The sequence below is a fragment of the Camarhynchus parvulus genome, chromosome 13 (genome assembly GCF_901933205.1).
Source record: "Camarhynchus parvulus chromosome 13, STF_HiC, whole genome shotgun sequence".
Lineage (NCBI taxonomy): Eukaryota > Metazoa > Chordata > Aves > Passeriformes > Thraupidae > Camarhynchus > Camarhynchus parvulus.
In genome coordinates this window covers 3,490,228-3,562,316 of record NC_044583.1, presented here as the reverse complement: position 1 = coordinate 3,562,316, position 72,089 = coordinate 3,490,228, and the positions used below count along the sequence as shown (strand labels likewise).

The following is a 72,089-nucleotide window of genomic DNA, read 5'->3' as shown; positions in this document are numbered from 1 at the left end:
TTGACATCCTTGCACACTAGCAGGATATTTTTGCACATAGTAGTATGTTTGTATTTCCTATCCATTTCCATTTCTGGGTAAACAACAAGGAGAGAACATCTTTTCCTCTCAGTTTTTTTTATTTTTGTTTGGGGTGGTTTTTTGGTGGGATTATTTTTCTTGTTTTTGGTTTTTAGCAGTTTAGGACAAGGAAGAATTCTTGTTCAAAAATAATCTTAAAAGGTAGGGCAAGGAAGACTTCTTGTTCAAAAATAATCTTAAAAGGAAAAATCTGATGATCTATTTTGTTCTAGTTGTTAGCAAAAGGCTCAGAGGAATCCTGGCTACAGTGAAAGTTGGTATGAAACTCCAGAATGTGGGCCCTTTTAGTAGAGAGTAACTAGAATAATTAAATATTGGTGAAAAATTATATCAGAAGAACTAAGAGGCTTGTTTTTATGTAATTATCTATTAAAAAGGAGATATTTCAAAGTAATATTGAGAAAAGGTACAATTTTAAAATGTAATTACCTACAAAACAAGATCAGTGATCTGGAAAGAAACCAGTTTTACTTAACTAGAAAGCAGTTGCCACGAGGTTTATTCCATGAATTAAATTTTATGGATTCTGTATTAAAAACTTCTGCAATGTAGCTGAACAATTTGTTCCTGTCTTGACGGGAGCTATGATAATAAATGCCAAGAGGTTGGATGTGTAGGTTTTCATCCTCACTAGGGGTCTTCACTAATTAAAAACTTTTGGCAGCCTTTCCTTTCTGTTTGAATTGTTTTAGTAAAATGAAAGGGTAACATTTCACTTGAGGAACAAAAGAAATTTATTTCACTCTTATTACTGAAATGATTTTAAGCAGAATGTTGGGAGAAAATTCATTTAACTTTCCTGTCAACCTTGATGATGTTTGCTTCTCTTGCTGGTCTTTTCTATTTCCTCTTTCTCTGATTTACAGCATAATGAACTAATAGAGTCAGAACTGCATCTTACTTTAGGCAGAAGAAATAATTGGGCAAGCAAAGTTACAAACTCCCTGACACTTCTGAAAATCAATTAACTCATTAAATGGTCCAGAGTTTGGTATTTTGACTTGTTACAATTGAACATTTGCATGTAATGTCTGTGGAAGCCTTTGGAATGAAAACATGTATATTATAAATTATATTATTTGTACCCAATCTAGTATTTATAAAATATGGAAAAAGATGTTTTGTAGTTTGGCTTTTTGTTGCATTCAAGTTCAGGGGTATTTAGGGATTTTCTGTGCTCTTTAAAGCAGTTACTTTCCACTTCTCACTCTGTTTCTCATTCAAGTAGAGCAGGAATCACAGGGTTTGCCTGGGCTGGAGGATGATGAATACACTGCAGGCTGCTGACAGAAATTGAATACAAATTGGGAAATTAAGTCTTATGAGGCGTTGCAAACATTAAATATTTTGTTGTTTTCTCTTTAGAGACCACTGCATGTTGTGAAACTTTCCTGCCACATGAAGGCCTTTTGAAGCTGAAGTGCCTTGTGTGCTGCTGGCTCAGAGCAGGGCTGGCCAAGGGGCCTTCTCTGAAATCCCTTCTTCATCCAGGAATAGAAACATTTGCTCATCTGATGGTGCACCTGCAACAAAGTTGCATGGTCTGTTGATATTTATTAGTGCAGGTAAGTGAGGAAGAGTTTAACGATTTTTCATTTCAACTTCGTTGAATTATGCATTAGGGTGAGGATGCTCAGAGCCTTTTGTATATGCATTTTATTGTCCAGCTTTTGTTTTCTCCTGAGATTCATTAATTCAATTTCAAGCTTTCAGATAAGCTCCAAGGAGAGAGTGGGTTTATTTCAGAGGAATGAAAAAGACAGAAGAATTTGCTTTATATCTTTGCTGCCCAAAATCACACTTAAAAGATCCAACTGTGAAAAATGCAGGTAATAGACTCTCTGCTGTGTTAGTCAGAGGTAAGAGATGAAAGATAAGCCTGCTGGCAACCAGAACCCTATTTCAGCTGCTTCTCAAGCGTGTTACAGGCAAGTCTACAAAGACATTTCATCATATCACTGATAAAGATTGTGCTGTATTGAACTGATCTGCAAACATGTGAACAGACTAAACTTGTGTGTGCATTGTGCCTGTGTGTGCATCTGGATTTATGGGCAAGTGGAAGGACAGCTTTTTGAGAGCTTTGTAGTAAAGTAAGAGAAGTTCGTTGCTCATTTACTGCTTTCCAATTGTTCTTTTATTTTGGCTCTGTTTAGCATTTTTAGTGCATGGAAATTCTAACTCAGCAGTACAGCCATGTCATGACAGAGTAGCAAAGAGCATTTCCAGCTTTAAGGGCTAAGGCTTTATAAAGGTAGGGGGATAAAAGGAGTTTACAGCAACTGTGCTTGATTTCCTTTTCACTGTCACTGCCTTCTGGAAGCTGTTTTGTTCTGGCTGCTGATTAACTTCTTCAGTGGTTATTTGAAAGTCAGCAAACAAGGATTGTTTCTGAAGCTGAAAACAATTATCAATAATATAGGACTGGAACATTTGAACAGCAGCTCCCATCTCTAAGAGCACACATTTAATCCTCCTCAATGTTTTTAACATTAGAAACATGGTGACTTCCCACAGTTTTGTTGATATTATCTTGGATATAAATCTCCTTCCTAAACTGTGGATGTGTTTTGACAATGTTTCTCTTTGGTAGGACAGACTCGAGTTTCACAGGAGAGAAAAGTAAGATCATAAGGAAACAGGATACAGCAGGGCAATAAATGAGTGGTTTGCCAAGAACATATACATAAAGTTTTAAAGGCTGAAAATAGCACATTCTCCTTTTTCCCTCCCTGAGACCCTTGTGAAGAATTCTATTCATGATGCCATTTAGTCTGTGACTGTTGGTGAAGTCTGTGCCATCATCACCAAGAATAACCAAGATGTTGGGCTAGTTTTAATTAAATGTATGTGGCAGGTAACAAAGTATGGGATAATTGGGATGCTGTTTGTCAAGCAGAATTGGATAAATCTGACAACATCCAACTAAGCTTTGTATAGGAATGTAAATCCTGTTGTCTGCATGGGATGGTGGTGTGATTTGTGGGAAGAGGAACCCTGGTACAGAAGGAACACCTGTGTTGTGCCTTTACCATGAGCTCAGGAGGGGTTGGTTTTTCCAGCCTCCTGCAAAGGTTCCATCTCTGCACCAAATTCAACTACTAGGTCTTCATTCAAAAATATTAGTGGAACAAATAATAGCTAAGTTCCACTCTTGAAGTCAGATCTGAGATGCTAAATACGTCTGTCAAAACCTTTCTGGAAGAATGGAAATTTACAGTAAATGCAGCACTGAAAGCAGAAGTATTATTCTCTATTACAGTTCTGCACAGCTCAGCAGATAAAGCAGATACTTTGTGCAAGCCTGGCAGCAGAGATAGACTGTCTCAGAGGCATTTTATTAATTTTTCAAGAGTATAAATCAAGACAATTTCATGTTGAATAAAGAATTAAATACTTTTTGCTCTCATTTCCGGACTCTCAGTAATCATTAAGGAGACAGTAAAAGGACTGCAAGGGAATTAGCTTTTTGACCCAGTATTCACCAACAGTAGATTCTGCTAACAGTGGGAATAGTCTTAATGAGAGTTTGCAAGTGAAAGATTTATATACTTTCATTATAGGCAGATTTTGTGAGATTTTAAACTTTGTGGCCTGAATGGAAGCTTTGAGGCAATTACTGAGAAAATATTAAACGGGACTATGGTGCATGAGGAGATACCCTGCCTTGGGAAAAAGGAGATGTGATTAACTTCCAGGTCCTGGTGCTGAGATTCTGCTGAATGGCACATGGTCTTGCACTTCCATGCATTTCACAGGATCCCTTCTCCTCCTGTGAGGTCAGTGGAGAGGAGATAAGCAGCAGCCTTTCAGAGTTGAGACAGGAGGCAGATGGAAATGTAGGTTATCATATATGTTCAACACATTCTAACTCCTCTTCATAGTTACTCAATTCCAGACTACTGAGTCTTCAGAGCACACATTTTCTGTACAATAGTTGGATTTGTTACCTTGCTGTGGGTTCCAGCAGGAAGTAATCTGTTTAGCTTGATCCCTGATCTGTCTTTGTGTGGGAAAAGTAGGAAAGGGAAGGTAAAAAGGGGATAATACTCTGCTGCTGTTCTGCAGTGTGCCTCTGGCAGAGGCCTAATCCCAAGGGTCAAAAGCTGAGAACATCAAGCAACTTTAAGCTAACAAAATAAATGTTTGGCAGTCCTTCTCCATCAGGAGCCAGATGCCTCAAGATTTAACACATGGGTCTGCCTCCTGTGCATAATCTTGTCGCATCCACCACTGAGTGAAAATGTCCCATTCTGGAAAAATTCTCTGTTTTGCTTCAGCAGGGGCTTCTCCCTGTCCTGGCTAGTGGGAGGAACAACAGGCTTTATTTGCTTGAGCAGGTGCCCATGGAGCCATCCCATGCCCCATATGCTGTGTTACCTCAATGTTGATCATGTTTCCTAAGGGACTATTCCTGTGAGAATTGTGGTGAGGCCAGACATGTGCCACTTAGAAATGGATAAATTGATCTTCAATAAGGGATTTATTTTTTAATATACTACAGTAATACTGGTCTGCAAAGATAAAATATATTCTCTTGAAGAATCTTCAGTCTACTTCACTGAAATTCCAAGCTGTGTCCATTTCACTAGACCTGCCTTATATCAGAGCTTTCTTTATCAGGATACTCTGTTTACATTGCCAGCATGGGTTCAATAAGGTAATAGGAAATTAATTTCATTCAGATGAAAAAAGCCATGAAATCTAAGGGTAAGCTTTATAAAGGCCATGTTGCCACTGAGACCTGGGAAGATGGCTGCGTCTGCTTGACCTGATGGGAAATGGGAAATGTAGGACTTTCTCCTGAGACTTAGCACAGTGCATTGGGCTTCCTGAATTTGAAGGATACTGCAAGAGAAAATACAGGAAATGACAGGAACCAAATCAAGGATTTGACTAAATCACTTCACCAACATTCCTCTTTCATGTTAGAGCAAAACAATGTTGCAGCCTGACTTATAATAAATTGCTGCTCAATAAGACCACAAGTAAGTCATCTCTTTTCAACTAATTCCTGTTCAGCTTCCCCAGCTATAAAACCCTTATTAAAGAAGCTTTAGCAGCTGTACTGTTCTCTGAGGCATGAAAAATCTTGATTAAAGCCACTATACTGGAGTCAATGAAGCTTAAACCTTGATATAGTGGGACACAGGAAGGGCCCAAGCGAGCTTTATGCTCCCCAGTGTCCTGCTGGCCAATCCACAGTGGACTGCTTGTTTTTGAGTCTGCTCAGCAGCTTGCCAGACCTCCTGCCTGTCAGATAAGCATCGTGTTATCTGTGCATATCTGCTAGGTTAAGAGCAGCCAGCAGAAAGCTGTGGTCACCAAAGAGAAGATATTTAAGCAACTTGGAGGCTGAGCTTCTGGCATTCCTGCTTTTGACAAAGAGGAGTTTTTGGGGGGAAAGATCATGGCTTTTACACTTCAGGTGTTGGGTTTGAGGAGTGAAATTGAGCTTGTAGTGCAGTTTGCTTAATAGCTCTAAGGAAAGCTGTGCCTCACAGAGTTATTTAAATCACCACACACGACTGTAACTTCATTAACAGTGTTAATGCAAGGTGATTAGTGATTGATACAAGTCACTTATGTTAATAAGTCAGGTTCTGGTCTGAATAATATCATGTGACTGCAAGGAATGAAACCTAGCACAGAATTGGAATGCTGGCTACTGATACAATGGTACTGCAGTCACAGAATTAACATTGAATCAATCCGTTTTGATTCCTGCATTTTTAATATTAATATTTTTCAGTTTATTCTGGCTGTGATGTAAATTACTTTGAATTAGGTCTGAAAAGTAGAGAAACAGCTTTATGTAGAAATTGATTTTTGGTTTTGTTCAGTTTTGTTTTTCAGTCCTTGCAACAAATGAAATATATTTAATTAGTTTTACATTTGTTTTCATTTTATATTTGCCCCAGAGAGTATTATAAAATATACTTCCCCAGGTAATTAACTGCTGAAATATTCTGATGATAAGTATATAAAAGACATTTTGATTTCTTAATTGGAAAATGAAACATTTTCTCATAAAGATTAAAAAGCTCCAGAAACATCGAGATCATACTGCAAGAGATTTCATCTGCAGACTAAGCTGGAACCTCCAGCTCATCAGTTGCTATTGCAAAATATCTTAGCCAGAAAAGAAGGGATAGTAGCTGGACCAAGGCCACCTGAGCAAAACTCTGATTGGGAGATTGCAGTTATAGAATCAAGAATCGTATAAAAACATTTTTTATGATTAATGAAGATTGGTTAACGAGTAACTGGCAAAGAACAGATCGCACCTCTCTGTCTGGTTATTTAGGTGTCATTTGCTTTAGTGATGTCACAGAGCTATTGTGTTCTATTTGGATAACCTTGTCTGATACACTAAAAATCACTGTTTTTACAAGTTTGTTTCTTTTTGAGTTAAAGCAGAAAGGCTGAGTCATTGCTCTTAACCCATCTGCACACAGGCAGCCTCTGAAGTCCATGTTTGGGGAAAGGCTCAGGAAAAGTAAGAATGTATGGTTCTGTGTGTGCAAATGGCAGAAATTCAGGCCTTTGGTATTATCCTGTGCATAAAAAATAACTCTATCAATGTTCTAATTACAAACTGAGAGATGTTTCAATTTGTTTTCTTGGGGTTATGGTACAGAAGGTTCAAGGCACTATTGCTTCTAAATATCATTCAGAAGTTAGGTGTTACTGCTGAGGCAACATCGGAGAGTGATATTACAGAAGGAAAGACTGAGGATAAATTCTGTTGGCTAGAATAGATTTATTTGTTCTCTCTGTGTAAAATGTATCTTCTGTGCTCACAGGCTCACAAACATGTGTCATGGTAGGTCATTAAATATATCACAGATCATCTTATTTTCCTTTTTCCATTTCATCTTCTTTCTTTGTAGTCTGCTGTTTCTTCTCTGTCAACAGTTTGTATCTATTTAGGTGAGAAAAACAGGTCATTGCTTCAAAAAATGTTATTCTTAATCCTTTGCCACTAGTATAGTTGAGCTTTTTAGCTAACAATTTAGGCAAATAATGACAGATTTTTTTGGTGATCTGATTTGAAGGAATTTCTTTAGTACAGTAAACCATGAACAGCTTGGTTTCTGTGGGAAATTAGAAAAAATAAGTGTAACAATTTTTAAGGAATTGGTTTCTAGCTATTCTAACTATTTTCTTGTGCTAGAGACCACAGGAACTAAAAAGAAAGAGGATCAGTATTCTGTCAGTATCAATCAGGGATATTTTCTTGCAGTCAGACAAATCATAAAACATTCATGTCAAAAGGAAAAATAAAATAATTCTTATTCTAAGGGCTTCAACTGTTACTATCTTTCATATTATAAATACAGTTCATAATAAACTTACACCTTTAGGGTGAACCTGCGGGACACAGGAAAACTAAAAGATAACTTGAAGAATAATGAACTTGGAGATTGCACACAAATTCAGAGAAACACCAAGCTGGATTTGTCTAATTCTTACTAGGAAACACCAGTTTCATGCTGAAAAATGCAGTGTCTGCTGGAGAGATACAGACCAAGCACATAATTAATAAGCACTGCATTTTCCATCTGTCAGGAACTCTATTGCCAAGGTGTCCAAACTGAGGAACTGAAATTTGTGCAGGTGCTGTAGGAACTGCAATGTTCCCTCTGGCCCTGTGCTGTTCTGGGACTGCCCACTGCCCTTTTGCAGCCCAGGATATTCTCTGCTACTGTCCTCGAGTGGGCAAAGACCAAGTTGGGGATAAATGTGAATAAAACTGCTCCCAAGTAGGCCAGAGTAAAACTCATTTACCTGTTATAATTATAATTTGCATTAAATTCATTCCAGAGACTAATGAAGACATGCAATCAAATGATTTCTCCTAGGACTGATTTAAAGGAGCAATTTGAAAGCGAGGCTTAGAGGGGCAAAAAAAGAAGCTATACCTAATTCAAGGCACTAAAATATTCTGTATTATAGAGGTTTTGGTGGTACTTTGTTGTTTGCAGTCTAGTATGTGCAAACCCCCCATCAAGGACCGCCTTTCCCCTCTTTTGTTATGCTCAACTGTTAACAGTAATTGTCCATAATTCTGCAGGACAATTGACTTGGTCACCAAGCAGGTACATCCTTCTGTGTAAGCTGGAGTGTAAATAATAGAAATAAGAGGATGATTACAGTCATCATCGATGTCTCCACTGCATTTAATCGACCTCAGGGATTTTTTCCATCACAGGAGATAAAGTAACTATATGTGAATAGTGGGTTATTTTATCAGTGAAGTGGTTTTTAAATAGCTTGTACTTGATTACTCCCTCAGCCTTGGATTGGTGCCTCCCCAGGTGCATGAACTGCATTTCTCTGATTTCCTCTTTGTGCTTGGAAACCTGGTCAAAGCCTTGAATGTGGGGATATGTCAAAACAAATGTTGTGATTATCATCTTTAATAATGCAGCTTTGCTGTAGAGGATAGATGGTTTATTAATGCTGGATTAAGACCCATTGCCTCACTGAAACAGTGCCATCCTCTCTTCTGGGGAGATCCCAAGTATACTGCCATGTTCTGCATGGCACAAATTAGTAGTGAAACTAAATTTCTGGAGCTTTCAGGTCCAGTACTGAGCTGTAAGCAGTTTCTCTCAGGGCAGTGTGTGCAGGGTAGCTTGTTCTCAAGGGAGAAAGTTGCCTCAAGAGAACCATTAGTAACAAAACCCATAAACTAGGGGTGAGGAGAGGAAAAGGCCTGTTTGAGGGCTAATTCTGTCTCTGGTAGGCTCTGCTCTTAGACCCCTCTGGTGTTACCCTACAACAAAATGAAAAATTACTGTGCTAGAGCCTATGAAGGGCATTTGTGGCACAAGGAATTCCCTGGTGCCTTACAGGCACTCAGCACACACTGGGAATGCTGGAGGTAGCTGTAAATGACAGGGATCAGTCATGTTAAGCTGATGTTGCTCTTTCTCTGTTCTGAGAAAATGAGCAGCTGCACCAGGATTGCATTCTTATTTATCAAAAGCATCCAAGCACCAGGCACACGGTGTTTGTGCTTTTTGCCACAAGTGGAATTCTGAATCAGGAGCCACGTGGATGTTTTCAGATCTTAATTGACTCCACAATTAAGCAGGCATCCAGGCTTAGAGCAGAAATCCACCACTGCAAAGAAACCAAATGCTTTAGGGGATCCTACATTGTCTACAGGGTTAACAGGGAAGCAGGAGGCCTTATTTATGTGGAGTACAGGAATTGCCAAAGCTGAAGAAATACTGTTTTCTTTCAATGATTAATATGCTCAGTAGAAGTGTAGCATTTGCTGCCAGCTTTCATTAGCAAATCAATGGAAAACAAACCCGTGTGGTAGGGAGTGTGTCTGGGAACAGCTTAAACAGGACTGAGCTGCTTTAGATTTCAGCTGTTTTCTTTAGCACAACAGTGTGGAGCACTTTCTTGTTTATAGGATAAACACAGGGGATTTAAGTGATCTGTGTAGCGCACGGGAGAGGTTGCCAACCCATAACATTCTGCAGAATGCAAAAATTCCATAGCTGCTCCCTTGGGAGTCATAGGCTACAATCTTCTTGCATGTTGGTTTCAGTGTAAATAGCAGTTAAATCATCAGGACAGACAACCTGCCAGGAAAACTTTGAATAAAGTATTAGTTCATTTTCCTTCTTTCATAACACAGGTTCAGCAGACTCAGAGCTCAGCCAGCTATTGGTTCAGAAGTGGCATTTCACACCAAATTAATATAAGTAATGCATAAAAGTAAGGCTGTAAATGTGTGCTTTTTTAGCTCACTCACAACAAAGACTGAAATACAATAGATACCTTTATTTTTAACCTTATTTTCACTTGAAAGTGATCACACAAAGAGATCTCAGACTGGACATGAGTTTGATCTGTGACAAGAATTTCACTCAGTCAGCCTCAGGATGTGCAGTGATTGGAGTATTGCTTTCAGCAATTCCAGTTGCTTGAGGCTTTTTTTTAATGTAGAAGTTAGATTCTTTTAAACAAATGAGCAGAGACTATTCTAAACACTAATGTGGCTGTCCTTCAGACACATTGAAGCCTAGCAATCTTCAGAGCCATCTGTTTGAATATTTTTGCAAAATTATACATTCATGGTGAAAATACCTCACAGAGTGGCAAAAATATTTCAGGAGTAAAAACAATAGATACAAACCCATCAAATAATTCAGGAGTAAAACCAATAGATACAAAACCTGAGGAAGGTAAGGCAGCCATCCCTGCAGTTACAGATTTAGGACAAGGATGGCTTTGGGAATCCAAGATATTTGTTCTAAAGCCAATTACTCTAAGCTGAATGACAGTACTGAGAAATAAGCTGTACCTTCAACTGTATCTGTGAGCTGTGCTGAAACCAGGAAAACCTTCCCTATAAATGTTAAATAGGAGACCAGTCCATGTGCCCTGCTGTTTCCATAAAATCAGCCTCTCCCAATTGTCTTCTCTGCAAAGTGCAAAATCCCTCCAGACAGAAGAGAATAAGATAGATTCCAACAGCTTAGAGTAGAATAAACCTAGATTTCACAAAGGCTAAGCTAACATGCATCAAAAATCATTTCTATATATCAAATAGATGGAATTAGATTTACAGTTTTCCTGCCAGGATTTTGGTGTTTAACACAGACTTGGTGCTCATGTGGCTGACATGGTCATGCACTGAAGAGAACTTTCTATTTCTGAGAACACAACCTGGTCTTCAGTCACAACACACTGTAACTATTTTCAGCATGCAAATGTGATTATTTGCTAATGATCACACGTCCCTCTGTATGTAATTGCATCGCACTTTTCAGATTTGTGCTCTCTCTGTAGAGATTATGTTCTCTCTGTCTCCTGTGAGCCATCAGACTCCTCGGGTATATCCAGAGTGTGCTGTGCAGATTGATGCACTCAGCAGGTGTGGCAAAGGACAGGGCAGTTCAAGTAAAAGGAAATTGAAATGTATTTTCAAAGAGAATGTACAAATAGCTTAGTGTTTGATTTCCAGGGTGGTGATTAATTGCAAACTCTGAGATAAGAACATACAGGACAAATAACAGTGATAGCAGTTTGTTGTATCATGAAGTAGATTCACCTCTGGTTTGAGCTTGCTCTTGGTGGTATGAACTAGAAAGCAGGGACTCTGGCAGTGTCAAGATAAACAAAAGCATGATTTCCCTCTCTCTGGTGAATTCTGGGGGCTGGAAAGCTGCACTCAGAGGACACTGACCCCCAGGACTGGGATTTTCTGGCACTCTGTGAGGGCTCCTATCAGATACGATGGTGAAAATTAAAATATGGCCTGCCCATACAATCACACAGCTCATGCCCATGATGCCTTAAGTTTTAGCTTTCATATTTTCCAGATTCTGTACTGCATTAGTATATAACTCTGAACTTCATATGAAGTGTTAGCAAGTTCTCCTCACAGTTCAGTCAGACAAAACAATCCTTTTCCAGCCCCAGAACCAAGGACACCATTGCAGCTTCAGGCCCAAAAAGTGTAAACAGCAGCAAATTGAGGAGAGCAATCTGGGAGGATGGGACTGCATAACCTGGAGCTGTAATTGGACAATTAACCCAGTATTTAAATGGACCAAAACTTATTAAAGTGTGAAAACTCGTGACCCGTCACCCATCTTGGGTGTAGCCACGGCTGGGCTCTTGTACTGCCCAAGGTACTGTACTGCATCCTTTGAAGGCCTTTTTAATAAATTCCTATTTTATTCCTTTAGCACTGCCTAGCCTCTGTTCTAGGAAGCCTCTCAAGGCATCACCCATGCTCAGGTTGATCCTAGTCATTTATTTGTACTTCCTTGTGCTAGAAAGCTCATCTTGGCCTCTGAGTTCAAAGAAGATGGAGTGATTGTATTTAAACCCTGAACTCAGATGCCAGCAGTGTGATCTGCAGAGTCTGAAGGTGCAGTGTGTCATCAGAACGTGTCCAGCTTATACTTGAGCTAAGTGAAGGAGCAAAAGAAATTTGGAGCTCTTATCTCTTTCCCTTGTATTTATAAAATCAATGTATGCTTTGGTACGACTTGCAGTTCCAGCTAAAAGCTGTAAAAGTTGCTGTGTTCCAGATCATAAATTGGGGTGAGATGGCAATGCTGTGTGATGAGGCTTGCACAATACCCATGCAGCTTATATCTGACTTAAGGTTTTGCTATTAATTCCTCACTTCCATGCACACAAAATTAACTTCCTGTTCTTTTTACTCCTCTGAAGAACATATCCTGTTGCACAACACAAGCAGGAATCTTTTTCTAGACAGAATAAAATTCCTTGATGTTTAATTCAGTGAAGTAAGATCATCTCTGACATGGTTGTGCATTTCCCCATTACCCCGTGCCTCACACCACTGGAAAATGAAGTTAGTCCTGGCCTGAACGTTCCTGCTGTTATCTAACTCCCACTGTACTTCATGTCAATTATTAACATCAGTGATGATAGAAATCTTAACACATGTTAAGAAACAGGACTCCTACAGAATTTTTGTTAATCTGTATTATTTTGCCCTATGATCTTTCTTTCAGAGCCTACTTTTCTCCATCTCCTTTTCCAATGTGCTCTCCCAATTGCAGCATTTTGGGCTGACATGTTCCTTTCAGTATATGGAGGACAGAGTGCAAAAACCATTGATTATCTCTTTTACACTCCAGCCTGAGGTCTTTTTCATCATATAGAAGCCTTCTATTTGAGTTAATTTTATCCAATAATAATACCAAGAAGACTTTAACAGAAGTCAGTAGGCATTACTAAACTACTTAGCTGAGCTCTCATATCAGAATATATAAAGGAAGTAATATATATATATATATAAAGGAAGTAATATCTGCCTTAAGTGAAGAAAACTTTTTTTTGCTGTTGTTGCTGGCTTACTTAATGTTTTTCAGTGAAGATCCTTTGACTTTTTCTCAAGGTAGTAAATAATGCAGTGTAAAACCTGCTCACTGCCAGGAAAGGGAAGAGTCCAGTCATGTAGAACTTGGGGTTGGGAGCAGGAGGGGGCAGATGGATGTAGAGTCCAAGCACTTGGATTAAAGCATGAAAACAAGGGGCTGGTTTGGCTTTGCTCTATCTCCAGTGCAGGTTTGGGGCAGCACATACTGAGGAGAAGGAGCTTTGTGTTCTGCAGCTGGGAAAGCTGAGAGTGTCTCCAGTCAGGAAACAGTGACCTCACTACAACGCGTGTGTTGGGGATGGAGGGAAAGAGGACTGAGCTGTACCTTTCTGCCATTTCTTTCCACAGGATACAGTTTTAAGCTTTGCTACCTGGCAAGTGGCAAAACAAAAAAATGGTTACATACTGAATTTGACTCAGGAGGAGTTTGGGGAGTGAGAGGAGTGTAGGACTAAGCTCATGGTGTGCAGCTTCTCAACAGGATAAATGATGACAGTGCCTGGTACTGAGTAATGCCACACTCATGGTTTTTCACTGCCATAACCTAACTGCACATATGGAAATGGCACAATTTTTACATCCTTTGTGTAACTGAATAATGCTGTGTACATGGGACAGTGAAACACAGAGATCAGCTAGAAAAAAAATAACCTTTTCTGGCTGAAATTTCCCCACCTGCACAGAGTCATATCAAAAGAACTGTTCTGGTGTTGCAGGTCTGAGTTAGGGATTTATTCTGAAGAGTCACAGTCTGTCACTTTTCCTCTTTTCCTTTCTCAACTAGATAAAAAAGCTGTGAGAGCTAATCCATAGATGGGAGTGTGCTCATCCTTTCCTGCAAGGAGACTGATCTCGGAATCAGAATCTGAGAGGAGTCAGCTAAATGTCAACAAGGCTCTTGACATCTGCACAGTCCATATATTACAAGAAGCAGGAGCATTAAACAGTACCAGAATGAATCAGTGATCCAGGCGTGTAGAAGGGCTACCTATAAATTCCCAGAATTTCAGAGCCCACTTGTATAGGTCAGTCATGAAAACCTCGTTCCTTTTTTAAGTCAGGTGTCTTTATCTTTTTTCATCTCTAGGGTGATTCATTCTTAAAGCTTTTTAGTATTCACTTTATTTCCCATCAAATCACTGATTAAATGTGCAGAAACCTTACAAAATAAAAGAGTATCTAATTGGATTATTATTTGAAATGCAGAAGTCTTACAACAGGTTCCCCCAATAAACTTTAGGAGAACAGGACAAATTCCTACTTAGAGAAGACGTAGTGATAGATTCTGAGATGAAATGAGCCTGCAAAAACAGTCTGGTGAACAAGGAATAGGAGAAAGGAACTTGTTATTGCATTTTCCTTTGTGTTAACTGTGTTCGGTGCGGAACTGCATCACATGCACAAGATAGAATATCTTTCAGCTTGAGTCCTTGCTCATAATCTGTGTTTTCTTGAGCTCTCTGTGTGTCAAGATAGCTGGAATTGGTATCCAGCCTCACCAAGCTCCTCGGCCAAGGACTGGATGTGTCCCTGTTTGGGATGCTGTGCAATGCCAGATGCTGTGGATGTTGTTTTGTTTCACAGGGTGTTATTTCATGTTCTCAGGGAGAGGGAAAATTGATTGCTAGATGTGAGCACAAGACCAATGACTGTGGAGTCAGCTCCTCTTCCCCTGTAGCACTGCTCATCTTCCCCAAACCACAAATCACACATTGTGTGTAGCAGGATTGAGGCTGGCAGGGCAGCAAGCCCAGCTCACCCCGGGCTGGGGATGCACACAGGAGCAGGCTCTGCTCTCTGGGAGGGGTTTAGCACTTGCCCAGCTCCTACTAAGCCAGCACTGCAGGGGTTTGATGTCATCTCAATGACCCTCATCAGGGGTGGCTTGGTCAGCCCATAGATAATTCCCTGCAAGGTCAGAACACACCGTGCTGAGCACAAATAACCTGGGAAGATTTGATGTATTTGGGATGGATATCATGTAGAATATCCTGACTATATGAAAAATGTTGCAGATTATTCCATTGTGCAATCACTAGGCACTTGACTGATGACAGGAGTAGTCCTTTGTGTTTCAGGTCAAATGCTTTCTCAGAAACTAACCCAAAAATAACAACAAAAAAAACACTGCAGAAAATCAGGAAGAAATTAATTTTTATTTTGCAATGTACTACATTTGGGTGGTAGAAGGGTGTTAAGTAGTAGTAGTTACAGAAATGCTGTTAGAAATTTTCTCCTTAGTACACAGGATTTATGATGAAATTAATCACACCAATTTAAGGAATAATTCAAGTAAGCATTCTTCTGGATTGAGAGAAATATTGTTTTGGAAAATTCAATTGGGTAAAGCAATTCTCATAATACATGACATGCTATGGGTTATATAGTGATATACCAGTATCAAAGCACTTAAGAAACAGGACTCCTACAGAATCTTTGTTAATTTCTATTATTAGAGATAACAATATGGGTTATATGATAATATGATATGGGTTATATAATAATATGATAATAACTATGGGCTATATAGTGATACACCAGTATCAAAGCACTTAGCTGACCTTGGACATTACCGAGGGAATTACAGCAGAGGCATTACTTTAGTGAGCTGAAAAGTATCCAGTTAAGATGTATTATGCTTCCATACAGTTTTATAGCTGTGGTACCAGTTAGTAGTAGCATGGTGGATATTATCACCACTCTAAAATGAGGTATGGGAGATTCAATCTTGTTTGTCTTGGCCTGCTGCACAGTGATGGCAGAATCTGAGCCTGGACCTGCAGTTCCTTCTCCAAGCCTTTCAAATACGTGCTACCATTGCCACCCCTAAGTCATCAGTGCTCAAAAAAGCACATGTGGTGACAAGATGAATTTCCAATAGAAATACTTGAAGAATACTTGAAGAAATGTTAAGGACGGTGACAGGGATTGTTCAACCGGAATGCAGCTTTTATCTTTGCTCAGGCAAGATTTACATGGGAAAAGGCACATAGAATTTTTACTAAAATGGTCAAGGAATTGGGAGTTTTTTTATAATATGAAAGAGAGAAATACAATTAAACAAAACATAAACAGTGTAAGGGCTAACTGATAATGTTGATACAAGAATCAGAGGATATAAATTGGTGAAGAATAGATCTGCACTGGAATTTTTATATAAGGAGAGAGGGGGAAAAAGTCTTCTATGATGAAACAATGCTTTTATGGAAGGACAAAATGATGTAGTGCCATGATAGTCAACCATACTCAGTTACTCATGGGAATACCTTGTAGTCAGTGTTCCTTTAATCCTTAAATTCTCTGTACTTTGGAGAGCATTAACAGAGTTATTACCAGTCACAGACACAAATGTCATTATCACAGAGCTTGGCTGTTCCTTGCCCTACACGCAATGCCACCACAGTTTTGAATTGACTGCTCACAGTTGGGATTGGTTAAGCAAGAGCTGGCCTGGAAACTGCAGTGCTGCATCAGCTGCTGTAACCCCTGTGGTGCTACATGAACAGCGGCAATGGACAGGTGAGCAAATGGCCCTGCCACAGACTTACATTCTTTCTTGCCTAATTTTTCTATAATTAATGTTTATAACAACATTAATTCCATGCTCTCATTAGAGCCTGCTCTTATGCCAAGGCATTATTCCCTTTATAAGGTGAATTTTCAAATACCATGCTGCCCTCTTGAGGGTACGTAACACACTTGGGGGGTTTTATGCAGTTACTGGGGAGAAAATAACATTTTAATGAAAATTCGTTTCTTATGGAAATAAACAGCTTAGACACAAGCATTTCAAAGCCATATTCGTGTTTTGGATGTTCTAAAAGAAATTGGCCATGCAAGTCCTTGCAAATGACTTAATTACTTAACCCTAACTCCATGAAAGATTTAGAGGATCATGTGCAGAAGAGCCAATGGCTAGGAGTAAAAATAGAGTTGCTTTCTTACAAACGTTGTTCTGTTTAGATATGAGCAGAGCTTTAATTAGCAGAATGGGAAGAATCCTGTTTCCGGTTTTGCTCTGGTATTGACCAGCTGTCTTGCATGACACAGTCATGGTCCTTCTGCTGCAGAGTGGTGAGTACACAGTGACTGATCCAACCTGTACTGCAGAGCTCTGCCTACCTCGTGATTTCTCCCATCTGCAGTGTCTCATTTGAAATGTTTGCTTTAAGAGAACTGAATGTGTCTGTGTTGGCAAGGTAGGAATGCAGGTGGTTAGAACAACTGCTGTGAAGGACATGCAAAGTATAAGCACAGAGGAGGGAGACAGTGACAGAAATTGCCTCTGATAGTTGGGGAGGGAGGCAACTTCAAAAAGGAAAGTTACTGGAGTGGCTGTGTGCAAGAGTCCCTCTTAAATGGATTGTTTAACATGAGACCAGATGGACAGTGGTGGGAATACAGCTAGGTGAAGTAGGTTGCCTAATTGCTCATTTTTTATTCATTGTTCTGGGAATCAGTTTAAAGTGCAGTGTGTTCATCAGAGACAAATAGACTGGAACAAAAGAAGAAGGAGCTGGTTAGGCCTCTGTGGTGTTGTGCCACTGTAAGGCTCAGATTGACAGGATACGAGAAGACATTTTAGCCATCTGTCCTCTCTCCTTCTGCTCCCCATGCCTGTGCAATTCCAAGGGGATCCTAGAGAAGCAGAGGTGTGCTGGGAGTGATTTCTGGTGCTGGAAAGTTTAACAGAGCTTCTACTGCCTGGACCAGAGACAAAGGTTTCCATTTTTTCATGTAGTTTTAGAATATTTGCTGCCTGTCCTCAAGGATCCGTTTCAAGCCCCAGCTGTACAGTACGGAGTGGCTCCAGAGCCAGGGGCTGGTGAAGCTTCTGTCCCACTGGTGCTGAGGTTGGCAGAGAGCTCTTGGCTGGCAGTGAGGTGGGAGTGACTGGCACCTGGCATAGCAAGGCCACAGTCAGGGCTCCCTTTGCAGGAGAACTTGAGAAGTTCCATTCCAGCTGCTCTAACAGGAGTCGTGGGCCCCTGAAGTGATCTCCAGTCTGCCTGCCTTAACTGGAAACTGGGAATTGTACTTCACTGAGCTAATGTCCATGGAGTGGCTAATGCCAATGAACCTCCAAACCATCTCCATTGCAGGGAATAGTGTTACTAAATACAGAAGAAAAATGTATTAATATATATAAAAAGGAAACTGTGGCCATAGCTCTCTTCACAGAGAGCAGCAGGCACAACTTCCCAAGGATATTTCCTGGGAAGGCAGTGAGAAGCACAGAGAGAAGAAGAGAAAGCAATTCTTATCTCTATTCACTGCTCCTATTTTTGCACATGTGGAATGTGTTATACGGATTGTTAACCGAAAGTAATTTGGTTCATTGGACACTGCTGAAAGTTGTTTTGAGTGATTAACCAATCACTTAAAGCTGTGTCCTGGCTGTCTCAGTCAGTCACGGGTTTTCTTTAGTGCAATATAGTATCTCTTTAGTATAATTTTAATATAGTATTTGTGAAATATAGTTTTAATAAAACAATTGTTCAGCATTCTGAATCATGAAGTCAGAGCACATTATTCCCTGTATCAGGGACTCCCAGCATCAATAGGAAACCAATGTACTTTTCTGGTACCTTCTAAAATTCCTAAAAAATAGGCAATGGCCCATGTATTTATTTTTTTCAAGAGCAGATATATATACTCCTTGGCCTGTCTTTTTGTATACAACATTTCCAGGCCCCCCAATATGGTACTTCTTTATACATATTTTCAAGTATTCTTGTGTTCCTTCTATAAAAATAGGCACATGGAATGAATAAACACCACTAAATATAAGCAAAAATCCAAGTAAAAAGGAACTAGAAGTGTTTATAACTGACTGTGAAAAACAACTCCCTTTTTCATTGATTGTCTGATGGAAAGCTGAACATTTACTTTACTTTTAAATTATCAAATGCTTCTTCCCTATAGATCAACCTATACCTGATAAGGCCTTCAGCAAGAGAAAAGCCCCACAAAAAAAAAAAAAAAAACCAAACCCAAAAGACCTCAAGAGCTTCACTGAGTTTGATTTCATGTATAGAATAATTTATTTTAAAATAGTTTTAAAAGCAGGTCTGCTGGAACAAAAATTATAAGCTTCTTCTTGAAAATTAATCCTGTTCACTGACAATGTTATTTTTCACAAACTTTTTTTTTTTTTTTGTGGCAAGAACTTAACTGAGTTCAACCTCTTTCCTTTCTCTAATGCAGAATAGCTTTGCCTTGCTCCTCAAGGCCATGTGACTCTTCAGCAGCTCTCCTGCCTTTCAGCTTTTGCTCACTAGGTTAGAAAGACCTTTTCACTTGGGTTGTTTCAAACTTCTTAGAGACCTGCAAACTGAAAATATTGACATATGTCCTTGTACCTTAGGATATTGGTGCATAATTGTAGTAAAATAAATACTGAATAGAGAATTGTGATCAGCTGCTGCCCATCTCTCCTGTGATGTTGCTCTCATTTATTCCCTCTTTAAAGGTCTGTTTACTAGAGGGAGGAGTAATAGATAAAAAGAATCATAGAATACTTTATGTTGGAAAAGACCTCCAAGATCACTTAGTCCAGCAATTAACCCAGCACTGCCAAGGCCACCACTAAATCATGTTACCAAATGCCACATCTGCATGTCTGTTACATCCCTCCATTAAAGGGACTCCAGCACTGCCTGGGGCAGCATGTGCCAGGGCTCAACAGCCCTTTCTGTGAAGAATAAGCAAAATTTCTGTGGGGACTCTCAGAACTAGGGACATGATGACAGCTGGTAACAAACAGGCATTTTCAGAAGTATCTGCTCTTTATTTTATGTCTCAGGGGCAGCTCAGTTCTCCAGGGATTTCTTTGAGGCAATGTATACACAGACATGTTGATGTGTGACTTTGTAAGCCAAGTGTACTCTTGCTGGAATTTTTCTATAATCTGTGGAGCAGTGTAGAGCAGTGCTTTTCAGATTTTCTGTGGATACCAAGGGAAAACTTGCTCAGACATCTCATATGCAAAAGCTGTTGTAGAGGTGCTGTTGAGATCCAGACACTTTTCATATGAGCTTTATTGGTTTTCAGAAGTTCATAGAAGGTTCCTGGTTTTCCTTTCTTGACAAATTAACATGGAATGGGAACATTCCTCATGCACACTGAATTTCAATATCTGCTGATATTCTGGTAAAACATGTCAGGCATGAGCCTAAGCACAGATTTAGGAGGAGCTGTAGAGTATCTGTTTATTTGTGTGCTACATTTCAGCTCTTCTATTCCAACCTCCCCTGTGTCTTATTTCCCCAAACCAGTGTGTTGCAGTCTTAAGACAGGAAAGCTCAATTTTTTGTGTGCAGTACGACAATGCATCAGTAAACAAAAGCAGCAGCTGTGAACTCAGCATCTGCAAACTGAGCTATTTTACTTATTATCATTCTTTTTAAACTGCAATTACACAAAACATTCAGCTTAATGACTTGGGCCATTCATTTTGTTTGAAGCCATATGACCCTGAACTCCAGCACTGTCTGATTTCAGGCTAAACAAGGTTGGTCTGGGTTGGTACCAAACTGTGAAGAAGCAGGAAATGACCTTCAGTAACAACACTTATTGCTGGTTCAGAGTGGGCACATGGACAATGTCAGGACACTCCTTTTCCTGAGCTAACACTGAACAAGATTATTATCCAAAAAAGTTCTCACTAAAGTACAATTTAATCAAAAACTTGTATATGCACACTTGGACGACGGACTGAGGATCTAAAATCTCTTTCTATGCTTGCATTTTTGTATGTAGACTAGTGAAACCTATCAGAATAGGAATCAAATAATATGCAGTACTGTTGTATTATTAACTAGTAACCAGTTGTTTGTCACAGAATATGATAAGAGTAAACAAAAAGAGATTTTATTTTAACAGAGCCAAATATGTTTTTGCAGAAATGTTATATAGTGATTTTGTAAAAGCAAATTTCTAGTTTTCAGAGCTAGCTCTGCAAAGATGAAAATGTGATGTGACTTGAGCAGATGATCTGGGCTTGTCACATATTTGGGTGATCTAATTGGTAGAAATGTCTGTAGACATTGTAGGCTTGAAAGCAGCCAGTATTGCATTACTGAAACTTCTCATGCAACTATTTCTATGGCTTTGTTTAAGATAAGATTTTTTTGCTGGTACAATAATCCTTAGATAAGCCTAATTAGTAATAGTAAGTTATACAATTTGTCATCTCAGTTTGTTTTTCTTGGCAATGGAGCATTTTGTTTACTTGTTCTCTTACTGCATATTCAGTGCTTCTGAAGTGGCACAACTCTGACCCTTTCAGATATCATACACAGAGCTAAGTTCTGTGGTTTAGACATAGACCTGGAATCCCAACTTTTGAAGTAGCTGAGGCAAAATTGAGAAAAGACAGTGTACATAGCAAATAACAGGTGCTGGATGCTCTCCCTAAAGTTCTCATGGGCACCTTCCTAGTGGAAGTTCCTGAGGACCTTAATCACAGGCAAAAGGTAGGAAAAAACCAAAGACATTTGCACAATCCAAGAAAGTCTGTCTTGGAAGGAATTTTCTGTCTATAGAGGTAATTAAAATAGTTACTGAGATCTTGAAGACAGAACTTGCTCTATGACTTCCTACTCATCCCTGCTGCACTGAGGCATGAGAGCAGTAGTGAGCTTCCATATAATAAATATTCTATACATGTGTAATGCTGAGAAACTTGAAAGTGTTGGTTTATTCTGAAATTACTAAAAATTGTATTTCCCTGTCCATCAGATGTTGCTGATGTGCACATTCAGTTATAACTTCTTACTTGAGGTGAAGGAGGATTAAAGGAACATTGCTACAAATGGCACCCCCTAACACTGCTCAGCTGAGGACTGAGGAGCTGGGTTGATTTTCCATTGCAGCAATACTAGTCAGATCCCAGATGGTGACACATGAGCAGAGACCCCCTTGTCAGTAGAGAGGGGATGGAATCTCTGCAGCCTGGAGTGTCAGGATTACACTGAATTCAGTTAAACTGAGAGCTGCAAGCCTAGAAATTAAAGTGTGTGTGAGAGAATCATAGTCACAACTTAAGCACTGTAAAGATAGTTTGAAATGGAAAGTGTGTTGAGTGTAAAAAGAGTATTAGCAAACCTTGACAAAACAGGTTATTCAGGCTGCAGAATTTTTTCTCTTTCCTTCTAATTTATACATAAAGTTTTTCCTCTATGATTGCCAGCCTTAGCTCAAGTGTCCTGAAGGACATGTATTGATCCTTATGTTAACAAATATGGATGCTCATCTAACCATAATGTTAAGTAGACATTTGCAGTCATATAGTTAACCCACCACACAACTTGACATACTCATTATTTAGACAAAATGGATTTTACTTACAGATCAGATGATGAGTTAAAAGCTTTCTGCAGTATCTAGTTGTTCAAGCTTTGTTATAAGAACTAAAATTTTTAATTCAGGGAGGTGTTTTAACAGTATGGGGGATTTCTCTTTAAAAATGTGTTTCAAATATTAACCATGATGAAACATCATCTTTATGTGACCTTCAGAAGGTTATGATGAAGAAAAGACTTTTAGGCTGTTTTGGTAACAAGAGTCTCACCAGCAATGGCAAAACAGGACTGACTGAACTTATAAACATTACATCAGCCCTGTGCTAGAGATAACATGTTTACTAAACTTCTCAAAATGAGCTGAGACCACGAGTCATCTCATTGTGATCAGCACTAGGACTGTTTCCTGCTAAGACTGGCTAACAGACTGCTTGCCAAAAATATTAAACTTACAAAGTGAAGCTGTCTTTATTTTGTGTAAATAAGTATAAGTGTTCTCTCCTGTAAGGACAAAAGGGTTGCCAGCAAATACAAGTACTGGAAAATACCAGCATGCTAATGATAAGGACATTTGAAGTTCATCTGTTTTAAAGGAAATCTTATTGTCACATTGATATATGAAAAAATTATACCTTTTAATCTTTCCAAACAGCTATGTTTATGTTTTTAATTCAGCAAGACTGGTCTTTGATATTTAAATAGGTTCTCCTATGCCACAGGATGTTTAACTTTCAGAAGTCCAAAATGCACTTGACTTAGTACTCTATGAAATGGGATAGAAATGTGCTCAGATTTTGCTGTGCTCTTCATTGTCTTCTCAGATATCAGTTCATGTTTTGGCATTTTCCAAGTCCACTGAATTGGGAGGGCGGGGATAAAAAAATAGTGGAGAAATAAATGCATAAAACTAGGTCAGAGCACTTGCCTGCATTTCCAGAAGGGAAAAAATTGAATTGTTTAATGGTATTTTCAGAAAAAATTCTAAGTATTAAAATATTCCATCGATATTTAGGCTCATTTTCAGAGGACACCTCTGTGGTAACACAAGTGACATTTTGAATGTGCCTTTCCCTTGCTAAGCCTTCTTAGCAAAACCAAATGTCATTTGTTGTCTCAAAAGCTAAAGACATATTTCACATGTCAGATGTACAAAGATGCTACTGAACAAAATTACAGGCAAGACATTTAAATTCTGCTGCTGCTAGAATTTCTGTCATCTCTCTTTCTGGTGCAGTGCACAGCAGCTCTCTGTGGTGACAGCAGAACTGGGTCCATTATGGCGCAAAGTAAATTAATACTTTGTATGAAGGCTTAGGTCAAAATAAAAATAGTTGATGGCTTGTTTTGTGCAGAAGTGATGCTGCTGTGTGATTAGAAGGTACTGCAGCATATAAGTGGAAACCTGAACACGTTTATTTTCAAATTTCAATAGTGTCATTTTTTAAACTATTTCTTTTTAGGATCAGCATTATTAGCATTTCTTGGGTTACAAAAGAACCCCATCTACCCAAAGAGCAGATGACCTTTTCTAGTGGTGTATGCTGAATATGTTAAATATTATAATTAATTTCAAATAAAGAAATGGGTCATATTATTTATCTGCAACATTAAAATTTTAATGACCTTCAAAGAAAATCATGTCTAGCTTTGCATGACTTAATCCTTGACAGTTATCAGTATTTTATCTATCTTAGGGGCTGCAAATTTATCCAAAGTTTTTTTTATCCAAATTTATCCAAAGTATTTCAAAGATAAATATCTTTGAAAGACAGATGAGCTAAAAGCAAGATAGTTACCTTTATATCCCACAGCAGAACTCTTCAGCACTTTTGGAAATGTCACTGATATTTAGGAAGTTTTCAAATTAATTTTAAAGTGTTGTAAGCAGAATCTTGCCTTCCCTAGGACCCAGTGAGTCAGTTTTGATTTCAGTATCTATTTCTACTTGAGAAAAATCATTAAAGAAAATACATTTGCCAGAATTACTTAGAAGAAAAACAAGCTAAATTCAAAGGTTTGAATTTGCACTTAAATCCAAGTATGTGGCTCTCCTTGAGTTTAAATTAGAGGAGAGCAGTATTTAGTCATGACCTATTGTTATGGATTCTGGAAGTGTTGAGCAATTATATTTTTGTCTCCAATTCTGGTATGGCTGTGGCAAATGGAGGCAGGTGCTGTTTCTGTGCAACCCCAGCAACTCAAATCTGCCTGCACTCATTTCCCTTGGTCAGCAGTGAAACAAAGGGATTCATACAGAAGAAACATTTCCCTCCTGTTCCCTTACTTCCTAGTTGCTACAAATACTTCACTTAAGAAAAGTAAATAGTTTGAATTGTATAGCCTTATAAAATGCCTTTTAAAGCATTCTGTTGCCAAAATCTTGTTCAGCAAATGTTGTCAAGTTGTCAAGAAAGTTGTTTGGCATAATGAAAACGAGACACTTGTTTCCTCAAGGGTACATTTTTTGTATCTATGGGATTTATTTACTTGCAATGAAAAGAAATCACAATGGTCTTCCATGTTTCTAAACATTAATTAATTATTTGAATTCCCTTGTGTATGTACAAAGTAGTATTTCTCACAAAAAGCAAACAAACAGACAAAAAACCATGAGCAACTAAACAAAACAAAAAAAGCCCTTTCCCCATTAAAAGAATAGGAAAATAGCAACATCATCCTTTTCCCCCTGCAACTAAGAATCATTAACAAGCAGAAATGTAGGAATATTGCCCTGGGTTTGTAGCCCAACTCCTTTGTGTGTTACTCTGATACACGTTAGCACAAAGGACTATACAGCCATAAAGCTTTAAAATTGTTCCACATCAATATTGCAATTAAGATTGTACTTATCTGGCTGCTGATATGATTTGAAATCTGTTCTTCTTCTGTTTTGAAGTTCAAAGAAATAATGCAATAGTCCCGTGGTAAATCTGTTCTGGAGAAAGACTTCACAATTTCAATCACAAAGTTAAATATTTGTGGCATCAAAACCAGCATTGCTGACTCTGAAAAAAGGACATCTCTCTTCTGCAGATGTTGACAATTTGTCCAAAATTAAGCAAAAAATATATATTGTGTGTTGCTTCCAAAGGCACCAGCGTGTGATCTCCCCACTGTTCTCACAGTGCACACATTTAATTAGTCACAGATACAATGCTGGCTTGAATGGCAGTCCTTACAATATCCATTTATTTAATTAAATTTTATATTTAATGCAATATATTTATATTGAAAATCCTATCATACCACTAAATCCATTTTTCTGCCACTAGATTTGCATTTAATTCAGGATTTGAATCATGCTCAACCTCATTGTTCCAAGTAACGGAATTTGTTAGAATGGATCCACACAATGCTGCGCGTAATGAAAACAGGAGAATCAGAGAGCTGAATTGCAAAGCCAAAAATGGAGGAAAATAAGACTGGCAGTTTTGGATTACTCTGTTTTGGAAGGCCAATGTGTTTCCAAGGCCTTCTTTTCAAAAATTGCCACTGACCTTTCCTACAGTGCTGAGCAGGTCTGTTGCAATTTCTTATTAATAAGAAAAGGTTAAAAAAACCATGCTCTGTACATTTACAGAAGTGGTATCAAACTCCTTCAGTAATTGAAAAATAAATTAAAATCTTCTATTCTCAGAACTGTTGTGGCTTCCTTTTCATATTTCCTACACTAAGACGAGGCAAACTGTCCCAGAAATTACATTCAGTTACACTCAGTGCTTTCAAAAACCCCTCTCACATAATTACAACTCTAATAATCCTTCACCTGCCACCTCAGTTTCTTCATGTGAGAGATTTTTGCCATTTGATGTTACAAACAGCTTCATAAAGTAGGAAGAGGAAGAAAAAAATCTTTAAAAATCATCTAGGAATCGATTCTTTCACTTAGTGAAAAAAGAGACTAAAAAATGAATTGAATTATCTTTTAAGGTGTTCTTAAACCAAGAGGATGTAATTTAAGAACAAATTAAATAGCAAGCAGATATTTTCCTGTGACTAAAAATTACCTTCTTATTTCCAGGTACGTGATTTAAGGTTGAAGAGCATTTTCCAACTATTTGTCTTGTGCATTACTGAAACATAAATGTAAGTAAAAACAACTTAATGATATGTATTTTTTAATACATTAGAAAATATTTACTAGCTAGAACACAATATGTGCATAACTTAAAAATAATGTTTACTAGTAATTCCTTATTGTACCCCCAAATGCCATAGTGGCCTTGTTATATCCCAGAATTACAAGTCCTGATAAAAGTATTTTCTTGCTCCGCCTTCCCAACTTTCCCACAATTATCTAATAGTTTAATGCACTACTTGGAATAAAATATATTAAGACTGCTTTGCATTATGAATATTTACCCTTGAAAATCATTCATATGAAATCATTCCATTTTAAAAGCCACTTAAAATTAACCTTCCTGACTTGTACTCCAAAGTCCTACCCAGGATTCTGGTTGAAATAAGGTCCCCACAGAGTCAGCCAGTAATCCCCACTGAAATCCCACCTGATCACCTGTGTCACTGCATGATGCTATCCCAAGAAACGAGGCTTTCTCAGTGAGCTTAGTGGGTCTTTGCTCTGGGATTTATAAAATGCAATAAAAAATTACAAAAAACACAAATGCAAATATATTTTAAAATATAATATTAGCATTGTCAACACGAAAGACTTTATTTACTGCACAGAGGAGAAAATATTCAGAATAGTGTAGTTTGTTTCGGGGAATGCATGAAAAAGTTTCAACAACTAACACACAGTGTTTCTTTGCAAAATAGCCCCGTGCATGATGCTGAAGTGAAATGGGTTTTGCTCATTCTTGTAAAAGAAGGTCGTTACCTGCTATTGTGACTGCTCCTTTTGAATTACCTGTCTCTGTCTCTGCACAAGTCAAACAATAAATAAAGGTAGTCTGTTAATATAGATTAGAGGTTAAACTGTTATTTATTGTCACCTTTTATGGAGAGATTCTATGAAGGTTGTTATTGACCTTCCCTGCCTACAGACTGAGAGTCAGGTATTTATCCCAGGCAATCCATTTGCAATGAAAAAAAAATTACAGTCTTCCTGAGGAGCACAGGTAGCAACTGAGCTGCAACAATAAATCCTGATGAGTGAGAGTTCCCCAACTGAAATACATCACAAATTCACATCAGGTTATGTCTCTGAGCATATGAGATGAAGAAATAGCTGAGAAACAACAGATAGCCCCCCTGCAATTTTTGAAGTCTTTTTTTAAACATTCTCTGGGATTTGATAGAGTTGAGCATGAGAAAAGTATGCAGCACATTTTCATTCCTTTGAGTTTATGTAGTACAGAGAGTTATAAAGCAAACTACAGCAACAACAAAATTAGCATTCTCTTTCATGTGTTCCTTGAAATTGAAATGGTTGAAGAAAAATCAATGTAACAGCCACCCACTTACTGTCCCTTAATCACATTACCAGCATCCCCTTATACTGGTTTGTGATGGTACTTCTGCAGTGCACCCTGGATCAGAACACACCTCAGAAATCAGCCTGCAAAGTTGCTGTAACCTTGGAGCCATGGGAAACTTCCTGAGTGCAGACTATGGAAGGTTCCTGCTGCAGTGAATAGAAATTCCTTATGTGAACATCCCAAATTGTGAGGGTGTCAGAAATCCAGAGTAAAGCCCCATAACACTAAGAATGGAGAAGAGAGAAAGAAAAAGAAGATCTCATAAATATTTTCTTTTCTCTTTTATGAAGCAGCCACAGTCTTCTGCTTTCTCACCCAGTCTGTCTTACAGGCTGAGCCCTATGAAATTGTGACTATTTGAAAAGATTTAAAAGCCACTTCTTCCTGCAGTCCTCCAATTTTGCCTTGTTGTCATTTCACCTGTGACCACACCACAATGTTACAGCAGAAGGAAATGAACCATACTGACATTTGAAGAAGAAATTATATCCATCCAAGACGTGGCTTTTTTTCCTATCCCAGCTTGTCAACGTACTGGCAGAGTAGGCAGCAAAGAAATCTTATGGGATCCAGCTGGCTAAGTCCTGGTGATATTTCATCACCACAGCAAAGTCAGAGTGGGGAAGGGAGAACTCTGCAGCCAGGTGTGTTAGAGCTGTGTCAAAGCTGTGTTAGAGGCTGTGGCAAAGAAACTGTCTGACACTGCTTCTGCATTGTCTTTGCAAAGGGTCACACCACTGCTTGGTCCTAAACAATCTACTCAGACTGACAGAGGCAAGAGCACAGTTGTTGAATTATTGCATCTTCCTCATTTCAAAAGCAAAACAGAAAATTCCAATATTTTAAATGCTTGAAGAAGTAAAGTCATGATTCGTTTTCCAGATGATGTCTGGGCAAGTATCTCTGAATTGTGCTGTGTGTAACTACTGAAGTTCTGCTCTGGTTAGTTTAAAATATTCATTTGTTCTTCAGAGCGAACCCCAAATTCTCAAATTCATTAAATAAGACAAAGAAGTAAGTCCTTACAGAAACCATAGGAAAACTAGCTAGGAAGCATCATAAGGAAAGGAAGAAATTGTTGTAGAAAAATAAAATAACCACATTTTCCAGAAACTTCTGAAGTTTGAGGAATAAATTTTTCCCTGTGAGGCTGGTGAGGACCTGGCACAGGATGCCCAGAGAAGCTGTGGCTGCCCCTGGATCCCTGGAAGTGCCCAAGGCCAGGTTGGACAGGACTTGGAGCAGCCTGGGATGGTGGAAGGTGTCCCTGCCCATGACAGGAGTGTGGAACAAGATGACCTTTAAGGTCCCTTCCAACCCAAACCATTCTGTGATTCACTCTAAGTTCTCAAGAGAGTGTTAATCTGGAAAAAAATACAGCCAGTAGCCTAGGTTTGATTGTACTAACCACAATCCTGGAGATAATATAAGGTGGGGAAAATGTGAGATAAAACTTCAGCTCCTCAGCAGCATTTTACTGGTGTGTTCCTGCTGACAACCCTGCTCCACCTCGAAGTTTCTTAAGTCGATGGTGCTGCTCTCCTTGCAGCACATACTCCAATTTGGAAAAAATGTCCACACATTGGTTTCAGTAGTCACCAATTTTTGAGACAATTGGTGTTTTGTTTGCATATGGGTTGTTATGAAATGTGCCTTGTTCTAACTGCCTGCTTGGGAAATCTGTCTTTTTAATGACCAAAACTTTTCTTCTTCCCTTCCTAGTCTTGGAAAAGACCAAAATTTCACTGCTTGCACAGCTATCCTCATGAAAATGTTGGAGCGAATGCAGTCCAGTGAACACTTAAACAATCTGGTCCAAAGTGCTTCCATTTACTGGTGACACCAGACAAACCAATAGAAGCACTGGAACTGCTAATTGTTAATAATCAGATGTTACTCAGATTTGATTCCTTCTGAAAGATATTGAATGGCTTGTTCCTAGGCCTATTAACCTGGTTGTCCTTCACATCACGAACTGTTTGCACTGTCCAAAAATTTTAACTATCTGACAGGTGTACAGAGCTCTATTTAAAGTGACTTTATGTCACTTCCCAGCTGCTGTATCCCATAGCCCCAGGGTTACCTGTGACAGACTCATTAATCGGGCAGCTCTACAGAAACAAGGTGGGAATGCTCCAGTGACTCACAATTGAGCTTCACCTTAGACTGAAGTGCTTTAGTAGGTGGAAATTTAAATTTTTTTCTGCATCAGCTGTAATATTTTACTTGCTCATTTTCATGTTGCCTATTTGCAGCCAAGTAAAATCAAATTTAGGGAGCTTTTAAACCAAAATTTGAACTTATGTATTCAAAGACCTCTAGAGGTGTGCTACACAGAATATTAAAGATGCTTTGTTGCTGCCAATTCTGCTTCCCAGCAGCAAGGAAAGAGGGATTTAATCAAACAAGAGTGCCTGGGCTAAGTGGTAAATCATGCAACACTTTTCAAAAGTGAGCAATGCCAGCATGGTTGGGCTCAGCAGACTCTACACCCAAAGCATTTAAAATGTATTTTATTACACCAGCAGTTGCCAATAAATCCTTGCTAATGTGATCAGTGTTAATGAACAATGACATGAAAGTTGCTTCTGGCAGTTTTTTCAAAAAGTGACCGAGGCCAGGCTGCCCAGTAATGTTCAACAGCCTTTGTGTCAGAAAAACTGGTAAGAAAAAGGTAATAAAACAACTTAACATGAATCATTGTGGTCAAGTATTTTGACCTTCTTATTTTGGAATGACTGCATACATATATTTTTCAGTGGTACAGTAATCAAAACCAAACTTGTAACAGTTAAAAGATGGCCTTCCTGAGAGCAGACCCAACTAGCAGCTTATAAAACACTAAATATCAGAGAACTGATGAATTTTTGCTTCACCAAATGTTGATTTCCAAGAGAGGCTAGGATTTGTTACATGTACACAATGCACGTTCCCCTGATGAGATATGATGATTAAACTAAGTCAGAGTCAGGATTTTACACTTCCAGATTCCTCTCTTTGTCATTCTTTAGCAACATTTCTTACACATTTCCACTGCAAGTTCTTGCTAGAGGAGAAAGCTATAAAAAACAGGCACTGAAGCAATATAAGCTAGGTGTCATAAAAAGCTTGGGCAGTAAAATGTTATAATTTCTCCAGAAAATAAATTCCATCATGACTTTCAGTGGAGCCCCATTGCTTCCTTTAATGCTAAGGTGGAGTCAGGATGAGAACAGAGCAGCAACACCAAAATGATGCTAAAGTTCAGTGATCAGTTGTTGGTATCAACTAAGATACCAAAGACACCAAGTTATGATCAGATAATAAGGTGTAAAAGCCATTTATGTAAATTACTGAGGGATATGTACCAGACCAAAGTCATTATTAAAGCAGAGCCCTTTCATTCTGTGATCTTATTCTCTCTACTTTCTGTCTTCCTTGACTATAGAGCCACACACAGATTTTTACTGTTCACTTGCTGAAATAGCACTGTGCTTTAACCCTTCAAGGCCAAACTTTTGGCTGCATTCAAATCTTCACTAAGAAAAATTTTGTACTTCTGACTGAATAACATTTTTGTGCTCTCATGGATTTAGTTCAGAGACAGCTCCTCAGGATCCCTCTAGGTCTCTTTCTGAGACACAGTAACCTCTGCAGTTCTCTTACAAAAACCTGCAGTTTCATTACAACAAGGAGCCTGACCAGCAGTGAACAGTTTCTTTTGTAGCTGCTCATTTTTCTTATCATCTCCATAGCAAGAGTGTAAATTCAAAGTAAATATCTTAGAGGAGTATTAATTCAAATGAAAATTACAGGAAGGGCTTTGTGAATAAAATATTGAGAGAAATGCACTCAGAATAGGTGAATATTTACACAGGTAAAGAAGTTTTCCATTTCATAGATTTAGATTTCAATTTCCTTATTTAGAGCTATATCTTACAATTGTCAGCAACAAAAAATCTGCACTGTAATGCATAAATTGGCAATTGATGTCAGAACATTTCCACTTTACTTAATTTCAGTATATCTCATTTAACTTTGGAAGAAAATTTATAGTGATTTACATGTCCCAGATATATTAAGCATGTCAAAAATATATTAAGCAGTATTAAGCTTTAAGAAATAATCCTGCTTTATTTCGTTCCTTCTGAGGACTGTGCAGAGGAATAGTGGGAATGGATTAGGAAATTGGTGTAATACCTGTCAAGTAATGTTATCTGTGAATGTGCATGAATTCTCCAAAGTTAAACCAACTGTTCTATATCAAATTCCTCAGGTTTCTGAGGAAGGTAGGAACAAAAATAACCTATTAAATTAGCTTGTAAAGCTCTACTTTCAATGGGCCATCTTTATTTTCTTGGTGTGTACAGAGCCTAATCTGGTGCTTTGTAAATGTGTTGCCTCTGGCTGAACCCACAGCTCTGTGCTGCAGGGATATTTCTGCACCTTCAGTGGGAGCCAAGCAGAAAAGGGGGTGACTTTGGCCAGGTAATTTCAGTCCTTGCAGCCACATCAGAGTGCCTGCATCTCATCATATTTGGGGTGCACTGCTCCACATCCACTGCTTTGGGATGTGCTCTCAGCAAAGCTGACTGCCCCTGTCAGGGAGTTCATGCCTGCTGCTGCTCAGGGTTGGAACTGAGTAAACTAATTTTGGGAAGCAAGTCTTGCCTGGCTGCAAAATACAGCAAACAGAGCACTCTTTTATTTAAATATTTTGCCACACTTCCAGATGTCAGGGGAGAAAACCTCACAGTGTAAGTTTATAGAAGTCCAGGAAATTATCTTGTCTGCTGCTGAGGGGCAAATAAAGCATCTGCTGGGCTGGAATAAGATATTTGGATTGCAAACACTTTTATAATATGCAATTCTGCACAGGGTCCAGACAGTCTGGATTTTAGGCTGTGATGAGGGTAGAAGGGACAGTGTGTAAATATTAATTTGCCCTAGATTTGAAACGGAAGAAAAAGTTTTTATTTAACCTCTTATTGATATCAGCTGTGTAGTACCTCCAGCAGAAAACACTTTTTGTGAGTTTATTGCTGTCAGCACAGAGCCGTGATAGGCACAGAAAGCAGAGGGGCAGCTGGCATGGCAAACATGCCTTACCTTGTACCTGGTGATGTCTGGAATTTGTTTCTCACCCTGCTGGAGGGATCACAGGTCCATCATGTGCAGGGACACAGGGAGATGAGGACACTGAAAAGATGCCTGGATTGGTAAGGCAAACACACTGTCAGCTGTTATTAACCCTTGGCAGTCACAGTGTACTTCATGAAATTCACACCTGGTGCTGTTTCTTGTCCAGGCAATTTGAAAATGTTAGGACTGAGTTCCTTCATTTACTGCTAAATCCAGCTCCTGTGTTATTTGTGGGAAGGGGAAGCGCCTCCCATTTCTTTGTGCTGTAGTGCTGTTCCAGTGTGTCTGCAGCATCAGTCTGATAACCAAATCCTTCCCATGATTTATCTGGCGCCCAAAGTTGTTGAAAAATGAGCACAATAAAAAAGGGTTGTGAAATATTTCTCTGGTAAATGACACTGTTAATATATCAGAATGCACAGAAATGGGGATTATGTATAACTATAGACATTTTGCTGCATTTAAATGTGCCTAATTTGTCATCAAATTATTCCTCTGTGGTTTCAAAGAGATCTAGTAATGTCATAAGAGATTTCACCCATTTGGAGTTTACAAGAGAAATTATCAACTGTCAGACCTGTTTCTGGCACTGTCTTCCAAATTCTCATTTTTCTCTTTTTGAGGAGTTTTGGGTTACTTTTTCTCATACAGTTTCATTGCACATTTTAAATTATTTTTATTAGACAAAAAATGAAAACATGGTATACATGTAGAATTTATCTGAACAGACCCTGAAAAGAAGCATAATTTTGGCATAAATTTCTCTTGACTTTCTTAGCTATTAACCGAGTTTGGTGAAGCAACAGGGAGAAGGGTCTGATTCCCAGTTTTGAAAACATAGAACCATAGAATTTTTAAGGAGGGAAAATTTTCTAAGACCATCAAGTCAAACCATTCCCCCAGCACTGCCAAAGCCACCACTTATCTGTGTCCCCCAAATGCCACATCTGTATGTCTGTTAAATCCCTCCAGGGACAGTGACAGGTCTTAGTCTTTGAGGCTAAATAGCTGCCAAAAAATGATCACAGCTAGTAACTATTAACTTCTGTCATAGCTATTTCAGAGCAGTCTTGCTCCTAGATGGAAAACTGTTAAATTCCAATTGAAATAACTGATTTCATGCATTCTCCCTTCTGCTAAAAGAATATGAACATACTCCAGTATTTCAGTTTGCTTATATGATTTAGAACATAAAGCAACTTTTCAACAGGTGCACACCTGGTGGGTTTGTGCAGACAGAGTCAGGACATGCAGACATGAGGTTTTCCACAAGATAAATGCACAGGCTGGAGTTGAAGACCAGTGAACTTCAGTAAGAGGAGGCCCAGCCCTCTCAGCTGTCACTGTCATCAGCAGAAGGGAAAAGGCTTCCTTCGGAGTTGTTTGGCTATGCCTCAATCCCTGCTGAGGGTGGTACTGGGAGGGACAATCACTGCCAGTACAGAATGGGAGTGCCTGGATTGCCTCCCCCTGCCACAGCCTCCCCCGGGATCACAGCATCCCTGGCTGGGCAGGTGACACAATGGGCTTTCAAGGCAGTGGCATCAATTATCTGCCATCTCTTAGGTATTTTTCATTCTCACATTTGGGCTGAATCACCAGCCTTTCTGCTTTCTGCTTCCTTTGCCGAACACGCTTTGATTGTGGGAACGAGGGCACCTAGTGGCTTCCCTCTTGCTGCTCGCCAGTTTTATCTTGTAGAGACTGCAATACTGAGAGTGTGTTAGGTGGAATTTGTGACACAGTTGTATTTGTAGAGTATGAACAGCGTTGCGAGAGTGAAGTCTTTATTTATGAAATAATGCAAAAAATCCTCAGTTACAGGGAAATGTCCATTCAAACAGCCGAGACAGGAATTGCTTCAGGATATTTTGTTGTGCCTCCTCCTGGCCATGCCATGAGTTAATCACAAAGAAATCTTCTGATAAAGCAACAAAAGTAATCAAACCTGTGATTTCAAAATGATAATACCATTTCCCTGAGCAGAATTAAATTCTTTTGTTCAGTTCTCATTTCTGTACCTCTAATGTTTATAGGGCATTTCATGTAGTAATGTATGCAAGCTGGCAAATGAAAAATAGTGTGGATAATTACAATAGAAGCAGCTAATAGAAGCTGTAATATCTACATTGTGCCTCTGACCATTACATTGGAGGTATTAAATTCATTTAAATGAAGCAGGGCTAACTTGCAGTGTAGCAAATTATAAACTTGACTTACTGCCATTAGCACACTCCTTTATTTCTCTCTGCAGTATTTCAGGCACGGTGTTACTGCTATAAAAATCTATGAAGATAAAAGAGCAGTAGTGAAATATCTGTAAAAACAGAGCTGTTCAGCAATGACATCTCAGTCAAAAGGGCTCAGCACTTTCCAAAAGACAAACTGGATTCACTGCTTTCTTAGGACTGGAGACAATTTCACAACTCCTTGCTTTATAAACTTACTTTCCCTGGGTGGATGAACAAAATCTTTTCACATGGCATCTGGTGAGAGAGGTTGTAGAGAAGCAGATGTGAGTGTCCCTGAGAGCTAGAAGCAGACACAGTTCTTTGGTTCTAGACAGCTGCTTTTGAACAGGTAAAGGTTCAGAATTGCTGTCAAACCCTGTGTCATTTCAATGGTTTTATGTTGAGCTGGGAAAATATTTGATAGCATCAGAAATCACTTCTCTTGTGAAATCCTGAAAGCATGAGGAATTTCTAGATGCTTCTTGAAATTCTTCCACTCAACTCATGAATGTATCTGAATTTCACTTTAGAAAACACTGCAAGATCACTTGTGCCTCCCAATTCCAGTGGCTCAGAGCTTACATGCCAAGCTTTCACCAGTAGCTCTCCCTTTCCATGATATTTGGACTATGAAGAAAGCAAAAATATTTGTGAATCTCCCCAGGTTCCACTAAAAATAGCATTCATGATTAATTGTTCAAATTATCCCACCAGAACCTAATTGATATTTACTGTTCATCTTTTAAGAAACTCCACACCTATTTACCTAACTTTACTAAAAAATTAAGCAGCACAGGTGTTATATATGAATGAGCTGCAGGAAATATACCTTTATTTTTGTATAAAAGACATTTATACTGACTAAGCAGCTTCAGCACACAATTCCATCTGTATTTAGATGTGCACTCATCTTCAGTTACTGAAATTCCAATCTTTAACAGGCCATATAATTACCTTGAAGATTACATTTCAGAACCACTTAAAAGCTATAGTTCAAAACCTATTACACATATTTTATGTACATATTACTACACATAAAAAAACTTTCCAGATCACCAAGTGAACACCTTCCAGACTATCTACAAGGCATAAGCTTATGCTATTTATTCTTTTAAAATAATTACATTTCTTCTGTGAAAGGCTGCAGTGGTTTTCATTCTGTAGGTGCAACTTTTTGGTTTTAATATTTTCTTAATGGAGTATTATTAAAACAGTTTCAGAAAATTGTATTATGTGTTATATCATGTAACATTGTGTGCTACATAATTTCTTGAAGTTTTCTGGCTGAAAACTCGAGCAAACAGGTTTCACCTATTATAGTATAACATTATACTTCATATATTCTATAACATTATACTTCACCTATTAACTATAGCAGGTTTCACCTATTATACTATGGCATAATTATATTATGCCACTATATTTATGGCATATAATCTATGCCACAAATATGTATTTTAACTCAGGCTTTACTCTCCCTATTTCATGAGCATGTTTTAAGGCAAAGCCATTTGCTTAGCACCCTTTTCTACCTACTACTCTTTGCCTGTACTATTTGGACTGTAACTTTTAAAGACAAAGTCTGGCTTTTGCTTGTACCATGGTCTGGTCAGGCTTTTCTTGGCCTTTGGCATTTAGCAGTTTTCATCACTTCAAATTTGACATCTGCTCCAGAGCTTATGAAATACATTATTTTATCAGAAATTGCTGTCATTTGTCAAGGTTACGTTGTATTTTGTGTGTGTTGGTTTGGTTTCTATTTGACTTCCCTTGCAATCTGGATTAAAATTTTTTATACCTAGGCAATGGTAAAAAATCAGTTTCTCTTTTGTCAAAGCTTTTCATGTGAAAGTTTAATAGCATGCATTGAAACTTTAAACACTTGTCTTAGACCCACTAGGGAATTTTTTATGAAAGCTAAAGCCTTCACAGTAACAGCAAATGGTAATACTTTCAGTAAAACTTTATAAGGCTCTTGGGGATATGGTTTAAGGATGATTATGGTGGTAGATGGCGGGATTAGATGAACCTGAAGGTCTCTTTCAACCTTGGTGACTGTGTTACTGCAGTGGCATAAATATGACTTCCTTAAAGGACAGACTCTCTAAGTGTTTGTTAAGCTGCTCACTAAAATATTATTTTGAAGTCAATACATTTTTTCTACTTCCCACTAGAACAATTTCTTTAAAACATCTTTGTAACCATAAGATACAATACAAGATCATGTTTTCTCTCTTTCTACTTCATCTCTTACTACGCAAGAAAATAATTTTGTATATCCTTTGTTTTCAGATTCTCCTGTCCAGTGGTTGTGTATTTAACTGCTTTATTTTGTCTGAAGTTATATTTGGGGTAATTTTGCTGCAGAGGTGAGGACGGCAGTGCTGTAGATTGATCTGCCTGTTTTAGCTGCCTGCAGAGCTTGCTCATTCTCATCATAACCCTAATTCTGCATCCTGAAATCTATTTCTAGTCCTCCTGATCTTTTCCCCTCCTTAGAGAACTGGTTTGGTAGTAATTCTGTCTTTATCAGGGATTCATAAACGTGTCTGATCTGCCACAAGTGAATGTGTTCTCTGAAAGCCCCTGGGTACAGAGGGGTTTTGTGTTTAAAGTACCACCCATGGCCAGACCAGCCAGTGATTAAAGAGCTTCAGCTCTGGGTATCTTTGCACGTAAACCTGTGGGTTTACTTCAGGCAAAGAGCAAACTGCAGCTCATAAACTGAAACACTGATGTGAAACTGCCAGCAACACCTACGAGAATGCTCCTCACAGAGGTATAAGTTAATAATTTAAACCTGTAATTTCAGTGTTTCAGTTTGAAATATTGCCTTATAAAGAAAATTCAGAAAGTGTTTCTGTTCCAAGTAAATTCAGGTGTAGAAATTAAATATCTCTTACTCTCTTAAAAAAAAAAATGCTGCATACAGTCAATCTCCTTGCACTGTTGGTCACCTTGCTGGTTAATATCTCACATTGTTGAAGATTATTTTCAGAAAGGCCCTGCATTTAAGAACCATTCTATTTGGTTTGTCCAAATAGTTCTGGCAACTCAGTTTATTGTACATATTTTGAATTTAATTTTTCTGGTCATTACAATAATCTATTTTTCCTTATACAGAGAAATTTAAGTGCAATGGGAATGATTATTTATATGATGAAAAAAAAACCCATGTAAATGTAGAAGGTAAACTGACAGAAACAGGGTTTATCAGTTGAAGCATTCTTTACAGGTTAGTGAAGGAAATAACTGCTTCTACTGACGTGAATATTTTCAGGACCTTGCTAGGTTACCATTTTGCTTTTTTGTATCTATATTTATATAAACTTTTGTAGGTTCTTTTGTATTTAGAGAATATATAAAACCACCTTGTATGGTCTTTTGTACACAGCTCTATTTTGTATTCTACCAGCAAAATCAGCAGCTTCAACTGGACTTTTTCCTTAGAGGCTACAGAAAAGGCACAGTTAACTTGTTTGCAGTGGGGTGCTGGCAGGAGGTTGTAAACTGAAAGGCTGTAGTACAGGAATTAGTGCATGTGTGAAGGGTTTCCTGCTCTGCATTTCTCATCTCCAGAAAGCCCCACAATGTATGCAGCACACCATGTTTTCTCTTTGAATCACAGTTTAATTGTGCCATACCAGAAAATGCTGTTCTGAGTTCCAATTCAGTCATAAACCAATACATTTAGAATGCTTTGTTTTAAAGAAGAAATAGCATGAAAGCACATCCCAAGCACATCCTGTCCATCTGTTCTCTACTGCACATCCAAGTAATTCCACTCTCCTCTGAGGTGCTGGTTATTCCTTCTCCACTGGTGCCAAAAAGCAAGTTCAAAATACAGATGAATGCTGAGCAGCAGGAAAAGTGGTTCCAGTAAATTAAAGAAAAGTGCTGACAGCCATTCCTCTGCTTGGTGTCCCTGGCTTTAAGTACTACAGCACAGGCTGGGCAAGAAATGAGCAGTTCCCAAGCCCAGGTCATTAGTTAGCAGGTTTTGTTGATTCCAACTCAAGTCAGGTATGCGCTTCTGAGGGCAGTGGTCATTGCTAAATTAACACTGAGCATGGTCTAAATGGATAAATCTGTCTAGCAAAGTGCCTCTCTTGGCTTTCTTCAATTCAGGTTCACTATTAAGCTTTGCTCAAATAGTATTACTTACTTTACTCCGTGTGAACTTGAATTGATGACCAAAAGGAACTGACTTTTTATAAATTAGTTGCTGCACATGCAATAAGCTCTCCACAGGCAGGGCCTCAAAGGCCAGCAGGAAATTCATTCCCCATCCACCACCCCCTGCTGACACCTCAGTCCTCTCTTCTCCATTTCTTCTTCAGCTCTTGCACATTAGCAATTACTTTTTACCACCCACTCCTAAAATTGTGACTCCTCCAGGACACTTGCCGCCCACTGACCTCTGATGTGCCGGGAGAGGGACACACCATGGGGCTTTCCTTGCTGGGAGAAGCCCTGGGGCTGCCCCTGGGGGGTCTGCAGGGAGGGACCAGCCCATCCTGGCTGTGCTAGCAGCGTGTCCCCACTGCTGGGGAAAGGGCTCCTGCTGCCTGCCAGAGCTCCAGGCCAGCTTGGCCAGGGCTTGGAGCAACCTGGGCCACTGGAAGGTGTCCCTGCCATGGCAGGGGGGACAGAACCAGGTTACCTCTATGGTGCCTTCCAACATAAACCATATTTCAGCTCAATTTGGAGTTTTGGGGGACTGGCTCCTGTGCAGGGCAGTGACCCACAGGAGGCCAAAGGAGCTGTGCCCTCCTTGAGGCCTTTTTGGAGGACACTCAAAGGGGGACACACTTAGCTGGCCAGGGCATGTCCTCACTGCTGGGGAAAGGGCTCCTGCTGCCTGCCAGAGCTCCAGGCCAGCTTGGCCAGGGCTTGGAGCAACCTGGGCCACTGGAAAGTGTCCCTGCCCATGGCAGGGGGACAGAACCAGGTTACCTCTATGGTGCCTTCCAACATAAACCATAGTTCAGCTCATTTTGGAGTTTTGGGGAGCTGGTGCAGGGCAGTGACCCACAGGAGGCCAAAGGAGCTGTGCCCTCCTGTGGCCTTTTTGGAGGACACTCAAAGGGGGACACACTGCCCCAGAGCTGAGCACCCTCTGCCTCATGTCATTGCACCCCTTCTGAAAACACACCCCTTTGAGGGTGCAATAACCCTCCTCCCCTTTTTTCTCTCCCTTTTTTAGGGTTGAACAGCTTTCCAGTGACTGTCACACACTTCAGCTCGCCCAGAGGTGTCCTGAGGTGTAAGGAGAGACGGGCAGGAGGAATGGGGGAAGAAGCAGCCCAGGGATCTGGTATTTAATCTCAGCTCTGTTACTGACCAGCTGACGGTGCCAAAAGAGTGTTTTAGAGTCCCTTAAAAACCTCTGATCATAGTGTGGCCAGGGAAAGATGCACCATCATAGACAGTCAACACTTTTTTTGTGTGTCCTTTAGATTTTCCTTCCATGATATTAGAAACCAATTGCAGCTGCAATTTTAGATCTCTCGGAAAGTTTTCAATTAAAAAAAGTGCAGGAATATGTTTGAGAAATTCCTCATCACCATTACTCATACACTTACTCACTGTTAGTAATTCCACCTTGAACTCCTGAAAAAAATCTGAAACATTGTCTGTAAAGAAAGTAAAATAAACAAAATCCAAACTTTTGATTCTTCCTCAGAAGAATTAAAACCATTTGAGCTCTTAGACTCTACTTTCAAATAACACTAATAAAAATAATGTCTAGTTGTTATATTTTAAAATTTATTATATATTTAATGGGAGATATTTCCATTTATGTATTTTATACTTCCTAATCCTTACTAATTTGGAGGTGTCTTTTTAGAAGCCTCAGCCATGACTGATGAACTCAACATAAAGCCACTGACTGAAGGGAAAAGAGACTCAGACAAGGAATCTATGTTAAATGTATGTTAATATTTTTGGTCATGCTTCTTAATGTGCTGAGATTTTCTATATGAGGAACATTATTTATTAATCATCCAGAGTTTTTCCACATTTTAGAATTTCTGAATGATAAGTAGAGAGCATATAACTAGGCCAGAAATTGTACTATATACACTTCTCTTTGAAATTTTTCATAAGGAAAAATTCCTTAAGAGGAGTGTAGTACACATTTGAAATTTCAAATTATACTTCATTTCAAATGGTTAATAGTCTTAATTGTGTCTAGATTTTGATTGGTTTTTAATTAAATGTTAAAAGCAGGGAATATGATTTCTAAAGTAGACAAGAAAATATTGGTTATAAACTAATTACAAATGTTTCTGGGCATGTTTTGGCAGGTTCATTAGCACTCAGTGTTAATAGTGACCAGGTGTGTTGATCACGTTAACGTCCCTGCAGCTCCATCTTGTGGCTGAATGATTATTCTCGATTAATTTTTGATTCTGTAGGAAAAACTTGGTCAAAAACAAACATGAAAAATGATGAGGAGAGGAATTCATAAACATGATTAATTTCTCGGTGGTTGTTTCTATAAGAAAAACGTGACAGAAAAAAAAACCCAGCCCTGAGTGTTTAGTGCTCACATTCCATAGCTGTAATTTGCCATGTCTAAGTGGATAATTATAAACTGGGGGAAGTTTTTGTAAAATATTATTTAAGAAAATGAAAGAAAAAATGTCATGAGTATTATGATTATCTGTATCAATGAGTTCATAATCATATATACCTTGCCAGTCATGTTTTATTCCTATTTCATACAGGTGATCAAAAATTCTGATGGACAGTTTAACCTTGAGGCTGCGATTAAAAATGTTGACATAATGTCCAATGAGTTGAAGAAAATAAATGGTAATTCTGACTTCACCATCCAGTTAAACACAAAACTGTGTAAGACATTCTTCTGAGAGTGTGCAGTTGGAATGGCCTGGTTTTCTGTGTCAGACAACTGGGTTTTAATGTAATGAAGGAATAGCTTTGCTCTTGTGTTTTGAAAAATTAATGGAACAGCAGTTAGAGAGCAATAGAATCATGTTAGTTAAGCATGGCAAACACCTACTGAGTGATCAGTCATTCCTTTCTAGGAACACTGAGAGTCTTCTAATGAAAATATTGCTAACATGCTAACACCAACTGAATATAACCGTCTTGAGGCAACTGAAACAAGGCAACCCTTCAACCTTTTGAATAAGTTGATAGATGAACACTAAAACAGGGCTGTCTGTAGATTACCACTCACTGTCATTCAGTAAATACCATGCTGATACAGTGCCCTTTGTCTTTCAGTGGAAAGCCAGCTACTGCTTTGTGACCTGATTTTGAATTTCAATCATCCTATGAAATCCAAAGATTTAAGAGAAGCTGAAGAAAAGGCTTGGAGTTTGACTGATTAAGTAACATCCATTTTCATGTATTGTTTTCTGTTAATACTGCTGAAGGTGCTTCTTCTTTCTTCTTTCTTCTTTCTTCTTTCTTCTTTCTTCTTTCTTCTTTCTTCTTTCTTCTTTCTTCTTTCTTCTTTCTTCTTTCTTCTTTCTTCTTTCTTCTTTCTTCTTCTTTCTTCTAATTAAGTTTGAACTGTACAATGATAGCATGGTTTCCTGCAGGTAGACTGTTTTGTTTTAAGCTAAACATGTGGAATGGAAAAAAAACTAGGTTGTTGGTTCTGAGAGTGTTTTTTTCAACCCACATTTCCCAAATTAAGCCCACTAGGGCTGGAAAGACTGATGTAATTAATTAAAAAGGTCAGGAAACTGGGCATGAAGTTTCTCACGTGGTTTTCTCCTTTTAAACAAAAATGTGTTGGAGCAGTAGCAAAGATTTGAAATTTACTTCAAGTCACTGTCTCTTGTCTCAGTTGTGCCTGGGGAAACAGGATAAGAAACTGCCACTGAAGGAGGAACTGCAATTTGTGTTTTGAGCTGCCTTCCTCGTCTTAAAAATGTTGCTGAGAAAGGGGTCAAAGAGAAGATTACTTCTGGAAAACCAAAAATGCTTTCCATTCCAGTTTCTGTAATGACTCTCTAATGCAACCAGCTACAAGAATAGGGAGGAGTTTGTGGTTTCAGTGCTCAATCCTGAACTCTTCTTGGCCCAACATTTTTACAGCCACTATTTTCATGTAGTTCATTACAATAAATATTCAATCATACTTCACTTGTTGACATGTTTGAATGTTGAGATGCTGCTTTATTCTCACACCAAATATATTTCTCTGAATAATCAAATACAGATTTATTCTACTTTTAAAAAATATGCAGTGTTAGAATTTGTCATGCTGGTTTATGTTTTATTTCTCTTTCGCTGGTGAGATGATTTAAAATTAATAAAACACAATTCCATAGAAGGTGTTTCTGGGTTGTCAGATTTTTCAAGGCAGGGTTGTCTGATTTTTCAAGGCAGGGCAATTAAGAAATTACAGTTCACAAGAGTCAGTGGTGATATGGGGATGATGTTCTTAAATTTAACAGTTTTTGGAAAAGACAGATTAGAACTGACTTTTCTTTCACCAGATTACTAGTCTATTTTTTAAAAATATTGGGCTAGAAGCAGCTTTTGTCAGCTGAAGAATTTTTTTAATTTTATTTTTCACCTTTATTTTTGGACTCATAGTTGCGTGGAAATGAACTTTGCTATCTTTGAATTCCAGCTCTTACCTAAATCATCTTTGAAAGCAACACTTACAAAACATATGTCTATAAGGAAAACTGTCTATGAAATCTCACTGTGATCTGGGAAGCTTCACAGATTCTATGGAAGGTATTTTCTACCCTGAATTTTGGTTCCAGTGTTTTAACTGATATAGACACCATGGCTTTAAAGGAGAAAAAGGGTGACAAAAGTCATAATTATCAAACCAAGGTGTTGTCAGACCACAAGAGAAATTGAAACCCAAGGCAAATGGTTGGATAAATCCCACTTAACAAAGGGGCTTCAGTGTTCCTCAGCTACAACTTGTATTTTTGAACTGTGAGTGTTCCTTTTTTCTTTAAAACATACAGTAAAACAGAAAGCAGTTGTGCAAGAGGAACTAAGTTTGGCCTAACTATGTGTGCTTTCTAAGAGATCTGGGGGATTCTGCCACGTAAGGGTCACACGATGATAATTTTGTTGATCTGCTCCCTGTAAAAATGCAGTTGCTTGATTCACTCAGAAAGACACAGCTGAAGAGAGATATGTGTGGAGAAAATCTTCTTTCTGAGTGAGGTTAGGGAATTGTAGGAAATACAAAATTCCAGTTGTGGGCTGAGGCATGGGATCCCCCGTGCTGTGGCAGAGAGGATGTGCTCTGTGGCTGTGGTGTTTTCCTGGAAAAGTGGGAACAAGCAGTTCACAGCTGAATAACCCAGACACAGATCCTGACAGAAATCTGCATTTCCAGGGCTGAAGGGTTTTTGGTGCCACTGAAACCTGTGTGTCTTTCAGATCTGGGTTATCTTTTCATAGAAGTGAGCAGAGTTAGATTTATTGAGGAAAAAATTGCTTTTTGTCTACTCCACAGCTTTGACAATGTTTGGGTCTACTCTGTATCACTCCAAATAACAAAATTGCTGCTGCAATTCTGATCCAAAAAAAAAGAGCTCCTATGTAAGCAGAGGCTTGTATGGATATTTTTTTGTGGTTCTTCAAATTTGGTGTGGAAATAATTTCAAGAGGATATACATATCTTGGAAGATAAGAAATTCTCATGTGCTGTATGATTAATGGACACTTTGTAGGAAAATTATATTTATAGACTACTCTAAGGCATAATTTAAAAATAACATAGTCCTTTTTCTTTGAAACTGTGAATTTTAATGACTTCATGATTTCAGTTTGCTGAAAAGGAAAATATCTTGAAGTTTATAAACTTCAGGAGGCTTCAATACTATATGTGATCTTCTCTAAAGTTTCATTTAAATATGTCCTGCAGCATATTTTAACATGCACTGGTTTCTTGAACCTCTGTCTTTTCCATCAATCAGAAGAAGGGGTGTTCTTTGGAAGTGGTCAATGATATCTGCTACAGAAGAAAATTCCTGTGGGATGGAAAAAATGAGAAGGCTAAGGCCAATATGTCAGAATTATTAGTAACCAGTAGAAACAAAGTTTTATTTAAAATTCTAAATATTTATCAATATTATAAAAATATATATAAGGTCCAGATCAACTGTTTTCATTCCTGCCATGATCTGTAGCTCAGTAACTGTGTACAAGCTGTTGCAATGCTGTATAATTAATTTGTATAGTCTTGGTCTGTTTAACACATGCTGTTGCCACTGTGCTTGATGTACTTGAGAGTTCAGAGGTGGCTGATCGGTTCAGGGGTTCTGTCTGGATCAGAACTGCCAGGAATGTGCTGAGCAAACCCACAGTCCTGCAGGCTGGGGCTGAGCCACCAGACTGGCAGCAAAGCTGGAACTTGGCAGGTATGGATTAGCTCTCAGCTCTGCATTTCCCTTATCTGGTATCTCAGTGGGAAACAAACATTCCCTAACCAGGCACGTGGATTTCTAATGCCTGTGTTCTAAGGCCACCTCTTCATTCCCTGAGTGCAAACAGCATAACCTGATTCTGCTTCCAGCAATAACAATATTCTCTGAGACAAGAAGCAGAATTCCAGCCAGAACAGTCACCTGGCACTGAGGAATGAGGCAGGAGATGCCTTGAAATGAAGAGAAGTAGTTGAAAAACACAGAGTACCTCTTTTCCTTTCAAGCTGGTTCCTAACAAGTACAAGTGTTCCTGCTCCTGGTAGCGGATCTGGATGTTGTAGACTTTGTCTCTGTACAGCACCATCAGGACATAGGGCTGAGTCACTGTTTTCCTTGAGCTGTCCCTCACCAGGAATGTTCCATCCTGAAACAGGAAAAAATGAAAGATGACAAAGAGCACACACTCCTGGGTTTGATCAGTGTAACACCTTTCACTAGAGCACTTGTGCTTCCAAGTGTTTTTCTCTCTGAAATCTTCTTCCTACACTCCACCATTAAAGCATTTAGGTCTTTTGACAAATGTGTTGTCTTTCAGTTTGCTGCTTCAAACTTTCCTCTCTGTTACAAAAGCAGATTCTAAAGGAAGGAATGGTGTTGTATGAGGGAGAGATTCCATTAAAGGAGGAAGTGAAATATCAAAGACCAAACCTCACATCACTTTAGCCAAAAGAGAAGTTCATTTCCACTAAGTGCCAATCACGTTTCCTACATGATGGATTTATAGACAGCTTAAAATAATGGCATTGTCTGTGTCATTTAGGTAAAGGCAGTGATAGTTTATCACTCTCTCTGCTTTTCCTAATTTCAGATCTATTTTGACAATTCTTCCATTGAAATCCCTTTCTTAAAGGCACTGAATGGGACCTCAGAAACTGGACTTTAGTACAAGTCATTGGACTTGAGTACAAGTCACTGGAATGGTGCACATGCCATCTTCAGCTCATGGCAAGTGCTGTGAGGCAGCACAGGATAACCAAACCTCCCACAGCAATAATTCTATTTATCTTTATGATATTAAAGATTATCTATTAAATATAATATATTTAATATATTATTATTTCTTTTATATATTTATTGTATTATTTTAACAATATATAATTACTATAAATATATAATAAAATATTTATTTTACTATTAAATTAATTTATTTAAAATATAATAAATATTTATTGTATTTATATAATTATTCATATTTATATTGCATGCTAAATATTATAATTACATACTAAGTATTATAATTAATTTTTCTATATTTAATTTATCTCCACATGTACAGATGAGCCTTGTTTGAAGCTGTAGTTCATTTTGCTGGGCTCTGTGGCCCAGACAGGGGTGGGGTTTGCAGTACCTTGTTTATCCTGCGGAGCGCTGCCTCTGCCTCGGGCCGGCTGACAAAAGCCACGTACCACTCATCCTTCAGAGAGCCCTGGGGCTGGGACAGGACAAGGACAAGGACAAAGACAAGGTCAGCTGCCAGGGAATGGCAACATGCAAATAAGTGGAGAGAAATTGCAGTGTGAGGGATATGTGGGTCTGTGTGTCAGAATCTCTGTGTGTCACAGATCACGCTGCTATTTATTGTGGTATGGAAAGTGCTGCTAAACTGTTTTAAAATACTTGCTTACTTTGATAAACTTGAAAATATTACAGTTATAGACATTATGCCCCTGCAGGTAAGCTAAGAAAACAGATATTTCCAAATACTTTCAGTAAAAGATTTTTTTAATGTTCTTTTTATGTTCTCTTTTGTCTGCCTGGACATTAGGCACAAAGGCATCCTTTGCCTTCATCTGTCTCTTTGGTTTTTAGCTATCATCTGAGACAACTGTGCAGACTTCCTATGAATGCACTGTTTATGATTGCCCAGCAGTGTTATCACCATGAGTGGTTTGCTCTAAACTTGTTTTATTTAAGGAAATGTGAAGCAAAAATGCACTTAGAAGACAAAGTCCTTTACTCATCAAAGTTTTCTGGAAGGAGAACTGAAAGTTTGATGCTGCTTGAAGGCAGTTGTGCAAAACAAGTAATCCAGAAAACAAGTATTTTTCTTATTTTGCTCATTTGGGGTTCAACTATTGTTGTTTTTCTTGATGAGGACAAAATAAGGCACTACAGTTTGACACAGAAAAGGAAACTGAAAGCACTCAGTAGTGTCCTGACAGTGACTGGAAAAACAGCTTTGAAAGGTGTTGTCTCTCAAAACCAGAAAACTCAGTGTCTTTACAGTTATGGTTCATGTTTTGTACCTCATCTTGCTCTGTGTTTGCCTGGTGAACAGTCTGTCTGCTAGGAATTGGCAATGGAGGTCTCGTGTCAGCTGGGCCTCTGGAAGGAGATCTGCTGTTGCTGCCTTCAGAGATACAAGAGTAGAAAAAACAATGTTAAAATCAGGAAAATAATTTCATCTGTGCACCCAGGGTGTAGGATCTTGATTTTATGAAGCATAAAGTATTTGTATCACCCTGGTGTAAATAAAAATCATGTGAACAGTGCAAATTAGCAAACACCCAGTGCAAACAACTAAATAACTATTTAGTGCAATACAGCACTCTGGTACTGAGACATCTAGAAATTATTTGAAATCAGATTTAGGCGTCTCTATGAGAACCAGGTTCTTTACATCATTTCATCCTTGGTGCACAGGGAATTTAACTGAGCTCTTGTGGTTCAGATTTCCATAAAAACAAATGAACTTGAAATAGGGGTGACGTTTTATCAGTTTCTGTCCCACAGTTACTCACTTAAGAGCATCTTGGTTTCTTTAGATACAGAAGTAACATTGTCTCTTTGCAACCCTTGCCTTCTCAGCAATTAGAAAGTTAAAAATGTCACTGTAGGACATTGACAGCTGTTACCATGTGCAAAAAAATTACTTGTAAAGCAATTGATGTCTAAGTTTTCTTTTTTTTTTTTTTTCTTATGAGATAAATATGGAATGTATTTCACGTGAAAAGCATTTGCTAACCTTTTTGGGGAGTATTAGCATACCACAGTGATTTGCATAGGTCAGCTCTCAGTACTATACAGAAAAAGATGGTTTTATAAAGTTTTGACGCTGGTTGAACTAGGCAGGAAGCCCAAACTTCATGGGGAAAAAAAAAGCCCAAAATCTTTTATTCAGACTAAGTAAGATACACAAGATGCCTTTCAGGAACTTGATAGTTTTCTGTTCCCAGTCCAAGCAGAAACATCCATAGGAAAAAAGCTTTTATATTGACTGCACTGAAACTATCCTTTAACTTTCATCCACTTAAAAAAGAAAAACAATGTAAGGATGTAGGATACAAACCTGGGTGGAAGCGTGGTGGTAGAGAGCCAGTTGCGGACAGGTTTCTAGCACTGTTTTGAAAAAAGAGTAGTCAGTATAAATACAACATTTCTGTGCTCTGATCACCTGATCTGGACTTTGTGCCTGTTCTACAGAATGTGAGAGTCCCTGGAGAGCTGTGCAGGGTGAGGAGAGCCTTCTCTTTTCTTCTTTTTGTTTTTCTTTCCTTCTTTTTGTGCACGTGGATCCACCTTGAGTTTACTGGACCTCAGTATCTGGCAATAAGATAATCAGTAAAGGCCACAGAGACTTCTGTAGCAGGATCAAAGCAGGAGAGCATTAAGCTTGAGGAGTTGCCACAGGGAATGGTTCTGTCCCTCCCCAGAGCAGCAAGCACAGGGAGCAGCTCTCACACCTCTCTCGCTGCGGGGTTCCACCTACAGAGTTATTCTTATTCTTGCAGCTTCTGTAACATTGTTGATAAAAATGCGGCTTCACATTTTGTTGCAAGCTGGGAAAGGCCAGCAACATCAGGGACTGGGGCACCTCCCACATAAGGAAGGGCTGAGGGAGCTGGAAGCTGAAAAAGCTCAGGAGGGATCTTTTAAAGTACATAAACATCTGAAGGGAGAGCCAGGCTCTTTTCACTGGTGCCCTGTCACAAGACCAGAGGTTCCCTCTGAACATCAGGAAACATTTTTTAATGTGAGGGCAAGCAGGCACTGGAGCAGGTTGCCAAGAGTGTTGTGGAATCTCTCTCTTTCCTTGGAGACATTCAGATGCTATCTGGATGTGGTACCAGGCAGCCTGTTCAAGGTGACCTTGCCTGGGTAGGGGGTTGGACCAGAAGACATCCAGAGATCTCTGCCAACCTCAACCCACCTCCAAAACTGCTCAAAATGGAATCCCACTCTTCAATTTCTGTGTTGTTTTTGTTTGTTTGGTTGGTTGGTTTTTGTTTGTTTGTTTTTTCTTCACCTAATTGAGAACAAATTGCCTGCACTCCTTTCCTTTACTCTTCATATTTCTCTTCTGCTTAAATGAGCTGTTAAAAAGGCTCTGAGATAAATATGCTAATTTTGTTTGCACAACAAAAACACCCTATCATGACTTGATTTATGGGAGAGAATCAGTCAGCCCGGGGGCCTCTGCTACAGCAAAATTTGGCAATGCTCTTTGAGTATAAGCAGAAGTGTTCATCATAGGAATAGTTCAATTTGCATATGACCTTGCTATTGCTACTGCAGTATTTGTTTTGGTGTCAGCAGTTCCAGAGAATGATGGTAACTGTGAGGAATTCATCAAAGAGCCATTAAAAAAATACAGATATTAGAAAATGTGCATCAGACATGGACTCAAGGAGCCCACTCTAAGTCATCAAAGTCTAAGTCTGTTGCATGGTACATCAGAAATCAAAATTTAGTTAGGGGCTCTTCTGTCTAGCAAGTGAAGGCATAACAATCAAATATTTGTAAGTTAAAGCTGGGAAAAAATTGCAGCAAGGCTCACAGTTTTAAATAGGAATTACCAACCATTAGAGCAAAATTTAGTAAAAGAGGTGAAATTCTTTCCAATTCAATTCCAGACAACCAGGCCTGTGGAGTTTTTTAGTTTTGAAGTGTGAGGAGTTGCAGCTCTAACATTTAAGGGGTCCTAGAGTGTGCAGGACCCCTTTGTCCTGAATCCTGCCTAGTTTTGTAGGAGATTATCCCTTCCTAAAAGGACTGGTCATTCTCATGGACATTGCAAGCAACGGGAGAGCAATGGGTGTCTCAAGAATGGAAACCTTGTACAGTGTAGGGTCTCGATGCTTTAGGATTTAGCTTTTCCATTTTTCAGATCTTGCACTGCTTTAGTGTATAGCTCTAAAACTCCATGGCCTGTCAGCTGCTGTTCTCCCATGTCACTGAGATAAAACAATTCCTCTCTAGGCCTGGAACTCAAGGACTTCTCACTGTCTCAGGCCCCAGAGATGTAAACAACAGTGAATTGAGGGGGATAACTTGGAGTAAATTTCTTCATTACCTGAAGCTGTAATTGGAGAATTAACCCCTGATATGTAAATGAACCAAACTTAAAATTGTCTGAAAAACTCGTGACCATCTTCCATCCTGGGTGTAGCCCCTTCAGAGGCTTTTGACTGCCCAAGGTGTACCTATTAAAGGCCTTCAATAAATTCCTGCTTTTACCCTCTTAATCTTGTCCAGCCTCTGTTCTAGGTGGCCACTCCAAGGAATCAGTTTTAAAAACTTCCTTGCCATAAAACAGAGGGATTCATGGTTTTTTCTTGGCTGCCTGATGTACACTCTCTGCTCCACTGATATAGAGCTTCAATTCTATAAAGGATTCTCCTGGATAGTAGGATCAGCACTAATTAGCATTTTGTAGAGGTAAGGGCACAGGCTCAGTAATGAACTACCAAGAGGCTGAGATTCAAAAGGAATGACCCATAATGGTGAAACAAACCTTTCTGCAGCAGGAATGCTGTTGGATCCTGGCTTAGGTGGAGGCCTGATGGATTTGGGTGGGAATGCATTGGAGCTGTGTGGGGGCAAAGACAGCTGTGGCACTGGTCTTTGCAAGGCAGCTGTGGAGAGGAAGAGAAGGAAACTGAAATCCTACATGGGATATTCTTAAATGAAGTAGAATGAAGAAATTCTGTCACCTTACTGCTGGCTAATTAGATAAATATAATGCAATAAACAGTCCTTGATGAGTTAGTTACAGACTGGAAACTCATATGGTCAGCTGAGAACTTAAAAGTAGGTATTAAAATTAAAAATAAACTGGAACTGGCTTGAGCAACATTTACATTTTCTAGGTTCTGTTTTGGATAAGCCACAATTCAGGTACCTTAACTGCAGAAGATGGTACATGTTTTCTGTCACATTGCTTCTAAATAGCAAAGTTGGTATCACCTTTTTGAACATGATTCTGAGATTTCTCCCATCATGAAATAAAACATTTTCTTTCTGCGGTATGCTCAGACCTGAACTAGCAGGAGTGGAACAGGTTAACTGTGCTCTGCACAGCTTAAATAACTTTATTCTTTATGGAGGCTTAGAGGCAGTGATAATTCATAGAGACTTGGCCAAATGTCCTGCCTCTGTTATGGAGTCACTTTACCAACTCAATTTCAGAAATCAGCATTCTGCAGTAGTTTATAAACACTGGTGGCACATGGAAGAAATTCTGCTTCTGTTCATAAAAGTGACTAATATTGCACAGAGCCAGCAGGATCTGCTGAGGACTGGGAGACACCAGGTTTCTGTCTCCAGCTGTTTGATGCTGTGTGCAGAACACAAATCTCTCTAACATTATGTATTTCAAAATAAGAAATCCTGCTGGCTGGTAGCTGGCTGACTGAAGGAAGCTATTAGCTATTGATTTCCTGGGGTTTGTGGTTTTGATATGTAAATCTGCATCAGGCACTTTAAAATAATTCTACTGCCTATCAAGGTACCACTGACTTCAGAAATGGCTCTAAGGAAACAACTGAAGTAATTTCCTTTAATTTCCTTTTTACTTTTTTTTTTAGAACTAAGACAAAGAAAGATTTCAAGTTTGAAAAACCTCTGCAGAAATACTTACTGTCTTCTTCATCCTGGGGAGCAAAAAAAAAAAAAATTAGCAACATATTATAGCACAGTTCCTGGGAATGTTTTACAAAACAAAATCTGGACATTGGTGAATTTTGAGTATACAGGGATTCTAATATCTACAACATCACTTCCCTCTAAAATGTTGGGCATTTTGTCTTCATGCAGCACCAAATAATTTTTAAAGTTTTTAAAGCTTTGAAGTTTTAAACAAGATGTGTGGTAGATGTCCCATAACATATCTTGACCTAAAATAGTCAGAAATTCTCAGGAGATATAAACTTTCCTTAATCCTTCAAGTAAGTTTAGACTCTCAGAGTTATCTGAAAGTGAAACTTTTAGATCAGCTTAAGCTGAACAAATCCCCAGAAGCCCAAATCTTTTTTAAGCAAAAGCACTTCTCCCATGTCATAGAAGAAATTCTGGCCTTATTCTTCCTGTTATCCAAGATAAAGTTCTCAGGGAACAAACTGAGCTTGACACAGAAGAACTGTTCAAAAACACCCCATGTGCCATGAAAGATCCATGGGTATTCCTTACAATTTATAAAAGAAACAAGTTTATCTTTTCCAGCATGATTAGTTTATACAGGTATTTAATTTTACTGTAACCCCTATACTTTAAAATATATGCTTTGAGACTACACTTACTTCATTTTTCTTGTGTGGTGGCCAACTGTGCCTGAAAGGAAAACAAAACACTCATCATAGGTGGAATAATACTCATTCCCTTCATGTGCATTAGGCTATATTTTTCAACTAGAACATGAATTTATAGCAAGTTTTAAAGACCAATGGATGCAGAAACATTTTTTTCCCTCATAAAAATATCTCAGACTCCAATTTTCAGCCATAATCTAATGCATTATTCTAGTTCTTAGCACATCTTGATTTTATCAACAAGGAAAATGTCTGATTCATTGATCGTAAGATTAGAATTTAAAACAAGCTTGTACAATGATGAAACACTAATCTTCAAGTCTTGAACTCATTTATAATATTTGACAACACTGCTGAAGCACAAAAGGATATCAGGCTTTGTTTCTCTGGTCAATTATCCTGGCTGGTTAGCAGATCTCAATTATTTCTTCTCTTGTTTGAAGTACAGTCAGTGTTCAGCCCCCAGGTGGTCTAGAAAATGCTGGGGAATGATGCAGCTGTGCTAGAAAATGCTGCTGGCTGCTAAGAAGGAGTTTTGCAGGCTAATAAAATCAATGGGATGAAAGTACAGCTTTCCTTTTCTAACACCCTAAAACAAGAGCAGCAGAACTCATGTAAGAATGTTCCCTAGAGCAAGAACTTGCTCTGCTGGAAAAAACATGGATCATCTGTATCTTTGTACAACTTGAGAGTGAGTCATGCCCCATGTAATGGCTCTTCCAGATATGACTGGAGAGAGTTTTTCTGCATTCACACCTTTCTGCAGCTTCAAGCACATCCTGTGCATATTTATGAACCAAAACTTTGATAGCCACAGACCCTGCTGTCATGCAGTAGCAGTAAATCAGACCATCCTGTGTTGCTCATCCATATTTTTGTTCTTTTGAAAGGAGAAACTTTCATTTCTCCTTTATTGAGTTTCAGTGAAATGAGCACTTACTTTCCAGGGCTTTGCTTCCTTAGAGGAGGTGGGTTTCCTCTTTCATATCTCTCACTTGATGGGACAGGAGGTTTTGGCATCATTGCTAACTGTTCTCCCAGAGATCTAAAGCAGGAGTGAGACGATGAAATAAAGGCAAGAAGCTGCTTATTAAGAACTAACTGGGGAATACTGGCAGTGAGAGGATCATTTGCAGAGGACAAATCTTACCTTAGCTGTGAAACCAGAGGCTGCAAAACAACAAGGAATGGTTAAGAGAATGTGTAATTGTATTAAAATAGGCAAAAACTATCAATAATCACCAAAAAAATTACCTTCTCAGGAATGACTGGTTTCTTCCCTGAAAACAGCAAAAGTTTACATTTAGAAAAAATGGAAGTTGATTAATTAAACTTCCTATGAAATAATTGAGTTTTGAGTAAAATTGAAAGTTAATCTTGCTGGTTGAAAAACTCATATCCTGAGATGTGAGCCAGAATAATATTTTGGCTTTGCAAGTGATGGTAAAATTGCAGTCTCTCTTATTGAAGGGAAATTTAAACATTTTCAACATGGCACGTGTCACAGCTACATTATCTAAGGCTCAGCTTTGAACTGCTGGATACTTTCTTGCCATTATATAACAGATAAGAGTTTAGATAATAAATAAAATTGTAGAGTCATATCTGTAGATGCTTTGTATAATGTGGTTTTCAGGTCTGAAGGAAATGCCATTTTTTTCTGTGTCTTATTAATTCTCAGCCTTCTTTTAAGTCTGTTGCCACATTACCTACAGCAGTGTATGCAGAGTTTCATTACCTTTGTATGCAAAGATGATTTCTTCTTTTAACCTACTAAATATTTCCTTGTTCAATCACTTAGGTGTGCATCAAACCTTTATTGCACAGGGTTCTCATAATGTCTTTCTGTTCACCAGTCTGACCCAGGGTTGCTGTTTTCTACGTTAAATTTCTCTCCCACTGTGTAAGCTCCGCTCACACCATTTATTCATAAACAGATTACTTTGATTACATTTGGTTGAGCCTTGTTCTTTTGTATAAATTATATACAAACTGATGATTTTCAGTAATTAAAGCAAAAACGGATGATTTTCAATAATTAAAGCAACCCCAGTGATATTAATGTGGGCAAATACTGACCTGATCCTGGGCTTTCTCTTTCGTATGGGGGAGCAAGGCGATCCAGAGAGGGTTTGGTGCTTCTGTCTATAGAAGGAGCTGGGGCTAAACACAACAACTGTGTAAGATCATCTGCTGATATAGGTCAATATATCTTTATTATGCATAGATTAGAACTGGTGTTACTTCTTAAAACAACAATTCAGACTCCTGTATGAGTAGCAGAAGAGAGTGGAACTGAGGGAAAAGAGGAAGAAGTGAAGTGCTGCACAGTTTGTGAGAAAGCTTTGCAAAGAGAACTCCAGCTGTACTCACATTTCAAAGGCTTCATGTTTCTGTCTCTACTCAAGTCGTTGTTGCTTGGTGGAGGAGGGAAAGCTGGCAGCTAAAACAGATATTTCACAAGTGGTTAAAATGTGTCTTCACCTTTCTATTTGGAGTGTATTAAACCCACCACACTCATCTGCCAGTCTTGTGTGGCACAAGGAGCAGGTCTCTGCTCACTGCAGGAAGGACAGGCACCCTCTTGGAGCATGACCAAAATCACTTGATTTTTGTTGGATGCAGAATTGCCTCCATCTGCTGTGCCTCCCCACACTCCAGTGGGATGGATGTCTCCTCAGGAAGGGGAGGTGTATTGTCAAAGGAAAGGAACAGGAGTTCCAGCAACCCTGCTGTACCTCTGTGACACTGCATCAGTCCCTCCATCACATCCTAAACCTTTACTTGTGGAAGCATTGGTAGGTTTAGTGTACATCTGATCTGGCAAACACTGAACCTATAGTGCCAGCTATCAACAGCACAAGAACTTTCAGTTTTGAAGCATTCACAGCAGGAAAAAAAAGGAATCAAATCTTGGTCATGAGTGTTCTGATTACGCAGTCTCTTACACTTTTATGTGGTCCTAATTCAATTGGACAAGTGCTAGAAGTATAGCTTGGAAAAACATAACCTTGTTTTCAAAACAGAGACATCTCTTACAAATACATAATTTCTGTGGGAGAGGCATTCACAAGTAGGTGTGTATGTCCAGTGTAAGAATCAATGAAGGAATATAAAATAATTAAATCTATTTCTCCCATGAAATTTAATTGTTCCTTGAACAATGGCCACCTTGTAACAGAGTTCAAATCTATTTTGATGGCTTCCTCTTCATACACTAGGTGAATAAAAATGGCCCTACACTTGGACTCCTAAGAAGGTCCTGGGATAGGAAATAGTGAGATATGAAGACAGGAACATACAGTAGCACTTCTCCCCCCAAATGAGGCTGGGCCAGGTCTCTGGGGCGGTACTGGAGGCTGATGTGGAGGCTGATGTGCTGATCTCGTTGTTGTAGGTCTGTCTAAAGAAAACAAAAATCCCAAATTAAACAACTACACAGAGTTTGGTTATTTAATACTAATTCAATCTTTCTGACAAGGAGCCCTTACAAGAACATGGCTACTGAAGTTAATAAATCATCAAGACATTGCTGTAGGATTTGCCTGGCAGTTGCTTTAGGATCAGTGTGATGTGTTGGGAGTTCCAGGCTGCTCTGTCCCTGTGGGGGTGACTCCCCTGCCAGGCTCTGGGCCACAGGATTTATTGCATTCCCTGCAGCACAGTGTGTGAAACACCAGCCAATCTGAACGGCAGCTGAGGATTCAGACATAAAACAGAAATGACAGGCAGGGACAGCTGATTGTTCTTTTCCCAAATTTCACTAGAGATTTTTTGCCACTGTTGTGACAACCTGCTCTGTCCAAGGTTGCACTGCTAAAGCTACTGCAGCCTGTACGTGTGTGTAACTTCATACAGGTTCAGATCAAAGGCCCAATAATGCACACATCCCACAAAACTAATCTTTGTTCCAACAGAGCTTGTCCAAAGTAAAAAAAAATGTAACTTTAAAAGTCACAGAGTTTGTGTCACTAAATCTTGCTTATGAACTACACTATTACCTTCAAGGAAAAATCTTCTATATTCCATTACCAGCCAACTAAAATGTAGCTGATAACATGGGAAAATCTCATCTGTAAATTATTAATAGCACTTAATTTCTAGTAATTACCTATGTAATCTGTGCTGCTTGGAAGTGACTTGGCAGGAAATATGACACTGTGATGTGCTTCTTCATTATTGGATGGAGGTGGCTCATAGCCATCGCTGTCATGTTCTGCTTCCTCAGGCTCCTCTGTTGGTGATTCATAGTCAGCCTCATCTTCCTTCTCCTGGTCTTCATCAGGGCTTTCATAATCATCATCATCATCATCATCATCCTGACAAATGAGCATAAAAAGTGGATGCTGGAAGAGAACACCAAACCCTGCGGAGCAGTTCCTGGTGGCCTTTCACTGTGGTATTTTTCACTCTGGAAAATACCAAACTTTTACAACCAGTTTGAGGGGGAAAAATCTGTTGAAATAATACAGGGAAAGGAAGAAACTTTCCACTAATGCATTAGTGGGGCTTAAGAAAGGAAACAAATATCATGTGATGCCAGTGAGTGCAGTGGGAGGTCAAGATAAGGTGTAAGTTTGCTGAAATGCATTAATTGTTTTAGGGAACAGCCAAGGCACCAGCAAACAAGCCAGTGTCCCCGGGAACACAATGGAGCAGCAGCTGATGCTGCTGATATTCATTCTTGCTTTCTAACATGTCCTCTACAGCATGCAGCCCAACTTGTGAAAATTATTCATAAAAGCTGAGGTCTTTGATTTGGGTCTTGATGTCCTCCTGACCTAAACCAGCCTCGTTTGCCAGACCTCATAAGGGGGCAGTGTCAATATGGTCATTGCACATCTGTGCAATCTGCCAAGGCTTGGGAGAAAAAGAACCCTCCATTTGTCGCTGGTACCACAGCTAGAATTTCCAGAGTCCTCTGCACTGGCACAGAGCCCATGTGCTCTGTAGGTAGTTACTTTTATCTCTTGTGCTCCCGGAGTAGCAGCAAATCTCCTGCGAACTTAGTAACAAGTGGCTTCTAAAAATGCCTCTCCCTCTTATTTTTGGAGAAAAGCCATTAGCACTGGTTAGCCTCAGAGATCTTCATAAACTCAGGGTGTGCATCAGCAGCTGGGGTGGGTGTTTCACCTAAAGACATTATTGAGGCATTTCCTATGCCAAAAGGCAAAAGGAACTTCTGCAGGCTAAATGGCTTTAAAAAAAATACTGTTCAACAGGTTGGCTCTAGAGAACAAAATGGCAAGAATTTGCCATTGAATAACACAGCAACCTTGCACCTCTAGGCACCTCTTTTAAGAGCTTAAAACAGGGATGTAAAACTCAGCTCTGCTTCTGTGGAGACCTGGTTGTAGGCTGGGAGCTACAGGAAGGCAATAGGAAGGCAATTCTGAATTTCTGGGGAGAACCTTTTCTCAGTGAGGAAATCTGTGTGCAGCCACTCCCATCATTCCTGCTCCTGCTTTTCCTCCCCCTGCTGTGCTGCCCAAGCAGCCAGGGCAGGAACAGAGAGCCCCTTGAGCCTGGGGGGTTCCTTCACCCAAATACTCACAAATGAAGACCAGCCACCATCATCCTGAGCATACCCTGTGGGAAGAACACAACCACACAATTCTGAGCATGGACCCTTTGTCAGAGATGTAGCAACTTGATAGAAAGTGTGGGAGAGGTTTTACAGTGACTTCTGTGAGCCAGAAAGAAGTTTGATAAGAGAATAATAAGAATTTCCTTCCAAGGTCATTGACACAGAAACCAAGAAAGAAAGAAAGAGAAATAAGAGAAACCTGCAACTGCCTGTTCCAGTGAGCACTTTGTTTGTATCCTGCCCAATGAGTAAAGTGTAAACTCATGAGGTTTGTAAGAATGTATAAAAAGCACGCAGGCTATGATAAAAACAGGTCTGAAGCCTTCTGAAAATGGAATGTTGCTTTGTATTGTCTCTGTCTCAACTATGGAAGAAAGAACCCAAGAAATGCCAGGTGAGTTCTGGACCTCGGTGCTGTGCCCCAGGCAGGAGCTGTTCTGTCAGAGGCAGGCTGGCACTGATGAGGGCACATCCTGATTAAAACCAAGATAAAGCTGCCCTGCTGTGACACAGTCTGGGTGCTGGCACTTCACGTTTGTCCCACTTCCAATTTAAATTATATAATTTGAAATAAAATGCTTTCAGAATGAGCCCAGACTTCTTATCTTCTTGTTTAAGACTCTTTTAGCTTTCATAAAAGAAGGGTTTGGTTTTTTTAAATCTAAGCTTCCCTCTCTAATGCAGTGCTGCTAGGAGGAAAGGCAGGAGGTGGAGATGTTGGAACAGAAATATATAAACACTGATACAATTTATTGGGTTAAATAAAGACATTTTGACTATTCTGAGGTAAAACTCTCTGCTCTTGCCTTCCTTCACCATCTTTTCTCTTTAAAAACACTTTTTCTTACTAATTGTTCTGAATCTATGCTTTTCTTTTTTGAAACTTCTTTACACTCCCGTATTTTCATTTATTGTTTTGGATTTTTGGTTCCTAACCCTGCTCCCCTCTGTTGACTCTGCCCTGCAAGTATTAATTTAACATTTTAATATTTTTAAACACTTTTTGTTGTTAGAGTCTGCCAGTATTCACTTACCCGTGTTTTCTGGAGATTTTTGTGTTTGGGCCCTGTAACAAAGATACAAAAAATAAATTCTTTCTATTAAATGCTTGATGCTTCTATTGCAAATAAAGGCAATAGTTAACTGTTACAGTAGAAAGAAGTTTACATAGATGAGTTCAACTCTGCCCAAAATGCCACAAAAATACATTAGCTGATATTTACATAGAGGATCCTAATAAAATCTAATCTTTTTCAAGAAGAATTGAAGTCAGAGAAGTCAGGTTTGAAGCAAGGGGACCCAGTAAATACATTTACCAGTCCTGAAAACAGAAACTTCAAAGTCAAGTTCATCAATGTAAGGTCAAATAAGGTTTTTATGGTTTTCAGTTCTAGTTTTGGATTCTAGTGAATGGAAATGTGTAAAATCATGTTATCAGATGATGCAAAACCATGTTATGTAGACTGGATTTGGTTTTCACTGGGTAGGATCATAAATTGTTCTTTTCTCATAGAATGTTCTTGCAGTTTTTGCTCTTCTTCTATTGCGAATACTATATTCAGTGACAAATATTAAGAATGAAAGAGTGTAGTGAAGTATAGATCTGTGGAGTACATTAATGATGATTTATTAATAATATATTCCTAGGCTTCATGGCCTTCTTAAGGGCTATGTGCTCAGGTGGAAAACTGCAGGAAATGTGCAAATGTTACTTGGTTCTGGACACGGCAGAAGTGTCTGGGGTGTTCATGGACTCAGGATTTGGTATTTGATATCCGATGGCATTAATGAAACAGAGCTTTATTCTACAGAATTTCCATGCTGCAATTCTGATCAGGCATTATTGATCAAATGAAAACCAGTCCAGAAAAGATCTGAAAGCTTTGAAGAGGAAAGCTGAGTTGTCTTACTCACCATTTTGGAAGGAAAGAGAGCCTCCCTTCATTTTTGTTTATTTCTTGGCTTAATTTACTTACAATTCTATTGGAAAGAAAAACAAAAATAGTTTAAAAAAAACCTTGAAATACATCACTTGTCAAAGCAGATAAATAATTTTCTTTGCCATTATCCCTCAGTATTTGCTGAATTTAATTCGGTAACTCATTATTATTATTTCCTATGTGAAAAAACTTTATTTACTACTACTTTATTTATTTATTATTTACTATGTGAAGAAACCTTGAAACCCATCACTTGTCAAAGCAGATAAATAATTTTCTGCACCATTATCCCTCAGTATTTGCTAAATTTAATTCGGTAACTCATTATTATTATTTACTATGTGATAAAAGCACTGAATTTATCATCATATTGCTAAGTTGTGCTACAGCATATCCTACTACAAACTAGACTGTTTTTCCCTTGGTAAAACCTCATGTTGTTGGATTGTGTTTGAAAATAAACATTAAAGCCAGCAAGCCTTAGGATCTTTGGGTGTTGTAGACATCACATTGCTTCAGATAATGACCATGGCATTTGTATGATTTTGCGTGGAAAAAGCAAATAATACTTCAGGAAAACAGAGTTTATGATTGCAAAACCAGGGATTAAATGTTCCCTAAAACTCTTCTCTGTTCTTTTTGTGTTCCTTCCTCTGCAGCCAAGCAATCCCCCCAGCACAGAAGGGCAAAGACTGATCTAATTCCATGTTTTAAGACATTTTCAGGGCATGGCAGAAATATTAATGTAATATCAAGAGGCTATAGTTTTATGCCTGGTGAGATCTTTCCAAGTGGAGCACAGTCAGTACTGAGATTCACAGGGTTAATTCTACTGAGACACCAGAATTCTGCTCTGCTACTAATGAAGTTTGCCTCTATGACTATTTTGTTTCAAAGAAAGCTTGGAAAGAGCCATGATCTGATTCTGAATTGTCATTATTTCTTATTGAGGAACACCCAGCTTCAATGTTGTTTCCTTTTGCTGCAGGGGACAAGGAAGTTGCTGTGTGAATAATAAATTCCATGTGAGACATCAGGAGATGTCCTGGGGTGAGCAGTGCCCTGCTCACATCAGTGCTTTGGTCAAAAAGTGAGTTATGAAATTTGTCTGTGACTTTTTCCCTGCTATACAAGAGGCAGAGGATTTTTCAGCATGTCTCAGATTTTTTTCAGCTAAAGAAGTAAAATGAAGTTCTCTGGTTTTGGAGCTAATAATTCTTACAGTTCAGACCTCTCTGGGTTTGAATGAGACCTGAGTGATAGGAAACTTTCTGAACTAAACCTGGGCTGGCTGCTATGAGCATTTACACCAACTGGTTTTTGAGGAAAAACTGAGAGGAAGCAGTTGATCATCTTATCTTGCTGCCAAAAAATTAATCATATAATGCTAAAACACAGTGCCTAACCTTTACTTCTAGTTTATTTGAAATGCTTCAAACCAATGGCTCAGAGGGTTTATTAGAAGAAAGCAAATTCTAGGAAGGTCAGGCTTTACAAGCAACGTTCTCAGGGAAGATTGGTGCACTGAGCAGCTGAGCCTGTCACCCTGTGAGGAAGGAAGTACCAAAACCACACAGCTCTCTGAGCTGTGGGAGTGGATGATAGGAGAGGATAAGGCAACAGCACTTGCAGAAAATGTTACTCAGACTTCTCATTCTCTTTCTACCTCCTCCACCAGTTGCTAAACTTAAAACTGGCAGGAAGTTGAAATTTTTGAAAAAAACCCCACACAACCAGCCCCCAAAGCAGGACTCCAAAACTGGCTTTAGTTCACTCAACTGCAGATCCTGCTCACATGAGTAGAATCCCCTCTACATGTATTGGGACAAAGGGCTTAAGATGGGTAAGAGAGGTGGAATACAAATTCCTCTGGGGCCAGGAATTGGTTGACAGTTGCATATTGAGCACTGTCAAAAGCACAGTTGGTGATTCAAGTCTTTGGTTTGGCCTTTGAGAAGACTCTGCTGGGCAGATGCAATGCTGTGTTGTTGACTTCAAAACAGACTGAGTTCTGTTCTAAACCTTGCCACAACCTTTAGACCCCAGCTGAGAGCATGTGTGCACAGGCACTGACATCTTTTACCTTTTTAATAGAGAAAGTGCAGATTTCTCAATTTTTATGTTTGCACTTTTACTCTTCTGAAAGTAGAATGACTTTCCGACTGTGCCATGTTTGCAGGCTCTGGCTGTGTCACACTGAGCTGGCAGATGCCAGGAGTGCAATCATGAGCTTTCTGCTGCTGGAAATTTCTGGAGTGCTGTGGGATACACTTTGGAATGCTGTGATGCCTTAAGATTTTTCCACAAGTCTGGAAATTCCAAATCTCAGGTTTGCCATGAACCTGCCACTGGAACAGCCAGAGGGATTAGCAGCATCTTGAAAATTTGGAAACCTTTTTTCTCAATATAGTAAAGAATAGGAGTGACAGACTAATTCCAGTGTTTATATCATGGTTCAGGTGTCAACCAACCACCAGTGTTGTTTTTAATGAAATCTTTGCTTTTTCTGTTTATGAATTCTGACCACAGTAAGTAAGGCACTGTTCTGTTGAATGTGTTTTAAAATATTTTACAAGACTCACATTTGTTCTCTACAAGTATAAAACTTCATGACCTTCTCTGACTGGCAGCAGTGCTTAGGAATAATAGGAAAAGCCTGTTTTTCTCTTCAGCTGTAAATTGGCCTCTTGTTTAATTAGATTTGTAGTCAGAATTGTCAGTATCTGCCCTGTGTAAAATCCACCAAATCCCTTCCCTGTCTCACCAGTGTTTCTCTTTCAGGACTGTTGCTTGTGAGGATTCAGGTGTGTATCTAAACAGATATATAAATATATCTATATATCTAAACAGATATCTACACTGTGTATAGTGGTATTAATATTAACTTTTTAAGCAAAGTTTTCCAGAAAGAGTTCAGCCCTTTCAGGAGAGAGTGCTAAAGATTTTAAGAAGTATTTTCATTTTCAAAATAGTGCTTAAATTTGTGGTTTTTTGGTTTTTATAAAGAAGCCAGAAGTTTTCTGAAGATGTGCACTGGTAACAGGGCTGGTAGAGATGAAATTTCAAAATAATAATTCATTAGTAATAACAGAAGGTTGTAGTTTTACAATTAGATTCAGGAAATGACCTGTCATACCTTGTAATGACGCCTGTGACCTACTTTTGATTCTTGAAAAGTCACAGGATCACCCCCAAGTAATGACACAGTTCTGTTCAAACCCTGAGCACCTTTAGCAAGCCCACATCTCCAGCCCAGGGGCCCTGTGCAGATGCAGCCTGGGCTTTGCAAACCTTGTGTGATTCCAGGTGCTGGCTCCATGTAGGTCAGAATATTCCTGCTAAATTTACTGAGGAACAATCTCTCGTGTTAATTTATCTTTTATTCACTTTGTCACTGGCCAAGGCTGTAACACCGGCTGTTTCTATCGAGCTTTTTGCAGGGTATGGTGAGGTTTTAGCACTGCTATTAAGTATCAGGTAGTGTAACTATAATATACTGATGCCTCTTTCCGCTTGTAGAGGAGCTCTTGCTACAAGCAGTTGAGGTTTGCATTACGATACAAAAGAAAAGTGTGAACGTGTTCTAGCAGAAGTCACCACTTGGTGTTTCGATGAGGGCGTGGAGATTCTGAAGTAAAGAAATTAATGTTTAACAAAATGACAGATTCTTCTGCCCATTAAATCTCTCCTGGAGGGTTGTTTTGGGGTTAAGTGGATTTTTGGTTTAATGTTGTTTTTGGGGTTTTTTTTTGGTGGTTGGTTTGTTGATTGTTTTTAGTGAGAACCAGTTCTCTTCCCTAGCAAAGCTCTAAATTCTTGTTTTAAACAGTGCCATTCCATTTCTGCATGTATAATCACCATATTCCAGTGAATATTTTGCTTGTTTGTAAGTATGAAAAAGTTCCAGAACTTTCCTTCAGATTGAAATATCTGCTTATTTATTCAGTTCCTCAAGCTGTGCACCAAGATTCACTCTTTTAAAGCTCTTAATTTCAAATTCTCTTCTGGTTGAGAAATCCAAAAGATCTGAGTGAAAAGGCTGTTCAGTTTCTGCTGGGCTGTAGCACATGAGAAACCCAGAAGAACTGTCTGAAAAGGGCTGTTCACTTTTTCTAGGGTGGGAAAATCAAACTTTGAGGTATCAATGGATTTGATGAGGAGGTAGAAGCAACTCCACATGGTTAGGTTTCATTTTAATGATTCACCTATGGCATCCATCTCTGGCATGTCTCAGTTTATTAGACCACCCACTGACTACTTTTCTCTCACGAATTTGAAAGGAAATCACCAGAAGTTCTCAATATTAAAAGTTCAGACAATGAGAACAAGAGGCAATTCTGCCAAAGGACTGCTAAGGTGGGACAAAGTATCAGAGAATTACAAGTTCTACACTATGGTTAGATGAGTCTGTCACAGACAATCTGGTCTGTCATCAACACTGTTAAATGTTTCTTTTAATTGAAAGTGAGTTCAGAAATTCTGAGACATCAGAGCATCTTCTATAAATAATATCTGGACCTCCTTACTAACATATTGTACACCACCAACCCCTATCATCAGGATATTCATTGTGTGAAAATATAGATGTGATTTTAAGAAATATGTCACGTCCAAGGAAATTTCAAATTCAGTCCTTCATATCTGATCTGAACAAGGGTGTCCTGCTGGGTTCAGCTCTTCCCACCAGCTCACAAAATTTTTCAATATTTTTGTCTTCCCCAAAACACCTTCCACAAGCTCTGATGCAGCTGAAAAGGCAAAGTAATTTGTATCTTGTGTAGCAAAATCAAGATATCCATGAAGGGAGGGAGTCTGGAACTGGGAAATGAGCAACAAAGACACAGCCATGTTGGAACAGCTTGAATTCCTTTTTTTCTCTCTCCTTTGTTTGAAGAACTCCATGCGTCTCATGGTTAGAAACGTTCTAACCTCCAGCTTAAATGTAGCAGAGAACTCATAGCAAAATTAAATCCTTCATTTTTCACCATGAAATATTAGAAGAAGCAAATTTCTTCTACTCAGTATTGACTTAATGGGATTCTTTTTCTCCATTAAGTAGCTTCTATGAAGTGATGGAAGATATTGAGATGAATTGGAAACTTTTTCAAGGCCTAATCCACAGAGGCTGAGAAAAACTATTGAACATTGAATCACATGGTCCAGACTGATTTCTCTTGAACACCCACCTAAAGCACATGAAAATAATTTCAAATCCTCAGCTGTTGTGGACATAACTGACTTTTTCCCCCCCTTTAAGTAAAAGTCAACAGTTAGGCAGTGAACAGTTAAGTCATACTTCAAAGGTAATACTTGCATGAAAGTTTAACCTTTGTGGAGCTGCTGTCAGTCAAAGGATTTATGCACAAGTTCTTTTGAACATCCCCCAGACAATCTTCTTGTATTGTATCATTTTGCTTGAGCAGACATGACAGCACTCGTTTTATTTTGGAATATTCTTCTTTTTCTCTCAGTGCACTCCAATAAACAAGTCTCTAACCAATCACTCACAAATCATTTGCCTGATATTTCCTATGAGACTTCAGTGCAAAACAGCTAAAATAATTTTTAGCATTAAAACAGTTTGACTTTACTTACGGCACTCTGAGCTTTGGGAATTTCTGAATATCATTTTCAGACATGTTCTGGAAAGGAAACACATGGGATATGTGACAAAACTGTCCATGGAACACCCTGTGACTGGTCCAAGTCAGTCAGACACATATATTCAAAATGTGGCATGAATTCATGTGGCATTGATGTGACTTCAGGAGCCAGGTACATTGAATTCCTTCCTGTCTGCACAGTGAAATTAGGCAAGATTGTGCATGATTGCAAAATTTGAGGGGAGAACTGCAGATTTTAAAATACAGAAGCTTTGGCTGGAGTGTTGTTCTAAGAACCTTATCTGTAACAGAGTACAGGAAAAATCAAATGTTCTGGGGGACACTGAGCTAGAAAACTCCTTGGACTTAAAAGCAGCCTTGGCAGCCTAACAAATCCTTCCAGAAGGGATGGGGAGGATGTTTGTTCCCCCTCAGCCACAACACAGCCCCTGGGCTGAGGTTCCCCTGACTGAGATGTGCTCTCTGGAAACCTTGGTTTGTCTGGAAACCATTCCTGATGCTCCTGCAGAACATCCCTTCTCTTCCTCCAGCATGTGCAAGTCCACACCTGGGACAGATTCAGGCATTATGAAGAGTTTGGATTTTGTTGATTTAGGATTTTGTTTAGTTAATCACAAGCTTCATGAATTCTCTTTGGAACGGGGATGATAGTCTGGTTCTTTTTGTATTTTTTACTGGTAACAGTAATAGGTTTCTAATTAGACATTGTTTCACAAAGCTGTCAGTGTCAAAGGACAGAACAAATCCTATCTGTGTTTTTCTACACTATTTTGCCTCTGGGAGGAGTGAAACACAGGCTAAATGTGCTGCTTTTATGGAAATGTACTGCAGTACTTCCTGAAGAATCATATTTTTTCTAAAAGCTTTTTAAGCTTCTCTCTGGAGTTCTATTCTGGTGATAAACCTGACAAATATTAAAGGTATAACCTCTTTTACAAGGGCCACATTTCTGTTTTAAATAATAGAGAATTTTATCAGAATAAGTTGCATGGAACCCCTTTGGTTTTATTCCCACTGCGTCTCAATAGGGCTTTCCTTGTGGTAGCCAGAAAGGTGACTCTGAAATTAGGATGTTATTCTGAATAATTTTAGAGCAACATTTTTACACCAGGTTTATCATGTAGATCTGACAACAGCTACAAACCCAGCAGACACTCAGCCTGAGCCGCTGCTTCTGTGCAAATGTAATTTGGCAGTTTCCAGCCACTCACAAAATGCAAAAAGATGTTTCTTAGGAAAACCATTCATAGAGAGAAGCAATTTTTTTCCAGATTGGATTTGTACTCTGGAATATTTTACTGGACATCTTCCTCTGTTTAACAAGTGAACCTTCTCCTTTTTGTTCATTATACAATTGCCAACTAATTCAAAAGCTTAAAAGGAGTCTGAGCAGAGGTGAGCAGCTGCTTGGCTTGTTCGGTAGAAAACATCCTTCAAATCTGCTGGGATGCCTCTGAAGAGCTGCTGCACCCTGAGCTAATTACAGAAACACTCTGGAAATAATAGAAAATCACAAAAATCATTCAGAAATCACACAGTTACTGCACTTTCTATTTGCACCTCACAAACTCCCAGCATGTCATTGTGCTTCCAGAGGCAGAAGTCCCACTCCAGCCACAGCTCCTCAGTGCTGGAGCTGAAATCTCCTGGGGGCTGGGGGATAAATCCCATGGCAAATCTGAATAATGCTGACTGCACCCTCCAGCAGCAGGGAGGGGTCAAATCCTGTTCCTACAACATGAGCTTGAAAAATTTTATGTTTTGTTTCAATGAAATGTGAAAAAACTGAATATTAGGACAAGTAAATGAAAAATACAAAACTTTAGAAGAGGTATGCAGAAATCTCCCCACTATGACTAATTAAATAAAATTACTACTTCTGGGGAAATAAAATGGCTAATATTTGAAAATTAAAGTAAAAAGCAGTAATACTAAAAGCTCCTACACATCTTCATGGATGTGTATTTAAGACCTGGAAACAGCTGCTATGTCAGTGGAAGTTATCAGCTTTTTTTCTAAAATTAAGCCAAGCCTAGAACAATGGTGATTTAAAGCCACTGAGACTTTGCTTACTAGTTTTGATGCTCTTAAATTTTACTGCTTTTGTGCATTGCTACAGAAGAAATCTAATTTTATCTATAGAGGAATGAAGGAGTTATTCCAATGAAAGGTCAGTTTTTCTGAGCAGGGCTGTGTTTTTAATATGAGAGGATAATAAGTAAATGTGGGGTTTCTGTAGTTAATATTTGAAAACAAGAACTTTCTATATTCAAGAATTCAAGACAAGATTATTGTTTTAGAACTTCCCTGTCAGTTTAAAAAATACTAAAAATATTCATATTGAACAAGATGCTTGGGCTCCCAGCATTCCACATTTAAAGCAAGTTGTCTGGCTGATTTTAGCAAAAGCATTTATCTCCCGTATTTATACCTCAGTAACCACCTGGGAGGTGCCTCTCCATCTGCCAGTGCGAAATAAGGAGGAGTCAGAAACATCACTTGGTTGGAATTTTGCAGGAGGGAATTTTACAGCTCCACTTACCAAAAACCTTTGTCCATTTATGCTGTGCTTCCTCACAACTTTCTCACAGTCCTTGTACTTTAGCTGCCAATGAGAAGAAGATTATTATTGCACCCTTAACTATTAGAATCAATTAAGACACTTAAACATATGTCTGCCTTTGAGTAGATGCTTTCAAGATACCTTTTTGTATGCTGTGGCCTCCCTAAATGGCTCATTTTGTCCCAAAAACATGGATTTTTATGACAGACATCCTTCAGTGAACTTCAAGGTTCTCATCCATTTAGGAACACATTATTCCTCACATTTACAAACCCCCTCACAGTTGCCTGGCCCAAAGAAATATCTGAAAGAATGGATTATTGTGGTACTGACTGGGATGAGCAGCTGCAGAGGCAGAGCAAAAACCCTATTATCCAGGAATACTAAAGCTGACTGATCCCAGCCACAGAATTCATTATTGTGATCAAAAAGCTTTCACTCCTGGATGGAAATCTCACTTGTTAATCCTGGAAATTACCTACAATATTTGTAAAGCTTTCCCACAGTATTATGATTTCCAGTAGCATTTAGGACAAGGATATGCTATTGAGAAGCTGCTCATGTACAGGCTGACCACAAAGCAAGACATGACTTTTAAACATTTCCAACAGTTGTCCTAAGTTTGGTTAGGGGGGATTTTGGGGGTTTTTTGTTGTTTGTTTGTTTTTTGGTTGGTTGGGTTGGGTTTTTGATTTTTTTTTTTTAATTTAAGCAGTAATAGCATAATGTAAGAACACAATTTATATTTTTGATCTGTTTCAAGTTGGTCAAGTCCATATCAAAAGGAGCCCAAAGAGCAGGCAGACAAAGTGACTTTTGGAGGCTTCAAGACAAAAGAATGACTTTTATTCTGTCTGAAACTTCTGTCAGTGGAAGTTCTGCAGACACACCACCCTGTGCTGCTCGGATAGCTCCCCTAAAGCACAGAAATTACAGAGTTTTATGGCCTTTGTAGTGCTATCCCATTTTTCAATTTAAGGTGTAACATTGTAACTTGGTGTACGATCCTGGAAACAAGCCAGCGGCAGAGAGGATAATTTGAGGAGCCACCTTCAGTTATTCATATGAAGAAACAGACGTAAATCTGGTAAATATTTTAGGATATAGATTAAAACTTTTGTGCAGGTTGAGGACTTAAACCTGTAAATAATTTCTTTCCTACAGTGAATGTTATTGTGATTTCACCAGCACAAGTCTGTATGCAGAGGGAAGCAACACATCACTGTCATTGAGATCTAATCTCAGTCTTGAAGTAATTGATAAAAAAATGCTCTTTAGCTATTAAAAATAAACCTTGGGCTAACCCAAATATGAACATTGCTTTTTCTAAACAAAAAAAAAAAAATAAACAGAAATTATTTGAAAATTTGATTCATTCATTCTCTGAGTTTATCTCAGAGATAATATCTCAGAGTTTATATATCTCTCTGAGTATATAACATTCTCTGAGTTTATCTCAGAGATAAGATCTGGTCACTTGTGACAGGTGCCCAGAGCTGGCTGACTTGGGCTGACATTCTTGTCTTACCCAGATATTTTAGATTACTTAAACAGCTTTTGCCCTGATTTAGCTCCCCAGGAGTGGAATGCCATTATCTCCATTCTGGAGAGTGTCTTGATCACTAGAAGGGAGGCACTACAGATAAATGTGCATTCAGTTATGGCAGAACTTACAGTTTTATCACTGTTCAGAATATTAATATCAGATTTTTCAGAAAGCTGTTTTTTCCTTCCTAATTTCTTGGAAATGATGGTCCAACTTCCCTCTGCACCACTGTTGTAATGTTTTTCGTACTTGTCTGGAAGTCACCTGTTGATAATGATCTCATCTGTTCCATCTCCAGTTTTTGGTTTCACTTTCCTGTGCCACCAACTCCCGCACCCTAAAATTAGGGGCTTGTAAGTGGTTGGCAGTTTCACTTCTCTGGAGATTTGGTAGAGACAGATTCTATGTTTGATCTGCTCATCTTTATTAAGTAGTTCTGCATTCTACTACCAAACTTGCCTCAACTCCCCAGATTAGACTCTCACAGTTATAGGAAAAAAAAAAAACTTCACATTATTTCAAAATTAAGCCCAAGGTGTGCCAAGTTTTACAAGTCTAGCCATGGATGTGATTAACAAAGACATTCAGAGGTTCTTTGTTACATCCAGCTATTTGGAAAAAAATATCACTTCTGAAAATCATTGAAGATGAAAGAGAAAATTTGTAATCTTCACACCTTAGTGCCTTCCACAGCTGTTAATGTGTGTTACACCAACAAGCATTGTAGCAACCTGTTTATTTTCTCTAACTGAGCCACGAGTTTCTCTTATACCAAATTTAAAAACCCCTTTCAAGATTCATTTTCGCTGACCAGTTGAGCTCAGCTCCTCATTTGACAGCGGTTTTGCTTTTAGTTCTGCAGCCAGCTTTGCCTATTATAAAATACCTGAATTCAGCCCAACCAATGTTCCAGCAGTTTGCTCCTCCATCAGATGAAGACAAATCAGAGCCAAACTCACCGTCCTGAAATATTCTGCTAAGTCATCTGGGTCCCAGGTGAGCACGTCGGAGCGGTAGGGGAGGTTCCGCAGGTCCATGCTTGGTTTTCTCCCCAGAGCACTCAGGAGTGTTCACAGCCCTGCTGCCAGTGACACAGCCATGGATTCCCTCTCTGTGGCCACCTCCAGGGAATTCCTTGCCCAACCTCCAGCTGCTTCTGTCAAGGAACTGTTCTGGTCAATTGAAATTATGCTGTGAGTTGGTTCCAGAGAGACACAGCTTCCTCTGGTACAAAATGGTCTCTTCTCTGAGAGGTTTCAGCTAGTCAGCCTCACCACTTCCTTTCTCTGAGTATAAATAAGTAAACAAGGAAGCACAGCAGAGGCTTGAAAATGCTCTGCCCGCTACATAGAAGTAAACGCCTCTGGACCCTAATTGCTTTTAATTGCACACATAAATATTTATTTATTTACTCACATTATACATGCATTAAAATATTGTCATATTATCTGCATAAGTGTGAGTTACACTTCTGGTAATCCCACCGCCAAAGAAGAAAATGTTCACGTAAGAGAAACTGCTTTCATTTACCTCAGTACCTGAAATATCCTTCTTTGTACAATTAAAGGTTATTGTCAGAGCTGTACATAATGAGGAACTAATTAATGATGGAATTACAGTCAGCATGCATTCAAATAAAGAATCACTCAGTGAAATTGAAAAATGTAAAAGTTTAGATGAAAAATTATTATGTTGCCATTGTATCAATAGTTCATTTTTTGGCTACTTCTTATGAGGATTTTTGTATCTGAAAATGAATCTACAAAACCATATTATTACCACAGGGACAT

At 38.8% G+C, this 72,089-nt stretch overlaps 1 protein-coding gene across 1 annotated transcript; it reads right to left on the bottom strand.

Moving 5' to 3' along the window:
* Positions 1-44,934: 44,934 nt before the first annotated feature.
* LCP2 (lymphocyte cytosolic protein 2) lies at positions 44,935-71,438 on the bottom strand. Its single transcript, XM_030957519.1, has 21 exons — positions 71,259-71,438; positions 68,733-68,795; positions 66,162-66,208; positions 60,541-60,606; positions 59,661-59,692; positions 58,594-58,628; positions 57,151-57,358; positions 56,342-56,442; positions 55,413-55,482; positions 55,119-55,202; positions 54,294-54,319; positions 54,190-54,209; positions 53,980-54,084; positions 53,031-53,061; positions 52,373-52,385; positions 51,248-51,368; positions 48,803-48,852; positions 47,760-47,863; positions 46,862-46,945; positions 45,722-45,877; positions 44,935-45,057 (listed from the first exon to the last, which is right to left on the bottom strand). The coding sequence occupies exons 1-21, from the start codon at positions 71,334-71,336 to the stop codon at positions 44,935-44,937; spliced, it is 1,617 nt and encodes a 538-aa protein (XP_030813379.1). The 5' UTR covers positions 71,337-71,438.
* Positions 71,439-72,089: the final 651 nt, after the last annotated feature.

Excerpts from the sequence above, each read along its gene's own strand:
- LCP2 (XM_030957519.1), bottom strand. The coding sequence starts at position 71,336 with ATGGACCTGCGGAACCTCCCCTACCGCTCCGACGTGCTCACCTGGGAC. Across the intron at positions 56,443-57,150 it reads AAGCAGCACAGATTACATAG|ACAGACCTACAACAACGAGA; the intron begins GTAATTACTAGA and ends TGTTTTCTTTAG. Across the intron at positions 55,483-56,341 it reads TTGGGGGGAGAAGTGCTACT|CTGCCAGCTTTCCCTCCTCC; the intron begins GTATGTTCCTGT and ends TATCTGTTTTAG.